The 60,948-nt window shown below is 40.4% G+C and overlaps 5 protein-coding genes across 6 annotated transcripts in view; 2 read left to right on the top strand and 3 right to left on the bottom strand.

Moving 5' to 3' along the window:
* Positions 1–1,700: 1,700 nt before the first annotated feature.
* Positions 1,701–3,335, bottom strand: LOC117563015. Its single transcript, XM_034241129.1, has 4 exons — positions 2,947–3,335; positions 2,465–2,620; positions 2,251–2,343; positions 1,701–2,044 (listed from the first exon to the last, which is right to left on the bottom strand). Exons 1-4 carry the CDS (start codon positions 3,118–3,120, stop codon positions 1,739–1,741), a joined length of 729 nt encoding a protein of 242 aa, XP_034097020.1. The 5' UTR covers positions 3,121–3,335; the 3' UTR covers positions 1,701–1,738.
* Positions 3,336–11,911: 8,576 nt separating this feature from the next.
* Positions 11,912–25,377, bottom strand: fkbp9 (FKBP prolyl isomerase 9). Its single transcript, XM_034240861.1, has 10 exons — positions 25,041–25,377; positions 23,750–23,895; positions 19,895–20,084; positions 19,662–19,807; positions 18,424–18,613; positions 17,311–17,456; positions 17,009–17,198; positions 14,183–14,328; positions 13,172–13,335; positions 11,912–13,057 (listed from the first exon to the last, which is right to left on the bottom strand). Exons 1-10 carry the CDS (start codon positions 25,241–25,243, stop codon positions 12,881–12,883), a joined length of 1,698 nt encoding a protein of 565 aa, XP_034096752.1. The 5' UTR covers positions 25,244–25,377; the 3' UTR covers positions 11,912–12,880.
* Positions 25,378–26,203: 826 nt separating this feature from the next.
* Positions 26,204–30,773, top strand: crtap (cartilage associated protein). Its single transcript, XM_034240862.1, has 7 exons — positions 26,204–26,777; positions 27,563–27,712; positions 28,106–28,277; positions 28,486–28,614; positions 28,707–28,852; positions 29,780–29,863; positions 30,387–30,773. Exons 1-7 carry the CDS (start codon positions 26,316–26,318, stop codon positions 30,462–30,464), a joined length of 1,221 nt encoding a protein of 406 aa, XP_034096753.1. The 5' UTR covers positions 26,204–26,315; the 3' UTR covers positions 30,465–30,773.
* A 1,090-nt stretch (positions 30,774–31,863) lies between these two features.
* On the bottom strand, positions 31,864–44,853 carry susd5 (sushi domain containing 5). The gene is made up of 5 exons (XM_034241194.1): positions 44,474–44,853; positions 43,137–43,314; positions 38,986–39,095; positions 37,775–37,963; positions 31,864–36,989 (listed from the first exon to the last, which is right to left on the bottom strand). Exons 1-5 carry the CDS (start codon positions 44,559–44,561, stop codon positions 35,101–35,103), a joined length of 2,454 nt encoding a protein of 817 aa, XP_034097085.1. The 5' UTR covers positions 44,562–44,853; the 3' UTR covers positions 31,864–35,100.
* Positions 44,854–53,788: 8,935 nt separating this feature from the next.
* The window catches only part of fbxl2 (F-box and leucine-rich repeat protein 2), a 23,869-nt gene continuing 16,709 nt past the window's right edge, over positions 53,789–60,948 (top strand). The window contains exons 1-2 of one of the 2 annotated variants that reach the window (XM_034240997.1): positions 53,789–54,323; positions 60,877–60,938. In XM_034240997.1, coding sequence (XP_034096888.1) covers positions 54,294–54,323; positions 60,877–60,938 — 92 coding nt within the window. In that variant the 5' untranslated portion in view covers positions 53,789–54,293. The remainder of the gene's footprint in view (positions 54,324–60,876; positions 60,939–60,948) is intronic. The other variant, XM_034240998.1, reaches the window with a different exon arrangement.

Genomic DNA, 60,948 nt, shown 5'->3' with positions numbered 1-60,948 from the left:
GAAAGCCCGCGTATACCTAATTAGCTATTAAATGCGAGACAATAATCTCCTTGTCTCAAAGAGATGCAGCTAGGTCTCACCTCCCCCACGGATATAGGAGAAGCGTTTGACCTGTGACCTCAACTTATAGAGGAGTCTTTGAGTGACTACAAGCAGATGTTTGCAGTATCACAGATTCTAAAAAACTATAAGAAGCTCTATAAACAGATCAGATTAAAATATTCTCTTACAATTACTGCATAACTAATATCTCACATCTGAAGGTTTAAAGAAAAGGCACCTTAAAATAAAGATTGGTCTTTCAATACATTAGCTGGTTGATTTTGTCTTTTCAATTGTTTATCTAAAATCAAGTAGCTATAACTGGTACTTATCGTTTGAAGATACAGTCTGGTTATAATGCTGTTTGAAGGAGGCACACAGGTAAGAGCACTAACTAGCTAATGTATCTTAGCTTGAATTAAATGTATTTAACGTATAATGAAGTGACTGCAAATAAATGTATCACAAACTTTATAAAAACTTTTATTTCAGTCCACAAATACACAGAATAAAGAATACATTCAGGTCAATGTAGAAAAATAAGAAATACTTTAGTCCCCTCTGTCTTCCTCTCATCAGTAGAGGAAAAGTGTGTGTGTGTACAAGATAGATATTAACTTTACTCCACAATTTCCTACCGTATTATTAAATAAGTCTGCACAGCTGAGGGGACACCTGTAACTCAATTCATGTGATTTTTGGGTGATTTATTCAATAAAAATCTCTGTATTTTCAGAGTTAATCAAATGACAGCCACATTGTTATCTAAAGTGTCTCAAACACGTTTAAGGAGTGCAATGCAACTGAAAGGTACACTAATAAAAGTAAAACGTTGTACCAACAAAAAAATATTAGAGTAATCAATCACACGAAATATTTTACATTGACTCAATTTCTTCAGATCAATCTGTATATTTTAACACCAGAGCACATTTATTTGAATGAAAAACAAGTTGTTCACACAACCAGCTTTGGCCTCTGAGGCAGCCATTACCTGATCTTAGACATGTTAATAAGTACCACAGTTAAAATGCAGTAATATGTGGGCCGCTTCCAAACATCAAACTCTTAGAAAAAAGACTTGTCCTTATTATCCACTGCACACTTTTTTAAAGCAACACTGACAACTTGCGCCTGTGAGACATGTAATCTCTGAAAATGATTAGACATGCATAACTTCTACAGTGAAAATCGGTCATACTGTAAGTGCAACTTCTGAACACAACACTTTTTCGCAAATGTTTTACAATGCATAATTATTATAAAACCTTGGTTTTAGAAACCTTACCATGTAACAATGGTAACTGTGAGTGAGTGCAACAAAGTGTCTACTCTGGGATGAACAGCTGGGTTCTCAGTCTATTCACTTTTGGGCTCATCTTTTTCCCCTCCATCAGGACTTTTTGCACAACTTCAAAAGTGGATTGCAGTTATTTCTGATATCTTAAGTTCAGTCAGACAACTCACGTGTTCCTTTAACATGTTTATTAGAAGCAGCATATAGTTGAGTTTGGCGACTAGGCTCGGGCATCATCACTCCACAGATATACATAGCACGATGAGTGATGATCAAATAACTAACCCCCGAGCCTACAGGTGGAAGCTGGGGTGGTGGTGGGGCAGGCAAGCAGCAGCAACGTAGAGGTAGCTGCGGCAATAGCAGCAGCAAGCAATGCATGGAGAGAGATCTGGCAGGTTAAATAGAGCGGCATATTAAGGAGACTCTGTTTGGTTGGTTGTAGAGTGGCAAGGGGGCGTTATGTATGAATGCAGCATAAGTGCTCGAGTTGACTGCCTGAACTAGCTCGCAGGTTTCGCCCCATTTCAGTGCGTATATGAGCCCGAAGAGCATGGCAAAAGCTGTCACAACCGAGGGCAAGCCGCTGAGGACCTCTGTTCCTTCGATGAGAACCTTGACGTCTTTGGGTCGATGAAACTGATCCTCTTTCCCAGTGACAAAGGTTTCCATTGTTGCCTGCTCCAGTTCTCCAGCCTCAGCGTCCTGCATATCATGCAAAAAAAAGGGGAATGGATGAGGACCACAGAGTGTAGTTCAACAGGCCTGAGGCGTCAGTTCAGTCGGCCCAAGAGGAAAGCTCAGGTGGTCATCACAAATGACTATCTTTCTAACCAAGCAGTTATTTGCATGCAGTACAAATATGTTTTCTTTTATGAACAAACTTCTTGTGAGTGAGTGGGAGGTCTTACCTGGAATTCTTTGATGAGATGGTCAACAGGTTCACCCAGGTAGATCATTAGAGATTTGAGGATGCATTCTCTTCTGATGGTGATGTCCACAGTCTGAGTAACAACAGAGATATATATATATATATATATATATATATATATAATGAATCAAATGCAAAAAAAAAGGACGATTCAGCCACTGATCCCACAGATAAAAAAACTCATTCATAGATACCTCATCCAAAACCTGCAAGATCCCGGTGGTCTTCTGTTTCACAACTCCTCCCCTGCTCCTGATGACCTGCAGTAGTTTGGTGGAGTGTTTGTCCAACTGCGCCAAGAACTTTGTCTCCAATGGAAATGTTGTTATGCGCATTAACTCAGCATTTACCTAGAAAATATAAGCAGCATAGAAAACAAAAAATACTGAGAATTGATAATACACATGTTTTTTATAAAGAGCCAACAGTTTGATTAAAAGTACTCCAAGTCAGCTTGTATGAATGTAACATTTAAATGAATTAATCCACATATTTATTGAAAACCACCACCAAATAAAGACACTAAGAGTAATAGATGTAAAGCTTATATTGTGATATATATTAAAAAATAAACATCAACATATTTGCCTTGGCTGTCTATAGTTGTTAGTTAGTTGGGCCCTCAATTCTTCTCCACTACAGGCTTACAATCAAGGGTTTCATCAAAAATAATTACCTCTTCCATGTGAAAAAGTGCAGGCCACCGCTCCAAGAGGCCTTCAATGCTTGGCCTCCGATGCACTATTTCTTGTCTTCGGTATCCTAACGCCTTCGCCATCTTTTCTTTTATTGATTGCCGGTTGTTTCTTTTCTGTTGTTCTGCCAAAAGGGAAATTGTCTCTTGCTCCATGCTTTCTGGAGTCTCACCAATCGGCAAGGATGGAAAATGGTTGGCCTCAGCTCGCCTGGCTCTCTTTAAAATTATTCGCAGGGTAGGACTCTTCTTGAGACTTGGTCTTCAACGAGTTCACAGCAAGCTCTGCAGATGATTTGAGCTTGGTGTCAGTCTAGATTGGTTATTTGTGTACTCTGCATTTCCTCTCTGTAATTGACATTCTGTGTCATAGGAGAAGACCGGGATTGGAAACACTTTAGGCCACTGCTGTGTTCTTAATGATTCTGAGGAAGAGCCGCTAAGTATACTGTGTCATCTGTATTCACAGATCCAGAGGAGTCTTCACTGTACAGTCCACTTGTAGGGGTACTATTTAATGGTATCTCAACTGGGTACAAGACCACAGTTGTAGAATCGGGGTCTAATTCGACAACTTTGATCACTGTTAAATCTTTAATCGCATGTGTAGATGTAAGATTAACAAATGTGTTCCAAAAATCTGTGTCTTTATACTGTAGCCTTATGTAACCTTCTAATCCATATGAATTCTTGACCTCCTCAATGAGCTCTTCCATTGAGTTGGGAATCCCATTTCGAAGCTCCAGTCTGACGCTGTTGTGGTCGTTCAAGATGATCAGCAATCGAACAGGTGGTTCAATATCAGCCATGGCGCTCTAAGAGAAAGAGATAAATAGAGATGTGAAGAGGGAATTAATGAAATGCAGGTGTACACTCAATACATTCTTTCTTTTCAAATTGCATTGTGTTGTACTTTACAAAGTATTACATACAAAGTTCATATATATATTAGGGCTGTCAAACGATTACATTTTTTTAATCAGATTAATCACAGCTTAAAAATTAATTAATCATGATTAATCACCATTCGAACTATGTCCAAAATATGCCATTTATTTATGTATATTGTTGTGGGAATGGAAAGATAAATAAAAGAAGGCGGATATATCCATTTAACATACAGTATGTATGTTTATTATGTGTGTGTCAAAATGAAAGACAGCCCACTAAAATTCGTTACTCAAAGCCTATACTTTATTTTAGGACAGTGGTCAACATTTTGGTGATGTAAAAATATATAACACGATGTTGTAAACTAAAGTTACATTTACAATATCTTTATCAATTGAACTTGAAAATTAAAATATAAGTCGCTCGTCAATATAAAAGAAACACACTTACTCTGTCCTTAAATTGACGTTTAACACCAGAATTTCTACTCTGGTAATAAATACAAATTCATAGTCTTATCTATTTATTTACAATAGAAAACACGCAGCCCGCCTGTTCATACTGTTTACAGGCCACCAAGCCTCAGTTAAGAAAAGGTAAAGTTAATATACTTAATGTTTGTCTGAGTATATTTACCTTTGAATCTGACCATGACTCATGCTGGTAGACAGCTAACGCTAGCATGTTTTATTCAGACATTGACTTTAGCCTGTAGTCGAATTGGAGTCATGGGTGGGTAGTGTTTTTACAGTCCACTAGCTCAGTTAAGAACATTTAACGTTACAGTTAATGTTGTGTTGAGAAATATATGCTCTGCTGAGTGTTCTTCACTGGATAATGCGTGGTCTGAATAAAGCATGCTAAACGTTAGCGCATGCTAAACATTAGCACACGCTAAACGTTAGCGCATGCTAAACATTAGCGCAAGCTTTTACGGCATACTCAGTCAGAGTCACGGCCAGACACTCAGTTCTTATTATACATCCATGCCAGACACACGTAGGCTAACGTTTCCCATAAATAACGTTACATTTTCTTAAATGAGCTACCGGACTGTAGTAACGTTAGCCACCCATAAATCCAAGCGGGCTAAAGGCTAATGTCTGAATAAAGCATGCTAGCGTTAGCTTATAAGGGCTATCAACAGCCGGTAAGACCCACAGCCAGAGTCAACGGAAGATATACTCAGACAAGCGTTAACGTTTCGGTATGTGAAATTATATTAATATATATATATATATATTAACATTAGTTTATCCTTACCAGTATCACTACAGTACACTATTTACCTGGGGTAAAAAGCGTTATGGCAGAATCTTTATTACAGCGTATTTCTGGTTTATTTATTAAGATCACATGATAATCTATACTAAGTCTGTTGTCGAGTTAAGTCACACCGATTTGGAGAGGCCTATGTCAGAGGAAGTTCATAGAAGGCCTCAGGTTATAAAAACAGTTAACCTTTGTTAGTTGACTACTCCTAAAGGATGTCATGAGATAAGTAAACTTTCGACATCTGGAACATACAAGTATAGCATTGAGAGCCAGAACATGTGATGTTGTGTGTTAGTTAATGTAAGGAAAATGAGCGTGCGTCATTTTAGAATCCTATATATGTCTCTGTAAAACTTCTACTGGGTTGGAGCATTTCTGTAGGACTGCTTGAGAGCAGAGGTAATGTTTTCCTCTTTATTATTGATTGTTGTACAATGAAATAATAATTGATCAACTATATCTGTGTTTTATTTGATTCCTCTCTGTTTCATTCGTTCCTGTTGTGAGTGCTAAATTGCCACAACATAAACAGTAGCAACACATTGAAATACTCAAGTAAAGTACAAATCTCTTTGCTTAGTACAGTGCTTGAGGAAATGTAGGTTGAGTTACATTACACCATTAAAATGTTCATATCATGTAAATGTGTCTTTGGCATGGCAAATAAGATCAAATAACACTCACCATACACAGTACGTACAATTCATTACACACACAAATAGGGAAATTGCATCCTAAAGTGGCTGAGTAGCAGTCTTAATCAGGGCCGTCCCTCTCTACAGGCCGATCATGCAGGCTGCATGGGGCCTCACATTGCGCAGGGGGCCTCGTGCAGGGGGCCTCGGCTTATGAGCTCGGCTTGTGCGCAGTTCTCAGCACAGTTCTCTTTTATCTGCTAATGTACAGGAGGAAGAGTGATAAACTGTCTGTCTCGTTGGCTTACATAACACTTAAAGTTTACAGCCTAAAAAACATGGAGCATTTTTTCCCCTTTTATTAATTTTTATGTAAATTTGCACATTTCATGGTGATGCTCAGCCTCTCCCCTTAACTCCTAACAGTCATCATGTCAACCACAACACAGAGAAATACTGATAGAAATGTGTGTGTAGTTGTTGATACATTGCTGACAGAGGGAACTATAATTTGAATACAGATTTAAGAAATATCAGTTTTTGAGCATGTAATAAGCATGTTTTGTCTTGACTATATAATAAAATAATATAGTATTTATATTATTGCATTGATTATTGTTATTAGTAGACGTAGTTTGTTTGCATTAATTATATTTTAATCTTTTTGAGGCTAGTATTTGGCAGGAAATGCAGACGTATTCACCCGTAAACGCATACTGAACGACATACATTTATGTTAGAAAAATATCACTCGACACCAGGTTGAGAATCAATGATCAGGTAACTAATTTATTCTTGCAAGAAGGAGCAGAGTTAAATCACATACAAAGGATATGGGTTAACTCACACACATGGGGTATGTTGCTCGAAGGAACAGCAAAAAACATCAGGCTTATATAGTCCAAAACACAGGAGATAACAACAAAGTCGTAAATCGAGGTGGCGCTAATATCAGCCGCGGGTGTCGGAAAGTCGGGTCATATGCGATGGGTCATCTGTGACGTCTTCTGGAAAGAGTCACGTACTTCCTTCACGCTTCATAGAAATTAGATATTTAGGAGACAGCAAGTCTGTCTTCTCATAAATATCAACAACCTGAAATGCCCTGCCTCCTCCTATCACAAGAAGAGGCAGCTGCAAGGTCATACACAGTTCAGAGCCACACATGATATCAGTGCATTAAAACAACCCAAAGAGTGGAGAAAACAGTATTTCTCCAACAATTTACCATTTACCTGTGTTAACTGTGTTGATAATAATTATAGGAATTATATTTGCAAAGTACTTTGCATCCAAAACAAATGTTTTCACTCCCGTCGGTTAGGGGGGGGGCTCGTCTCACAATGTTGGCCAGGGACGGCCCTGGTCTTAATAAAAGTGCAGACTGACACTTACTCCTCATCCCCTTCAACTGCCCTTTATAAAGAACGTCTTTTATTGCATTCAGAACATGACCTTTTAAAGACACACATGATGGAAAAACAATTAAGTCAAACCAAGCAATGCTTTTTTGAACAGGGGGACAATGCTGGGAGGCTTCTGGCTCAGCAGGCTCGTGCAGTTAGCACTTCCAGATTAATTCCCAAAGTTAAGTTGCTTGATGGCAGTTTAGTCACGACCTGTTTGAAATCAATAGATCCTTCTTTGAATACTACAATTGCCTCTACAGATCTGAATGCCCTACAATTGACATGAACCCAAACCCTCTTGACTCATTAACTTACCCAAACATTGATGAAATTAACGCTGGTACACTAGGTGGCTCTATATCCGCCTTAGAGATATAGGAACTGACCAGATCAATGCCAAACAGAAGTCCCTGGGTCCCGGCGGCTTCACAGTCAAATTTTACAAGGCATATTTGGCTCCTTTAGTCCCAATTCTAGCAAGGATGTTTAATGATTCCCTTCAGGTATATGGGCCGATTACCTGCAACCCTGGCATCCATCTCTCTGCCTCTGAAGAAAGGCAAAGACCCTTTGTGGGACCCATCTCCCTTGGAATGGAGCTACCTGTTCTACATCTTGGGAAAATGTGGCTTTGACTCCTGAGCAATGATTGAACGCTAATGGCGTTAAATCATCTCCTTTCCCTCTCCAACGGGGGGACACGTCAAGGATGCCCACTTTCCCCCCTGTTGTTCAATGTAGCCATCGAGCCTTTAGCTATCTGGCTCAGATGCCATGATGGGTTTGAGGGCATCTCTCGTCATGGCCTAGTCCATAAATGTTCCCTTTATGCTGACGACCTCCTCCTATACAACCCGGTGACCTCCCTTCCGCCTATATTGTCAATCCTTGACCAATTTGGACGTTTGTCAGGGTATAAATTAAATCTCCAAAAGAACGAATTATTTTGATTGTATTTATTATTTTATTTTATTTTATTATGGGGGGAAACTTCTGAAGCAATTGGAGACAGGACTCAGAGAGACACAAGGAGAGCTGGAGCTTTGATGGCAAACACTGACGGTTTATTTGGAGCTTCGGCCGGAGAATTCACAAGACATGTTACGGTCCACGGTCTGACCACAGGGTTGAGATGCCAAATCAATTCTGAAGAACGCTTCTGTAATCGAGGTTTTAACTAGTTCGGAGTGTAATAATCAACATTCTTTATCAGCGAGACTAAACAAATATGGACCCTGAATCTAACTAGAGCAGTCGTCCATCGAAAATAATGTGTGCAGGGAACCTACGTTCCAGATAAAAGAAGGGCCTCTAGATGTCCCTGAACAATAAACTATCTGTGAGGAAGCGCACACACTCCCTCACTAACATGTTGGTCTTAACTATTTGTTTGTTAAGAAAGGTAGTACATGTTTTTTTCTGAGTTGTCTTTATTTCAGTTAAAGTTATAAAAACAGTTTACATAGACAAACTAATAAAATGCGTCTAAATTCGTTTGTCAGTCTGTAAAACACACAAGCACCAAGTAATCACCATTTCCTTTGTTCAGACCTGGAGGCCATCTTGTCCCAATGCTCAAAGGGGGAGCACGCCTCCAAAGTACTCCTTATATGTGCCGTATGAGTAGGCGGAGTCTTGGACGCGATTGGTCAGGAAATGTGTGATTTTATGAGTGTCAATTAGGTTAAAAACTATCCGTTTTAAGCAGACCTTGTTGTTCTTGAAGGTATAATATTTATGGCGATGCAATAATGAATTGACTTAAGCCTTTAGGGTTTTATTAAAGGTAGACAACAGTGTTTCATTTTGTATTTAACCCTTCACTCCGCTTTCAGAACCATGACCTGATTGGCCAGGTTGGAGTGGGAAGGCGGGCAGTCTCCTATAAATGTGGTTGGGAAGAGAGGGAAAGGGCATTCGTTTTTGTGTTTGTTCCTTGCTGGTGAATGCAGCACCAGGCATGCAGTTTGTGTTTCTGTGGAATAATGTGGAAGGCTAAGAATAAAACGCCTGTTTATTTTTTGCAAGAAAACCCTCTCTCCACGTATCGTTCTTTCACCTGCACCTCACATCGTAACACTATCTCATGTCAGCTTGTGCTCGGTCATAAGCTGGCAACAACAATGCGCCAAAGCTGCCCCTCCTTAAGAGAGATAGCAGCAATACCCAAGGCCGTAGACCTATGCCATGGGAAAAGAGACAGTGAAAGATGAAAATGATGAACTGTGTCAAAGGTTGAATACCTAAGCAAATTATTCCCTAACAATTATTATTTTATTTTTTTCATTGTTTCCTATTTACTGTGAACATGACCTAATGCGGTAGGGATAGGGGATGGGTATTTTTCTTTTCTTTAACAAACAAATTGTTCTGTACTTTGTGCTAAAAGTGCCATGTCTGCAAAAAAAAACAAATAAAAAGAGTGCAGAGTGGTTTGTTCTTCCACTGGCTTGGGTCCCTTACTGTATCACTGCTTGAGAGCAAAGGTAATGTTTCCTCATTCTTATTGATTGTTGTACAACGAAATAATAATTGATCAACTATATCTGTGGCTATTTTTATTGATTCCTCTCTGTTTCATTCTTTCCTGTTGTGAGTGCTAAATTGCCACAACAGTGACTTTAAAACACATGATTATATAAAACAGATTCTACAATATCAGTTATATTAAAAATAAATAATTGACTATACATTGTGGTGGAAAAATGAAAAATTATCATGTGATGACTGTTGATCCTTCAAGGTTCAAGCTTGGCCTTCAAGGCTTTTATGCATACGTTCATAGTGAAAAGGAATCTAACTTCGATACAACCAACGTTAATATCTAGGCCGTCTCCGATACCGAACTCCGGTGCTGATAAGGCTGCGGTGAACGGAATCTTTTTAGGACTAAACCCCCCAGAATCTACACGCAAGATCAACGTAATCTGCTTAGGGGGGCGTTTACAGCGTGGCCTCTAACACCAAACTGCCCGTCGTATCCCTATTTTAGGCACTCCAGCCACGGATGTCCGACCGCTAGGATAGCAAAACGGAGTGTATAGTGTAGTAGGTGCTGGTAGAACCCCAGAGCAGTATCAAAACTGCCCCTGGAGGGGAAACCCTGTGTCGTTGGGAGACCCCTTGGTAATTAGGGAGGCTTGTTGTGGTCTGAAAATACATGATGAAAAAACATACATCCTTTCTATTTACAGCCAATTTAGCATCTTTTTATCAATGGTAAGCTTAATAGAGGTAGGTGAGGTAAAGGTCAGGTTATGACGATGAAAATATTAGGTCCCAGGCTCCACCAACAGTGCAACACAATAAAACAGAAAAAATTGTAAAAAGTGCAATAGTGCAATAAGAGTCTATATACAAGTGATTGGAATATGATACATTAGATCAATAATTTGTAAGTTCCCGCCAGATGAATGTTATGGATGTTGTTTCAAAAGTTCAGGTGTTTAATAATCTTATGGCCTGTGGGATGAAACTGTCCCTGAGTCTGGTGGTTTTAGTCCGGATGCTGCGGTACCGCCTGCCAGATGGCAGCAGATAGAACAGTTAGTGGCTGGGGTCTTTTATAATTGTTACTTATAGTCTTGTGTATGACATTGTGGATTAACTTGTCCTCTGGTTTAACTCATGACAACAAGGATATACTTGTCCTCTGTTTCAACTTGTGGCCCAGACGATACATAATTGTGCACGACTAATTGTCACAGGCGTACGATGTAGGCAGAAGTATAACCCAGGATGTCATTAATTTATTTTCCTGTGTACCATGACAAGAGTGTGCCTTTGTTTTTTGGAAAGCCCCTTAAAGCAAGTACTGTTGGCTCTCTGTTCTTTAACAACTGGTCCTTTCTTACGACTATACTTGTTAATTGTTCCCTTTTATAGGATTTCATCTTTGAAACTGTTGATCCATTGCACTAATACATATAAAAACCTTGATGAAAGTGTGCTCGGCATCGATTTCTTTGGCAGTGACTTGCTGTTGCTTGCTGAGTTTGATCCTTCTGCGCAGAAGCCTAATAAACTTACATAGACAAGTCTCATTTGTTTGTTCCCTTCATTGACAGATTTCCACCACATCATATAAAACAGATTCTACAATATCAATTGTATTAAAAATAAATAATTTACTATACATAAAATAAGGTGATGATGTTGGTGGTGTTGGTGGCAGAATGTCCTAAGAAGGATCCTTGAGGCTTGAAAAGGGGGGCTTTTCCCACTGGTACACATACCTGCTTATGTAAATGTTGAGGTTATGGTTCAGTGGGATAGAACAGAAGGGAACCTGACCCCATTGTCTGTGTGATGCCTTTTTTTTGTTTACGCGTAGAAATACTGTACATTTAGTGAAAGTGCAAACGATATTTGAATGGTAACTACTTTGCTTTCTCTTTGCTGGACTCTTTCTGTTAATAAACTATGGAAGGGCATTCATTTATTATATAACAGCTAACCGAGAGCACTTTAATATTATCATTATTTATTTTCCTATTCTATTCAGAAATTCCATTATTTCTCAACTTGTTTTTTTTCACTGTTAGGTAAGGTATATTATTCGTATTTGCTCTATAATTTTAAATGTACTGTAGTTATCCATAATTAAGAATATATCATTTGTGTTTTTTGTCAATGTGTTTGTTTTTGACTGGCTATGCTATAGGTGTGCAGTCAGTCGAGCAGTTAAACTTTCTAAAGCAAACATATCACTTGGAGCATATAAAGACAGACAAAATATTTAGGTCAGGTTATTTAATAAAATCAAACTTTGTGTCGACATTGTCATCATCAAGCAAAACAGCAACAGTCATACACAATTTTCTCTGTATTTCTTACTAAGAAAAACACAGACACACTCGCACACATACTCAAGCACACACACACACACACACACACACGCACACAAATACACACAAAGTCTTACATTGCAACCAGGTGTTGACATTATAATGAAGAACAAAACAGGTGAAAAACGAATTGACCAATCAAACCTGATTGAAAGACTGTAAATCCCCTGACAACATTTTAGGGTTTTTGACCTTTCAGCGTTATTTTGGAACATTTAACAGCAGAAAACATAGAAGGCATCCTGACATTTAAAGGTAAAACAGTGAAAGGTGTCAGCTGCAAACTATGTATAAAACAAATATTCTTACATAAAATTCTCACTTATCGCCGACGTATTGCTCCTGGAAGACTGTCAGATATTTCAAAGACAAGTTGATACCCAGTGAAAAGAAAATGCAAAATATTAACGACAATAAAAGTCGGGAAGGATTGTTGTATGTAGAGATATATGGAGTGAGGCATTGTTTTGTTCTTTCACACACGAGTGCTTTTGTACCCTTCAATATAAAAATAAAAATAGAGTCACATAAAACAAGACAAGAACTTGATGGGAGAGGAGGTAAAAAAAAAATGAATCGTCATCACAGACTTAAAATGAGGTGTTTTCTTTCGATTTTAAAGCTTAAAAATAATCCTTCCTCTTTCTTCTCATTTGGCACTTACGAAACAAGATACCCTTTGAACACTATCTAAAAATATAACAAAAAAACAGTCTTGCAGCACATTTCTCGACTCACACTCGCTTACTTTACACACACAACCCAATTTTTTTTCTACTCTACTACCCACATGTGTTTTACACTCCCGCTGTCTAGCCCTTCAGCCTACACCCTGATCTGAGTTTCACTCTCAATCCCGTTATAGCTCGTCATGAGGGGCTTCATCTGCTTTCAGTCTGAACTCTGCCTCTGTGATCTTTCCGTCTCCATCACGGTCCTGGTTGGAGAACATGTTGTCAATGATGCGGTTAGGATCGAAGCCAGGAGCCAGACGGCCTTTGCCCTCGCTCACCTGACGCATGATGTAGTCAGTGAACTGTGGAAACAAACGTGGAGTCGAAGATGTTAAGTTAAGGACACCCAGACTGTAATAGTGAGAACGTATCAGATGTTACAAATATTACAGCAACAGCAGGTTAGTGTCACATACCTCAGAGGGCTCTACTTCCGCGTTCTTGTCAGTGTCCATCTCAGTGAAGAGGTCGGGGGACACGTCGTCGTTCCAGATGAACATGTAGCCCTCAGGAAGTCCCTCCTCCAGCTCCACCAGCTCAATGTCAAACACCAGCACAGCGCTCCCGGGAACCTCATCAGCTACACACACATACAAACACACACAAACAGCATTAGTGGTAGAGTTCAGACTTAGTGCTGCTGAAGGAAAGAAAATGTATTTATATTCACCAGCTAAATCAACTCATCTCCTCCACAACTCTGCTGGTTGTCCTTTAAATATCTCCACGTTAATTATAAATATTCAAATGTTACCTCAACTAATGCTTTTAGTTACTGTGAGAGCCTTACATACCAGAAGAGAGTAGATTAATGGAGTTAAGATATCATCCCTTTTGTAGATGACCAGTCACAAATGACCACATGACCTCTCAGTTAGCACCCTTTGACAAAATCATGGGTCTTTTATCTCTTGACTGAGCATGTGTACTCAAACTGTAATCAACTGACTAAACAGGGTAAGAAGTTGCACTCTTCTATAGAGACCTAGAGAATGAGTGCTTTTCTTTTTGCAAAACATGATTAAAGATACAGAAGTTCTCATCTCTGACTAGTTCATTGAATAATGTTAACCACTGTTGCTAAAAGATTGCAATGAAATGGTGGGCCATGATTGAGTGGTGGTACTGTATATGTTTTTAGAATATCATAGATAAGATGTCTTAAAGTGCCTATGTGTAAAAAATATATAATTAGAACACAAACTATAAGCTGGATCTTCACTGTGACAGTTTGTTTGATAAATGAGTTGACTTTCATAAGAAGATAAATGCCACTCTTTTAGCTTAACTTAGCTCAGCTTAAAGACTGACACAGCTAGTCTGACTCAAAGGTACATGCATGAAAATCTGAATCTTACTCATCAGAAAGACCACCATCTTATATATTCCCTGTTCTTTCTGCTGATAGAGTTTTGTGAAGTACTTACCGACTCCTCTCTCCCCATAGCCCAAGTGAGGAGGAATGACAAGATGTCTTTTCTCTCCAATACACATCTCCATGAGTCCGTCCTCCATCCCTGGCACTACCTGGTTGGCTCCCAAAACAATGTTGTACGTCTTTCCATAGTTATGCCTGAAACAAATCGTAAAAAAACAGAGAACACAAAATAACTATCTTGGTCATCACTCTTAACATCACACATAGTATGTTACTTCTAATAGTATTCTTCAATTATGTATTATATATATATTATATGTGTGAAAATATTCAAAGTCAGGATGATAATGTGTGCCAGGAGGTCAACGTTCAGTTGTGTTTCAGTGGGGTAAAGGCCAAAGCTAGTCTTGAATCCACAAAATAGATACGTTTTGAAGGTTATCTCGTGACAGAGCAAGTCTTCAAGTAATCCGTGAAAGATTATCTTATCTTTTATATTTATGATATTTTTCTACTTTAATTTGTTTTTATCATTTCGATGAAGCATGCTCTCTATAAGCTCCTGCAATTTTCCAAAAACGTGAGTACACATGGTTATACATTTAACACTAATCAACTTGCAAATAATGTAGGGCTGTATGGTGCACTAAAAAGGGGAAGACTTTAAATTAAAAAGACAGATAGGACCTGAAGAGGAGGTGAATGTGCAGTTAGGACTTGAAGACGGAGAAACTAGCATAGCAATTCCTCCTAGCACTTTTTACATACATAAGAGTGGTTGTATACAACAGTATGAAACTGATTTCAAATTGTAATAAGTCAATAAAGGAGCATGGCTGCTCATTCCCTGGCTCTCAAAAAAGTTTGGCTGGCTGTTTAATCTATGTTCACACTGAGACAGTACAACACATAGAAAGAACAGTACACCTATTGTGTAAGTACATACAAGCAGGTCACACAGTATGATCACAAATACATCAAATCTGTTCAAAATCTGTTTTTATTAAAAAGTACAGGCTGCATTATGTGTTCTCAGCCTTGGAGAAACTTGACATGTTTTGGTATGTGTCTGAACCTCTCTATAGTGGTTCATTAATAAAACAGATATTTCAACGTGAGCCTACTTTGTTCATGTACTGTTGAGGTTAATTTCAGTAGTTGTGTGCTATCATCAGCTATCATGTATTTACAAAGTGGGAAGAAGAGGCAACTTTAGAATAGGGAACCTGTTCAGGTCAATTAGAGTCAAATTACTAGCTTATTGGTTATGAACAAGACTTCACTTTAAAATAGGGAACATATTCTTAGATAGAAATACCTAATTTTGAGTTATTTAGACACAATTAACACTTATAGTTTAATGTCTTGTTACATAAGAAAATATCATATTTGTTAAGTGTTATTATGGGAGAATTACTATTCTTGTGGTACTACTGCCTTATTAGGCCCATATTGAGCAGAGCATATTAAGACCCAAACTCATGTACAACAACTTCCTTACTTGCAATAAATAAGCACTAATTAGAGGGTTATTGAGGAAAAACTCTCAACTAATGGCTTATTACTTGTAGAATACGGCCATGTAGAATAAGGCATTAATAAGTGTTTTATAATGACTAATAAAGAGCCAATATACTGCTAATATGCATGTTAATTAACAACTAGTTGATGGTTAATTTGTGTACCTTAATATAAAGTGTTACAGAGGAGGTGAATGTGCAGTTAGGACTTGAAGACTAACAGATAAAAACAGCATGAGACGGAAAAACTACCATAGCAATTCCTCCTAGCACTTTTTACATACATAAGAGTGGTTGTATACAACGGTATGAAACTGATTTCAAATGTTGTTAAGATTTTTAGACATGCTAGTGTCATGAGTCTGTTGCATTGCCAAGAAATATTGAACATTGGAAATTTGTGCTCCCCATATGATAAATCCAAATACTTTTGTTACACCTGTCTATTTTGCACTGTCAACAGCCCATGGATAACCTTTCAGGCGTGTGTAGAAAACATTTTAAAATCTCTCCATGATATTCCTATCCTACTGTTTGACAGTTAACTCTGTTTTACAATGAAATACTTGCCTGGAGGTTTGGTTTTGTGATCCTGTTGAAACACATTTGACCATCCAAAGAGCGGCTTGCAGTAACACAGCTCTAACAAATGCCCTCCTTTGATCCTTTCCACTGAGATGCAATTTGTCACATCCTGTCCTTTTGTCAGTCTCCCCACCATTTGGTCTTCACAGACAACAGATGGTTTAAACGCCCTTGCCCTCAAGATCAGCTCAGAGGTCAGGTCATTTTCTCAATGCAATCCATTATCAACTCTGCTGAATAAGTGGAATGGATTTAAAGTGGAGATTCTCTCTTCAATATATTTTTTTAAGGATTTATTTCACAAATTGATAGTGAGATTCACTATTCTCACATGCACTACATCCAGGGAACATTTCTGTCTTGAAAAATGCCATATGAAAGTTTCTTTCTTTGTAATGGAATAACGCTTTAGCTATTAACGCTTTAGCTATTTAAAGTGGAGATTTTTTATTCAAATTGGACCTAAAGGATATTTTTTAAAGAATCTCCTTTAAAAAAAGGAGACTTTCTTTTGACGGAAGTAACCCTTTACGTGCTTGTCCCTGCAATGTTATTCTTTCATTCACAATACAGCTGTACATTCAATTTCTATAAAATGTTAAAAAGTCTTAAAGTGGGAAATCAGTGGTACAGATTTCCCCTCATACCAATCCCTGCATGAAATGTAGGAGAAACATGAACATTTTAGGGAAAGACTCGATGTGTTGAAGCGAGTTAAGATGTTCTGCTTTCCCAGGAGGCCTTAAAGTGTCTCACTAAGGTTTACTCACGTAGAGTCGATGGATGTGCCGTCCATCAGAGAGGCGTTGTAGTGATATTTGATAAAGTCTCCCTTCTTGGTTTGTTTATCACACTCCTTTGGCTTGTGGACGGTGGTCATCACAGCGTTGTCTGTCGGGTTGTGGAAGTCGATGATGTCGATGTCAAACACCAGCACAGCTGAACCAGGGATCTTAGAGCCTGAGAGGGACATGGTAAGGGAAAAATAAAACAATATTAAAAGCTGCAGACAAAGAAGAGTAAATGGAGACATTTTGTGTAACAGTTTAAGGTATTAGAGCATTGCACACACCTGTGCCCTCCTCCCCATAGCCGAGATGTGGGGGGATGATGACGGTGCGTTTCTCTCCGACACAGACTCCAATCAGACCCTCGTCCATGCCGGCGATCACGTAGCCTTTGCCCACATAGGTGTCATAGGTATGATTACGAGAGTAGCTGTGGAAGAGAAATATTAACAAAAGTATTGTTAAACTACCAGTTACAAAAATCAGTCACAATGAACTTTCTTATAGTAGGCCTATATAGTGAGTTAATCACATACAGAGGTTGTAGGAAGTGCACAACTGAATAACACCTATAGTAAAGTGACTATAGGACATACAATTATTCTGTCGCGGGGAACAGGGGCAGAGAAAATAAAAGGCTAAAGCCACTGTGTGCATGAGTTGCTTTCAGCACTTTGTTTTGGAGGTTACATTTGTGTTTTTTCTTGCCATGAAAAAAGCCACGGTAAAATGGCATTTTAGAAAATAACTTCAAATTCCTTGCATGGGTTTATGTATGCATTTTTTTTGTATATATGCAATATATAACACAATATATTGACAACATTATACATGAAAGAAGAAATATGGAATAATAGTCTTAAAGAACATTATTTTTATAGTTTTATTTTAGTTTTATTAGACTTTTAGTATGTAAAGACATTTTCTGTCAGTCGACCAGTCTTTGCCAAAGGTTACCAAACAGGAAGTAATCTTCTGTTTTGATAAGTAGCAGTATTTTGTAAATGAATCAAACGGAACATTTCCACTGATGCTTTTTAGTTTCGTTTCTTCTCTCAATGTGGCTTCAGTGCAGAGAAATGCTGCCACCCTCAGGCCACTTGAGGAACAACAGACATTAAATATTAATTTGAGAAACAGTGTGTAAAATATATTTGAATGGTTTATTAATTTAAAGGTATAATTACGACAGTCTTTGTTATTATTTATCTTGCTTTGTCCCTTATTTTATATTATTTATATTCCTATTAAGTTACAGTAATGCTCATCTGTTTCTGGTTTTATATAGCACATGGTAGTGTGAAAAAATAATACAACTATCATTTAAATTAAATGTTATATTTACTATGAGCCTTTCTGTGTGACTAATAGGATGAATATTAAACACTGACACATACCTGGAATCAAAAAATGTTCCATCGAGGAGGCTGCCATTGTAGTGGTAGCGCACAAAGTCTCCAGTGACGGTCTTCCTGGTGCAGGACTCGGGCACCACCTGATTGGTCACTGTGATCCCATCTTTGGGGTTGTGGAGGTCCAGAAGCACGACGTCAAACACCAGAGATGCCTGACCCGGGATGTCGCTACCTGGAGAGCCAAGAAGAAGAAGAGGAAAGGTTAAAGACGAGAAACAAGGCACTACAGGAACTCCAGAAACATTCTTACTCATTCTTCTTCCATTGATGAATATATTTGGATTTTGTTATTTTGTCAAACTATCTTTTCCAAGGTGAACTTTAAACTATGACAATTTGATGTTAACCTCACAGCATGGTAACCTTCTGAAAAGCTTGAAGCAATAAAGGAACATGTATTTATAATATATCTGGTATTGTTACAAAAAGTGAAAGCTTAATTTGAAAGTTGGATAAATAGATATTACCTCTCATACTGGAAGTGATTCTATTTTGCTCCTTTTCATTAGGTTTTAATTGTTTCCTTCACGTATGAAAAAGGCAGTTCATTTGTATTAAAGATTATATTCACAAGAACAAAGTAGAATGAATAAATAAAGATTAAAAATACAAAAACTGTTATACATTTTTTTCCAATATTGTTGGCTGTAAAATGAAGACTAATGTAGTCTTATAATATATTATTTAATATAATGCATCATAAATTATATGTATATGTTTGTACTATTATTCATCTCTGACTAGACTAAGAGGGTAAAACCAGATGAGTTGTGTAGTTGAACTGCATTTGTGTGTGATGTACTGCCATCTAGTGCTTAAACTGTGCAACTACAGCATCTTTTGATTTTTACTGTGATTATCAATCTCTTCTTTTTCTCAAAAATCAATCACAGAAATAAAATCAGACTCAGAAGAGTGAGAAAGAGTGAGAATAACAAATTTGAATGTGTAAATGGATGAGTTATTGTGGGTAATTGAAAGTAAATGGTTGGATGATGATGTTTGGATATTGTACTTAGTTTTATAATTCTTTATATAATACTCGTAACCGTCTTCATCTTTTTTTTAATCATTGCAGTTGTTATGTATCCTTTTCTTTTGTTGGTTTTGTTCCTATGTGCCCTGGTTGTATGTCAAAATGGTACCTCACATCTTAAATAAAGTTATTAAAAAACAGACTCAAAGAAATAAATCATATTAAAGAATCTGTAAACACTCACCATCTCCATTCTCTCCATATCCCAGTGACGGGGGCATAGTGATGATGCGTTTCTCTCCAACACACATTCCCAGAAGCCCCTGATCCATACCGGCAATCAGCCACCCGATCCCAACGTAAGTGTCATAGGTGCGCATACGGGTGTGGCTACAGGGAGGGGGGGAGGAGAGAGGTTACATATATGTGTTTGGGTGCATTTTTCTTTTAAATTGGGGATTATTTTACAAAACAAACCTGGAATCAAAGAGGGTCCCGTCCAGCAGGGTGCCATTGTAGTGGTAGCGAATGTAGTCGGACACCTCCACCTTCCTGGAGCAGGGGGAGGGGGTGTGGTAGGTTTTGATCTGGACGCCATCCTCTGAGTTCCACACGTCGAGCAGCAGGACGTCAAAATGGAGGATTGCGTCGGCAGGGATTATTTCACCTGAGGGGAGAAAAACAAGTCAATCACTTGTCAAGTCAAGTAATGTTCAGCAGGAAGTACCAATGTGCTTGGTAAAAGAGAATGAATGCTTTTGGCATGGTTGGGAAACTGTAATAGAAATACAAATGTACATCAGTGTTTCTTTTATCTTAACGCGTGTAGGTCAGTTAGTGAGTGATTAGACGTCCAAAGACCTAAGGCATTTTGAAATGTTTTATGTTTTGAATATAAATCCAAAATTCTGCACTTAAAACGTGTCCATTTATTTAAAAACATACTTTTAAAAATGCACAAACCTTTGGAGACATTTTAGTTATGAAAGTTGGGAAATATAACCTCAAAATTAGCAAGTCTGTGTGACCATTACCAAGCGTACCACAAAACAAGTTATTGTTTGTGTGAAAATGTCAGACTTTTAATTCACCCAAAAGGCCAAATAAATTATAAACTATAATATTGGCTATGACATGATGTTCTTGATTTTGCCTTAAAACAGTCCATTATTTAAGACTAAAATATATCTGAGCAAGACAACTTGCAGAGCAGCAAAGATTGCTATGCGAGGGAGAACATTTAGGTTATTGATACATTAACTCTATGGGATGTACTCTGGTAATCATTTAACCACATAACAAATCCCATTTTAACCCCTGAATACCATTGCCTTTCAGAGAACCTGCTGGTCAAAGATAGCCATCTTGTGGGAACAATTATAACCTTACTGCCACTTTAACAATTACTTATCAATGACGATGACATTTCCAATTAACCTATATATTCAAAACATAATCAAATGTATCCCGGGTGTAAATAGCACTGTCTACTACAGATACCTGGGTGCATGTTTTTCTGCCATGCTATATACATCCAGGGTGTAAATAGACAATGTACATAGCATTAGTATTTTGTATTACCTGTATTGGACCTGTTGAACCAGGAAACATTGATGTGATAAATTCCATCTAATGAAGTTACTTTCTTACTTGAGTAGTTGTAGATATATTTTTTCATTCTTATTCAAGTAGTTATATTTTCTTCCTATATTATTTAAATCATTACCAAGAAAAACAATACTTCCTTAAGTACCATTGTTGTTTACTCTACCCACCAATGATGTAAATAAGCAATTTAATCTTTACTGCTTATTAGCTGGCAGGCCTCTTTCTGGTTTTAATCCCTTTCTACCTCCCCCCAATGTTCTTCTCTCTTCCTGATGTTCCATCTGATACAGACTCCACTCTGCCTCAGCTTTTACCTGTCCACACATGTCCCCCACTCTCTCTCCCATTATCTAACTATTTCATACACACACACGAAAAACATACACCGACTCACCCCACTCTGTAAACAGAGCCTTCACATTCTTCTTCTCGTCACTAAAATCAAATGCATTCAATGCGACATATTCTGACACAAACACTCTCTATGGTGTACTGTGACCTCCTCGTTACTTATGATGATATATATATTAGGGCTGTCAAGTTAACTCGTTAATAACGCGTTAATAATGCGTTAACGCAAAAAAAATTAACGCCACTAATTATTTTAACGCGATTAACACATGTGTATTTGTTGTCCTCGGCTGCCCCGTAGTTTCAGAGCGCATCGAGTTTAAAATACCATCTACAAGCTGATGCTGACAGCCCGCTCCTGCCGCCCGCTTGTGGCAGACCACACTTCCACGCTCACCGGCAGGCACCGACTGGCTGTTGGGAGGACCGGGAGGGTGTGTGTATGTGTGGCCCGAGCGAGCGAGAGAGAGACCTTACGTGCATTGTTGTTGTTAGCATCTGGTGCTAGCTAGCTGCGCTAACGGATATTCTTTCACACACACATACGGGTTTTGGGCCGAGGGCGACACCGTACTTCCGGTATCCACCATTTCACGGGAGGTGCAAGTAGAATATCATAGTCTATTGCCTTAATCAATATCTAGTCAACTCTAAAATACCACATATATGCATTGGCATGATAATATTATTGTGACAAGTGGGGTATTCACCTGGTGTTTCTAGAAGATAGACGTAGATGCTGCCAAAATCGACCGAAGGCCACTTTCGAGAGTCGTTTTTCCATACATCTGCAGGCAGTCTGTAAGGGCAATCGGACAACCCACACAGCTCTAGTTTACGCTGGTAACGACCTAGAGCACACCCCTCAAGTCCAGAGATGTAATCCGAAAACATGCAGCGATTTCTTCGGTCGTTAATTCAGAAAAAAACCTAGTGCGCTCTGCCTGGCAACATTACCTAGCTGTTTATTTTAGCACCTCCAGAATATTAGCACCTCCAGGAAAATGGTGTATTTCTATATAGATATATGGCGCGCGTTGCATTGTGGGTAGCTCGTGACGTCACTGTGTGTGAAAGAATGGAGCTGTTTAAATGAAAACAGAGGAGCGACATTTCGCCACAACTGCGCAGAGCACTTGACTTTATGCAGGAAGCCAGACAGTGGGACATTGTGCGAAAAGTCAGCACACTTAGCACGGATAGTGCGCAACATGATTGCAGCGTCCAGGCAGCTCCCGTTCGAGCATATGCCTTGAGTTGCACATAGCTCCAACGATCCATCACACACACACACACACACACCACACACACACACACACACACACCACACACACACACACACACACACACACACACACACACACACACACACACACACACACACACACACACACACACACACACACACACACACACACACACACACACACACACACACACACACACACACACAACACACACACACACACACACACACACACACACACACACACACACACACACACCACACACACACATCACACACACACACACACACACACACACACCACACACACACACACACACACACACACACACACACACACAACACACACACACACACACACACACATATTGTATTGTATGAGAGAGGTTCCAGGTTGAATTGAGGCGAATATTTGTAATGTTCAGAGGTTGTTGTGTTTAATATTCATGAGCATATTTGTCATTGTTCAAATGATAATAAACATTAGCATAAAGCATATTTGTCCACTCATATGTTGATAAGAGTATTAAAAACTTGAAAAATATTCCTCTAAGGTACATTTAGAACAGATAAAAAATGTGCGATTAATTTGCGATTAATCGCGATTAACTATGGACAATCATGCGATTAATCGCGATTAAATATTTTAATCGACTGACAGCCCTAATATATATATATATATATATATATATATATATATAGGATTATATATTATCAATATTTAGACATGTTATCTGCCTGCTGCTGATGCTGTATCATCTGTATTACAGTTAATCTCAGCTAAAAATATTATGAACTGCTTCCTGGTTTGTGATGCCTCTCTGACATCATCCAACATGGACTCCTTGGGAGCAGCCCACTTTCTGATTCGGCTGAATACAACACACATTTTGGTGTGTATTGAGAAGCCTGTAAATGTTGTCCCTTATTCTCCTGCCATTGCCTGACCAAATTCTCGTATTGTTCTGATGAGCAGTGCCAGCTGGGTGCTCTCTCATGTATTAATAATAACTCCCAAGAGGATTAAACTAGCCCTCTCTCAAGTGGATCACTTTTTATTCTTGATCTCGCCTCATTCATAAAAATAAACAAGGATAGTGCTGTAAGACAGGAAGTTTAAAACATACCGTATCCCTGTTTGCCATAAGCGAGGTGAGGTGGGATCTTGACCAGGACTCTCTCGTTGACACACAACCCCACCAGAGCTTTGTCCATCCCTGCGATCAGCTGCTTCTTCCCAACAAACACGTTGTAGGTGGTGCCACGGTCATAACTGAAACACATAAACACATTACTTTAATATAACTGTGAGAACATGAATGGCTGCATTACATTCATTTGGTTCCTATTTTTATTTTTTTAACTTTTATTGTCATTACACAGTAGGCCTACTTACTATGTAACAAAATGGTTTCTCTGCATTTGACCCATCCTAGTGTTAGGAGCAGTTCCTTGCTTGAATTCCAAACATACTGTTGTTGTTTTTACCAGTGACCACATTAACTTTTGTAATGGAAAAACTAAATCCTAAATCCCTCATCTCATTCAGAAAAAAAAGTACTTTGGCAAAACTTTTCACAAGATGTCTGGCCAGGATCTTGTTTCAATGTCTGGTGCCAATTCTCTTTTTGTTGTCAATTTGTGCCTGGACTTGAGTTTCAGCATCTTTACATCCTGTGATTGAGATGTATCATTGATGTACAAAAAGGCAGATACAAATGTGAAATAATTAACTTTATATGAATATATGTGAGCACAGGACCTTCTCTAGAATAAGGATGTGTTTTTTTCTTTCACCGGCCCAGGGACTACAGATGGTAAATCTCTAAATCTGGTACAAATCATTTTTTTGGATTATTTTAATTGTGTCCAGGGTGCATGATATCAATACAGTTAATAACCTTAACTAAAAATGTGCAATTCATTAAATGACCAACATTTAAGTGAATCTGGAGCTTTTGGGGCCCATGGGGGACCAGGGGCCCTGGGCAGAAGACCACATGAGTGGTATGCTGTTATTACAGTTTAAAAGCTTGGTGGTTCGCAAATTGAAGTCCAACGACCTTTTGAGGTGAAGGAGGGTCAACATAAGAAATACGATTTGACTCACAGGTTTAAATTAATCGAGTGTACTCTCTAGGGCTAACAGTCATAATTAATTAGTTAAATAATGAAAATATCTATCAGTTACATTTGGGGCCTTCAGTGTAATCTCTGGGAATGAAACAATCTTTTTAGAGCCCTTGGTTTAAGCATCCATGGATTCAGAGCTCAGCCTGCCTGCGTGGCTCACAGGGGCGAAACACTCAACGCGCACTTTTACGCATCACGCGCACGCTGTTTGCACCCTGCAGCCCGGTCTTCTCTGCACCGTGAAACTAAAAGTGAGAAAAAAAACATTATAGTCGTGATACTCACCTCGAGTCGAACTTTTTTCCGTCCGGAAACATGCCGTTGTAGTGATACCTGACATAGTCGCCTACTTTGACTGCGCGCACACACTGCTCTGGCACGAATGTTTTCTCAATGAGGATGTCGTCTAACGGTACCGGAGGAGCGTCGCAGGCGGCGAAGGCCACCAGAACCGACAGAAACAGCATTGCATGCAAACACTGGATCATTTTCACAGCTGACTAATTCTCATACGATGGAGATAACTGCGGGTACGGCCTGTGTGAGTAATCTGCCTCCGTGTTCCCCGGTACTTTGGCTTCCTCTACTCCGACTTGGACAGAAGTCCTGCCCCCGGTCCCAGCTCAGGAATAATCACGTGTCAAGCTAGACAAACTGCACAACATCCGGTTATGCCTTAAAGGTAAAAACGTCTACTGGTCGCCTTAACACCATGTTTTGTAAATACATTTCAAGTTTAAAGGGCTGTTCAATATATGGCCATGTGTCTGCGTAAGACACAAACGTACAATAATTTCTTAGACAAATATTAAAAGCTTTTATTTTGAAATGGCACTGTGTCGTTCCTGTCACACCCTGCTTCTTTCGGGCTGACTTGATGCATTTAGGATTGAATGGGATAGTTTTTGGGCACCACGTATTGCTCTTGCGCAGTGCAGCCTCTGATATATGTCAACGTGGTAACGAAGGGGTCTCCATATACAGCTGCAGACACAACCCCCCTCTGGATCCACAATAACGAACACATCTGGACACGCCTCTTGAATGTAGTTAAACTGTAACAATGAGCAAAACACAAAGTTTGCCTTTAGTTGGTTTTGATATGTTTCATTTTGTTGTGTTGCTGGGGTTCAGGAATTTAAAGGGGGTGCAGAGCAGGCAGGAATGTCTCTACGTGGCAGTGGGAGGGGCTGCACCCACCGGGGGTTCAATTATACTTATACTTTAAAGAGCTGTATTTATGCTCTTTGTCAGTCATAAATTAAAAATAAATGCAGTATAACTTTGCTCTTTGTCTAAAAAGTGCAGGAACTTCTCCATTAGTTGTGATTTTATTGCATAAAGCTCTACACTCTGTCACGTTTTTATTTGTAATGTAACAGTAAAGAACAACAGCAGTGATTTACTTGTGATATAGTGGGAGGGGCAGCTCCAGCAGCCCTGTGCCCGGGGGTGGGGAGGCTGTGTCCGGATACGTGGTGGAACTTGAGGCGGTCCTAGAGACCCACGCACCCTCTCTTGGTTCATCCCAGCCCACCATTTACGCTTCCAAAGTTAAAAATGGCACCCTCCACTTCTTCCCAAGTCTTCTCGGCGCTTTTACTCGCATTTTTCCTCTCTGTGGTGAACTCTCAGTATGAAAAGTACAGCTTCAGGAGTTTCCCCAGGCACGAGCTGATGCCCCTCGAGTCCGCTTACAAATACGCACTGGACCAGTACACGGGAGAGAAGTGGAAGGAGACGGTGGAGTACATGGAGGTATCTCTGCGGCTCTATCGGCTGCTGCGGGACAGCGAGGCCTTCTGCAACCTCAACTGCAGCTCCGTCAGGCTGGACGACGAGCAGAAGTTTGCGGAGTTTGCAGAGCTGCGGGCGTTTGGAAACGTTATGAAGAGGGCGCAGTGCCTGAAGCGATGCAAAGAGGGGTTGCCCGCTTTCAGACAGACCATGCCCAGCCGGGACACCATAGAAGAGTTTGAGAGGAGGGAGCCGTACAAATACCTGCAGTTCGCCTACTTCAAAGTAAGGAAATGTCTTGAATGTGGGGTCAAGGGGCTTTAAACATGGCACTTGTGTGACTGTTTGTCAACCATGGTGATGATGGCTTTCAGTGCATCCACACTTTCTATTTTAACGTCACTTTGTTTTTTCCTGAAACGTGTTCTGACGTCACTTACGTGCCACGGATACACAGGGGGGTCTGCTCTGCAAGAGGGGGAGGTCCTGATCTTTCACATGTGAATGCTTGTGTTTTCTTGTAATTCCTATTAGGAAGTAAACAAACCCTAATAAAGACATTTCAATGATCATCATCAACCCAACAAGGGATCTAGCCATCAAACACAGTTATTTTGATATTGCACCCTTCATAGACATTAGTCACCAAGGCTTGTACAGTCAAAGAAATACATAAATACTTCAAGTAGTTCAGATTTAAGATTAGGTTATGAATCCGTTTATTTAGAGTCCAACGTTGGCTCACATTAAGACTTAGATTCAGTTGTCTTATTTGTATGTACAGATTATATACAAAGGTTTGATAAATTAACAGGAAAGGTTATACAGTATAGGCTGACAAATGTAAATAGTGTATATTACTGTGCTATTTCTTTGTTTTTGTCTCGTTTCTTTTTTGACTCTTGAGTAGATGTAATGTCCCTGTTTTTATCTATCTTAAAACCTGAATAGTTGACTTGATATGACCTGATAATTGCCATAAAGTCTTTAATTTCCAGAGAAGAAACACAGCGACCCTCATCAACCTAAAATAGCGGTTTTACAATGTGTGTTTGTTTTATTACTTCCAGTCTGACAACCTGGCCAAGGCGGTGTCTGCTGCTCACACCTTCCTGCTGAAACACCCCGATGATGAGATGATGCAGAGGAACATGGCCTACTACAAGAGTATGCCCGGATCTGAGGAACACCTCATAGACCTGGAGACCAAATCCTATGAGGTATAATAACAAAATCTTTAATTTGTATATAACTTTTCTAAATAGCTTACAACAAGGTTAACAAATGGCTTTACAATCGAACTGAAGAACAGCAACAATAACAACATCAAATGTATTTATGAGTTAAAAGATGCAACACACAACAAACGGAGATAAAGAACCTTTGCAAAACTTTTCTAAATGGATTGAGAGCGATTCACTTAAAAGCCAGTCAACATGGTGTGTTTTTTGGAAAGGATTTAAAAGATTAAACTTATTTTGCAAGCCTAATTTCTGCAGGCGGTTGGTTCCAAAGTACAGTAGCCCTAATCAGTCTCTCACAGTCACAGTTTCAAATGTATTTTTTTATGATACACAAAATAAACATTCATTCCATTCTGTGTGTTATTGCAGACACTATTTGTGCGTGCGGTGCGGGCGTATAATGGGGAAAACTACCGCACTTCGGTGTCAGACATGGAGCTGGCTCTGCGGGACTTCTTCAAGGTCTACGACGAGTGTCTGGCTGCGTCCGAGGGTCCCAGAGACGTCAAAGACTTTAAAGACTTCTACCCCTCTATAGCTGGTCAGTTAACCTGCAGGGCCTTCGATCCTCCTGCTCTGTCCATCTATTAGCGTGTTTCTCTTTTACTTCTAGATAAATGCCCCATTTTGCATCCGTCTTCTTTTTGTTATGGAATTAATCCTTTCTTCAACAGGTTTTCTGTTATGTCTAAGTTTAATCTTTATTTCTTAGCATCTTGTTTCTCATGTTGTTACTAATCTCTCTACAGATCACTACATTGAGGTCCTCGAGAGGAAGGTGAGGTGTGAAAGTGACCTGACGCCTGTCGTCGGGGGTTTCGTCGTTGATAATTTTGTGGCAACCATGTACCACTACCTTCAGTTCGCCTATTACAAATGTGAGTAGCGTGTTGTTTCCTAAGATAAACTTGTGTTTTATGACTTGTGATGAGAAGCCCTGGTTTAAGCTCTATAATTGTTGTGTTTTTAGTGAAGGACCTGAAGAACGCAGTACCATGTGCAGCCAGCTACATGCTCTTTGACCCCAAGGATGAAGTGATGAAGAATAACGTTGCCTATTACCAGTATCACAAGAAACCGTGGGAACTGACAGAGGAGGACTTCCTCCCCAGATCAGTAAGAAATATGAATGAATCTTTTTTCTCCAGTTCCATAGGTCCCAAGTTAGCTAGACACAGATTAATCAAACAAGATATACCTGCTAATTAGTGAGCTTTCAGCATGGATCAACTACTGAACAGACCAAGCCTAGGGGCCCTATGTAAGGGACCCCCCAGGCTTTCTCCCACAAATGTCAGTCAATGAGACACGTACTAACCAGGAAGAGACTTGCACGACCTCAAAGAAACAACAACTATAAAAATATACAAACAGCTTTAAAATTAATACAAATAGACACAAAGCAACTGCAAGGCAATGCATAGCGACTAAATTAAGGGGAAAATCATCCACAAACAAAACAAAAAAGACTACATCATGAGGTTTGTGTCTGTAGATCCTATAGGAGAGGTGTTGGGGTCTTTCCGTGTCCATGCAACAATCTTCCCGTTCACAGTAACTCGAGGCAAAGAAGCGTACTGATTTAATTAGGTCAAACGGTTTTTAAAAGGTTATCTTAGTATTTAAGGCAGTTAGATGAGAACATTGTACAGTAAATCTTGTTTGCTTAACAAATATAAACAGAGAAAAAAATGGTTGCATGGCTCCGTCTGGAGGGGGGGGGGGGAATTGTTTCTAAGCTCACTAATTAACATTATTTTGTTTATTTAATCTGTACTAAAACAGAAGTTTGAGAACTGCAACTGTTGTTGTTCCTGGGGTTATGTGCATACTTATCGGCCAGGCGCAGAGACGATGTGAGAGAAACAGTGTAGCACTTTACGGTCTTTTTAATCAGCTAAGCTATCTGGCTGCTTCACGTTATTAGTTTATATTAAGAGACACACATGCCTGGGGAACCTTCTTAAATGATTTCTCATTGTTATGCCTTTGGTTCACTATAACTCACATTTTGTCTGCTGTGCTCCTTTGTGTGTGCTACAGGAGGCGCTGCGGTACCACAATCAGACCTCTATGCAGTTAGGGATGTTGGAGTTCTCCAAACAGCGCCTGGTGAGCGACGATGAGGTGAGTGCCTTTGTTCAGCTGCATATTTGTATGTGTTAGTGCACCACATCAGGAGACCTTTAGCCAGTAATTAGGTGTTCTGTATTTCACTGAAAGGGACACAGCTTGAAAAAAAGACCTGCATGATTCACGTGACATCATTTATAGTTTGGATGAGGCTCTGTCCTCATGTAACTTATGTAAAAACCTGGGAACCTCCTGTCTGGTCACATGACACCCTGCAGTACAATGTGGACACTGTGTTTATCAGGCTACAGTGTTACAGACGGCCATGAGGTGGCAGCATGACACTGGCTCTTCTTTAAACTATTATGATGCAGCACAAGGACTATGGCAATTAGGGCAACCCCACATAAACCAGGATTACATGCTTTATGCGTTAAACACCATTCAGTTATTCACTGTAATCTCTTTAGTAATGCCAGGTATGAGAACTGTGCGAGGGAGGATTTATGCTAATGTACTTCAAACAGACCCTCCTGAGTGGATTTTCTTTATTTCTTTCTTATGTGTGTGTCTGCAGGGAGAGGTGTTTGAGTTTATAGATCAGTTCCTGGAAGTTGTGGAAGAACCCAAACTGGAAACTCCGCCTAAAATCTGAAACAAACAACAAAACAAAACCACACCCGCAAGTTTGTATTTATTTTGTTTTGCAAGAGTCTCTGACTGATCACTGTGTGTTAACCTGCAGATCCACATCCTGAGTTTTTTTTCCTATTTCCTTTTTTATGCACTAAACCTCCAGTTCAGAGGTTATGGACAATGGCTACATGATTTAAAGACAATGATAATAATAGAGATATTAATATTTTAACTCACTGTTTTATGGATACTTTCCTCCACTGTGAATCATGTATGTTGTCTGTCAAATGGTCATTTTTACAATAAAAGGATAATATAACTTGCCAAACATCAGTCTTTTTGTTGTTATACTACAGATGCTGGTTTTCACGGTGTGGTCAATTGTAAAAATTAAAGGGTCCCTATTATGCTTTTTGGGGTTTTCCCTCTTCTGTAGAGTGTTAGGTTTTTGTGCATGTAAATGGTCTGAAAGTTCCCTCCAGAGGGAGTTTCTATCCCCCATGCCTGAAACACCTCCATTGGACTCCTTTGTTTACTTCTGTAACAAAGTCACATCACTAACACTTGCGCTTCTATTGGCTAGCGCTCCAACATTTGTACGTGATATGCTAAGGAGTAGAACATCTCTAAGCGGCCAGATAACCAATCAGAGCAGACTGGGCTCTGGTTTCAGACACAGGGTGAAAAGAGGTGCTGCAGCACAGGAAGTACGAGACAAATAAAGACCTTTTTGAACATTAGCCAAATAAAATACAATTATGAAACCTGAACATTTGCATAATAGGGTCCATAACACATTTAAAAAAAATGTTTGCTTGAGAGTTGATTGCTCAATTCCTCAAGTGAATAATACCGTTACAGTCCAATAATTTTTGACTGGAGTCTTCATACAGCAGGATGTTTGCAAGCGTCCTCCTGCTGAGCAGAGCGGCATGCAGAGAAAACACTGAGTTGTTTAATAATGTTTGAACATTGAGTCTCTCTGCAGTTTGTCACACATTGATGTTAAAAACCCACAGGGGAACATTCTCGCTGTATTACTGTATCCCTCTGTGACTCTGCGTTCCTCTGCTGCCTGTATCCACCCGTCTCTTTTATTACCTGCTCTTCTCATTTACCAATGACTTCCTATTAGCTGCCTTCTTCTCTTGAAACATACTAAAACAAATTCTGAACATTTCTTGAACATATCACAAAGAAATCGGCGTATATGGCGGGAAGAGGGCACTTGTCTGAAACATAACATTAAAGGCTGATGGCAGGGGTAAAGGTCAAAGTTACACCTTTATACGAAAAAGTCAGTCACTTTCCCATAAAAACCTTATGTCAAACAATGAACCATGTGAATGAACATGTGAATAGCCATGCTATTTGAGATCTACAAGCTGATCTTGCAAAAATTCAATTAGACACCAAAGTTTAAACCACATGTTTAGGAGTTTATTGGGAGAACACATATACAGTACACATTTCATCCTGACATCACACACATCAGGCTGTTTGAGATGAAGAAGAAACAGACATGGAGAAATATTAGCATCATGTGAATGACAGAAACGCCCTTTACTTACTATCAAATTTGTGATTTTTGCATCACAACTCTCTCCATCTTCTTGATGACCACTATTAGTCTAATTGAACATCTGCAAAATGTGTGACCAGACAGTTCATTGCTAAATAATCTACAATCCATGATATTGCGAGGACAACACTTGTGTTTTAACAGCTTTATCTAGGTGAGATAAAGGGCAGTAAAGTATGGACATTTATATTGGAGTTTACTAGTAGTAGTAATCCGATGACAATTCAAAAATGTCTACCATCATCTACAACTATTTCACTATGTATTACATGATTTTTTAAAGTAATTTAAGATCATGATGCACTTAAAAAAATCTAATAAATGTTTGACTGTAGCAAAGAAAACGACATACATTGTAATGTCTAAAGTCAACTGTGCTTGACTGTCTTTTTGAAGAAATAACGAACTGAAGTAGTGTTTCGAAGGTTATTTTAGTAGGGATTCATGTTTACAGAAACATAAAGACAGTAGGTAATTTATTGCCCTTGCCATCGCGACATTACTAAATCGATTCAGATACCAAAATACAGACATTTAAAAAAGTAAGAAATATTTGTTATGAAATCAACAATAGTGGGTATTCACTTCCTCAAACAAACAAATCCTTATTTTATAACTAAACGTGTTACTAAATAATACCATTTTAAAACAACTTTTTAGAAATCAGGTGAGACAATGGTGGAACATTGATGATTATTCATGACTGATGACACCAAGAAGTGCTTGACATTTGACATTTATTACAAGTAAAGCACCTCCTATTTAAGGTATTGCCAAGTAATTATTTGTGTAGTCTATATACATCACCAGAAATACAAACTCTAATATCTAAGTTCAAGCCCTCCAAATGCTATTTAATGTATTTACATTTGACCTTTGCTCTTAAGTGTTTGGCACAGTACGAAGACAGCGAGAAAGAATATCACTGATGATGCAGCTAGTACACTATGAAAGTCTGAACTACGACTGGAGAGTTAACCACATGTATAAACATTGTGAAATTCTAACTAAATTTGCTAACAGCGCACATTTTCTGATGTCCCAAACATTTTAAATAAAACAGCGGTTATTAAAAGTCCAGTCGAGAAAACCCCTCTTAAAACTTTCATTCTGGTTTTTTATCTTAACAAACATAACAGAGCACGAGTATGAAGGTAAATTACATTGATGTAATTCAAAATATTGAATACCATATGAAAGATATTACAAGCGCCTGTTATTAACCCATATGAACCCAAAGTCATAGGCCTACCCTACATATACTCAACAAATGTACACATTTTCACAAAACCGTCAGAAAGTGTAGGCTACTAACCTTAAAAGGAACAGTGAGTTCATGTGCATAAAATGATATGCACATGAAGCCAAAAATGGAGCAAGGGTAAATTAAAAAAGTAGCCGCATCGTCCTGGCACTTAGGCCCATAGAGCATGCGCACTTGAGTTTCCCCCTAAGCCCCGCCTCTTTACTCTGTTATCCGCTCAGTCAAATGAATGAGAAAATAACACTGGATCGGATTTAGCGCATTTTACTACTTTTAAACCCTCATGATTTATATAAGGGCCCTGAAAGTATACTCTGTAGTACTGGGTAGTTTATTTAGCTAAAATAAAAGGTTCAGTAATTTACAGATGTCTCTTTTCCAATGTGAAAATCAATGAGAAAAAGTCTATTGCAGCCAAATTGACATCACAGAAAATACAGCAGTGTAGTACCACTGTTCAGCCGCTGCGAACATTTGCTTTAACGGCCGGCGCACTTCCTGGGGGCTTGTTCCCTCCGAGATAGTGAGCCGTACCTCGCAATCTGCCAAGTTGCACCATCATGTTTCTACAGTAGCCTAGAAGGGACAAACCAAATTCCAGCTCTAGAGAGTGCCTTTCACTTGAAGTTCTCCAACTTTCTTGGAAATGGGAAGGGTGAACAGAGGGATATTTAGTTGCAATTTTCAACCTCAGCATTAGATGGCACTAAATCCTATATACTTGTTCTTAAAGAAAATGAAATGTTACCATGGAGGCACCATGATGTTTTATCTCTGTTTTACCGTCAGCAAACACGACGTACCGCTGATTGGCAGATTGCATGCACCTGAGACACACACACACACACACACACACACACACACACACACACACACACACACACACACACACACACACACACACACACACACACACACACACACACACACACACACACACACACACACACAACACACACACACACACACACACCATGGGGATAACTCTGAAATCTGGATGGCCTGCTGCTGTTCATCCTTCAGCAGCCCCTTGTCAAAACCAACAGAGGCAGGAAGATCTTCAAATGTTTCACCTGCCATCCTTCTTTCTCACACCTTTCCCTCCATACCGCTCACTCGACCCTCTCATATTTTTAACTATCATCCTCCTTTTTGTTCTTACTGATAACAAAATAACCTTGTCTACATTTGGGACAACCTGCCCAAGTCTTCAGCGCTCTTGCCGTTGAATAACAAGTGGAATAAAGTTGTTATTTTTTCCAACACAGTTCTCAGGCAATCAGAGAGAGATTGGGATTTGGAAAAATCAGGAAACACACAACTGAATAAGCAATAAACATCAATGAAGTCAACACAAATTGAACACAGAGAATCTTTAACCACAATGTCCAAGAGGCTGAAGTCTCAGTTCATATATTCAGGCGGGCAGGCATGCCTTCTTGTGGTTTTCCTACATGGTTATTCCCTTATAATATCCTTTTTCAGTTCCTGGAGTTGAGTCCAGCCCCTCTCCACTTATCCAGCTAGATATCAGAGATTTGAAAATAGTGGGTAGGTACATCATAGATAGGTAAAAATCCTTAAAAACGATCTTGTTTCACTGTGTTAAACATCAGTTCTTACTGCTTTGCTCAATTTTTCTTTTAACCACATTTTGCTCTTCAAAACAGATCCCATCTCTTCATACCTATCCAAAATCTTCAGTTATTGATGAGTTTCTAGCAAGATGAAGGGCTGTGGTTTCCTCTTAAATTTCTCTGAATTTTTCCCTCCCTCCCAAATGTCTCTGCCCTCCATCATTGGTCGCCCTTACACTTTTTGCTGCATCTCTATCTGTTGGCCCTGTCTGCTCTGACTCTGGCCCTTCCCGTTCATCTCGTACATTGAGCTCTTCTTCTGTTTGTGGCAGTAGCACCACACCCCAACGATCATCGCCGTGGCGATAGCGCAAACCGCCACGATTATGGCGGCAACAGTGGGACCTTGGCTAGAGGAGCTCGGAGGGCAGTTCTCACCGGTACAGATTGCCTCCCCCAACTCTCCCTCCACCTCACCTCTCTCGCCGGTCTCCCCTGGAAGGATGTGTACAGTGTGCTCTTCTGTAACTCCGCTGTCGCTGTCCTGCATCGGGGGAACTGGGCCATGATCCAGGAAGGGGTGCTGAGAGAGGTCGTCCTGCCAGGAGTGGGTGGGAGCTGCCTGTTGGGTGTCGTAGTCCAAGGTGTCTGAGTGTGAGGGGGAGTCGGAGGGCTGTGAGGGAGCAGCGGTGGGGATGAAGCCTGTCAACATTTCGTCCTCTCCACCTTGAGCTAAAGCAGGCTCTGTTGTGGAAGACGCAGGTACTTCTGGTAGGCTGGTGTAAGGGACGGGTCTACCAACTTCCACCTCATTAGGTCTGTCAGTTGTCCTCACAACTGTCCCCCTCGCTGTATCCTCTGGTCTAACCCTTTCTGGTGTGGAGTCCCCTTTCTCTGTTTCCTCCAGGACGACAGGGTAGCCGTCCAGCCAGGTGTCGTCTGTGGGGGCTTCTTCTTCTGCTGTAACATTCTGTTTTATATCCGTCTCTTGGGAAAAGATCACACGCTGGTGACTGTCATTGTCATCTTCGTGGCTCTCATGGTCATCGTGGTTATGGTCATCGTGTTCATGGTCATTGTAGTCGTGGACATCGTGTTCATGGTCGTCGGGTTCATGGTCATCGTGGTCGTGGACATCGTGTTCATGGTCGTCGGGTTCATGGTCATCGTGGTCATCGTGGTCATCGTGGTCATCGTGGTCATTGTGGGCATCGTGGTCATCGTGGTCATCGTGGTCATCGTGGTCATCGTGGTCAGTGTTACGATCAATATCTTCCTCCTCAGGATCATAAGGCTCCTCACGGTCATCACTTTCATCGGGGTCAGGATGTTCTTTAGATTCGTCAGGACGTTCTCGATCATTGACTTCTCGATCGTCAGTCACATCTTCATGCTCTTCGTAGCTTTCATGTTCATCGTAAGTATCGTCGTACTCTTGACCTCCGTAACGAACACGATCCCGGTCGTCTTCGTGTTCACCCATGTCATAATGGTCGTCATGATCGTCTGTATCTTTGTGCCGGTCCCGTCTGTCCTGGTCATCAACCTTAGCTGGAATATAATGCTTCACATGATCATCTCCGTCGTCTTCCTCCCGGTGACTCTGTTCACCGTCATCATGGTTGTCCAGGTCGTCATGGTCGTCGTGACCATGGTCGTCAACATCAACTGGACGCTGGTGGTGGTGTGTTTCTTGGCTGTCCTGCTCTTTGCTCTCCTCTGATTGGGCTCCTGAAGCTCTCTGTGTGGTCTGTGTGACTGGATTGGTGGAGGCGGGACGTCCCTCATCCTGGAAGGCCTCAGAGGGGAACCAGAAGAGGTGTTTCTGGGAGAGAAGAGACACAGGTGCTTCTGTAGCTTTCTCCCCTCCTACTACCACAAATGTTGTATCGATGACCTCCTCTTCCACTTCAGGCACTCCATGTTGGTCTTGATGCTCCTCCTCTACTTCGACATTGAAGCTCGTCTCTTGTTGAACCTGACGCCTTTCCCCTTGTGGGTATTCAGCTCCGTGCACCTCCTCGTACACCTGACCCTGAGCCTCCTCTGAGCTATGGTGCTCTGCCTCTCCATAGGAATCTGGAAACTTGTCCTCATAGTCTACGTGACTTTCAGTCTCATCTGCAGAAACACAATGAAACACTTGATCAGGTGACGAGTCTACATCAAATATAATGTTTATTTGTTTAATCTCAAGGAGAATAAAAGACTCCTTGAAAAAAAAATCTCTTTTAATAGATTGCATTTGTCAAGACGGACAGCAGCCAAAATAAGACACATTATTTAGTTTTCTTTTAAAAGTGAGGCAGTCTCAGAGTATTGTTTTCACAAATGTAAGAGTTGTATTATTGTAAGTGTTTACTACAGTCACTCTCTTAGTATACTAGCCTTTTTATATTTTTCATAAAAATATCTTATCTTGTTAAACCTGCAATTTTATGTCAATCTGTCACGGTGGTATTGAAAACATTCGATCACTGTGACACTATTTTAGGATTGTTTAGGAACTCCTGCTGTAGCGCACAAACATGACAACGACGCTGTGAGCTAACTATGGACACAAGCCTGGCCTTTTGCTTTCATGGACAACTCTTGCCCTCTTCTTCTTCTTCCTATGAACCGGGACACACGATGGCATGTCACACTGAGGTGTCATCGCAGCCATTTCCAACTCACAACTGAGAGTCTATTTTCCAAAAAAAGCTCAGAGTCACCGCCCGATCACCTCACAACACTGGGAGCTAACAAGCAAGAAGTGAGAAGGTAGACCTCAGAGTGCTCTCCTGTACGTCTCGGTCAAAGCTCAAAGCTTTGAAGAAAACGAACAAAATGGGGGCTTTCTGTTTTCTGCCTCTTTCTATTTATTTCCCGCTCCTGCAACATAAACTGTTTAAACACCTTCTTACCTTTGACACAAATCTCCACTAATCCGTACCACTCTCCACAGCTGTCGCACAGCAGACTGAACGCTCTGCGTCCACTGGGCATGACATGACCGGGCAAACATGTGTACAGCAGCTCGTCTCCCATCTCATACCCAGAGTGCTCCTGGAGATGAGCGTTAGGAAAGGATGGAGGGTCACCACACGGCACATCTGTCAACAACAAAAACAAATCAACACACAAAAAGTCCATATTCAGGATTAAACAGCACGGTTAATGAAACATGACTCATGGTAATTATTATCCAGTTTTAGAGCATGACTATCCAACTTGTAAACAGAAAGAGATTAGAATGACGCAAGTGGCGGTAAGCAAGAGCTTTGTGGTAAATGTGGATGTAATTTTGACAAACAAAACCACAAACAATGCCACTGGGAAGAGACAAAGGCTGTGTATTGTCTTGACTCTGGTCTTATTATGTATGGTAATTATAAAAAGGCAACACAGTTAATCTGAAAAATATTAACATGTTCTTGACAAAACAAAACGTTTATTTTCTTTTTGTTATTTCTGTTATTCTATTTCGTGTTTTTCCAAATGTAAAATAATGCCCTGTTACATTTTTTATTTTATTTATTATTATCTTTAAAGCGCCCTGAAGTGGACATTTTAACATTTTCATTTTAGAATTGGGCTAATATATCACTTTATACTTCCTATCATAACTATAACGATATAAGCACAATGTTGCCTGTAAATCAGTTTTCATCTGTACTGTCCATTTTTCCTCACAGCAGAGTGTGTGTGTTGTGTATCAACAGCCACAAGCTCTACTGTTTATGAGGAAGGACTAGAGACCTCGAGGTAATGCCAACAAATAGTCTGATCCAAAACTAACGACTGACTGCCCCCCCCCCCCCTCTTAAATCCAGGCCAGTGTGTGAAATGCTATGTCTGGCCTTACGTACATTCATGGATCAAGTAATACCTTCACACACTCAGATATTCACGAGGAGGCAGAAAGTTTGGTATTTGACGACAGATTTGAGTAGAAACATAGAACTGGCAAACACACACACACACACACACACTGGCAGAATGGAGAGTGTTGAAAGTAGAAGATGGAAGGAACGGAGGAACACACACTCTTTCACACCTCAGTAAATATCTCAGGAAAGATCCACATACACACACACAAATACAAATGATGTGTGTGTATGGTGTGTTTACTGACCCCTGTCTTTGATACAGAAGGCGTCCAGGTTTTCAGAGTCCTCGGTGGCGTTTTCTGTTCTCACATCCACTGCTTTCAGTGCACTGCCCACAACGTTACACACCGTCATCCTAGATAGATAGAGATAAAAACACTCATTAATTCCAATGTGATATGGGTGCATATAACCGAACAGCCAAGCATTTAATTAAGGATGGAAGCATTTTTTAGATTAAGATTAACATCGCATTAAATAAGAGCAATACATTTTTAGACAGCGTTGCTCAATACTCTGATCTGATTGGTCAATTACAGAATACACCAGTCTGTTATTTCCCTATAGCAGAGAACTGCTAGATACAATTCTGATGGTAGACTCTGGAGGACCAGGTAAAGTAACAGAAAATCATTTAAAATCAATATTTTGTGTCAGATTATTGATTTCTTTAATACATTTTAAGTATTAGGCAGCATAATATATCATAACTGTTTTATTTTTCTTTCATTAATCACTGAATGGCACTGACCCACAGGTTGGGAACCACTAGATGAAATACCTTTAGCAAAAAGTAGTTCAAACTAGCCTCCCCCTAAGCAGCTACAACAGTTACATGCTGCTTACTGACAAATGTGCAGTATTATCAGTCGTATAATGTCATATATTATTATAACATTACACCACTGATAACATTTAAGTGAGATCTCTGCACACGGATCAGTATCACACGTAAAGCCGCAGCTTCGGTTTATATATGGGTAATCTGACGACATGCGCAAACAGATATACGTGCTGCTCTTTGTTGCTTATTCAAATATTATTACAGAATGACATCAGTGTCCAGAAACACACATCATGGCTCGGACATGCTGCAGTATCAGCCGCTGTAGCCTCTGGCACAATATTATCACACTATGGTCATTAATAGATGTTCCCATGTAGGAGCCTTCAGTTACACCCAAATTCAAATAGCACAATCACAACATTAGCGACTTAACACATTCACCAGACAAAATGAGTAATGCCTACAAAATGTAGTGGCAAAAAAATGTCGAGTAAATAGTCTATTTTTGTTGCCACGTTAACGTTTATAGCATCATTAGCCTATTTGTCATCCAAAAGCACCAGATAAGACTGACTCTTACTTTCCAGACGGATCAAATTTAGTTCCCATATCACCGTCATGTGGAAAGTAAATTCAAAGTTCCGAAACATCATTAAAAGTTAGACTTATTACACTTTTCATATAATATTGCATGGTGATATTACTAATCAAGCATCATTAAAGGGATACTTGTGTGGGTTTGGGTGGGTGTTTGCAGTAATTAAGTTAATCAAAGCGTCAGTAATTGGAAAGAATTTGACTGGCAGAGCAGTGAGTTTGTGAGAAGTGGTGTGAGTCATACTGCATGCTTGTGCCATGCTAACTTGAGCTTATAAGGACACAAATCTGAGAGAGAAACGGGCAGCAAGACAGAAATCGCCAAGAAAACATTTAGAGAGAGACAAAAAACAGACTGTTTTAACATTAACTTGCTCCAGGCTTCTTTTTGTATGTGTATTATCATAGATAAAGGGGCCGTATTATGCAAATTTTCCGGTTTCAGATATGATGTTCAATAACGTCTTTGAAGAGAACGTTAGGATTTGAGCCTTTCCAGATTTTAAAAACATTTGGTCTACCTAAGTTGTAAATGTATTATCTTTTCGATTTACACACGGCATCTATTGCACGTCTGTCCGTCCTGAGAGAGGGATCCCTCCTCTGTTGCTCTCCCTGAGGTTTCTCCCATTTTCCCCTTTAAACTGTGGGGTTTTTCCTTTTTTGGAAGTTTTTCCTTGTACGATGTGAGGGTCTAAGGACAGAGGGTGTCGTATTGTCATACTGATATTCTGTACAAACTGTGAAGTCCACTGAGACAAATGTAACATTTGTGATATTGGGCTATATAAATAAACATTGATTGATTGAACATTAACATGCTCAAAGACCTATAACACACTACAGGAAAGTAAAAAAACACAAAAAAGGGCCCCTTTAACAATAAAGGTCGCTTTGGATAAAAGTGTCAGCCAAATGCAATGTAGGGTAATTTAATGTATTTAAAGGGAAAACTCAGATATGTGTGTGTAGATGAGTCGGCTGGTATTTTGTGTTTGGTTGCCGGGAAGTAGATCTGTGATTGACAGGTAAGAGGAAGACGTTAAGTTAGGGGAGTCCATCTGAGAAGCATTTTGTATTATGCAATAGACTTAAAAAATTCAAGGACTACAGGTTTACTGGCACTAACACCACAGCGTTACTTGTGGAAGCCAAAAGAGGCAAGTGAGAAAAAAAAGATCTTTATTTTCTGATGACTTAAGAATAGAGAATAGGGGAAAAGGTTATGCAAGGATGATCTTTTAAGTGACATTTTTTTCTTCTGTGAAAACATTTCAACTCTGTATTCAGCTTCAAAATAAAAAGGGTACATCCAAGGAGCTGATGAAATGTTATGAGCTCAAATATGTGCACCACCATGGTCTTGAATTCATCCAAAAAATTAAATTGAGATTTGGGGTGGGTCACAAGATCAAGACAGAGAGAGAAGAAGGTCTGGGTTAAAAGGATACCCTCGGCTTAGACAGACACCAATAGATGGGTGATATACTGTGAAACATGGTAAGAGGGTGTGAAAGCTGATGTCCACTGGCCAACACCAAGAGAGCACGGAGTGTAACGGAAGAATAAATGTGTCAGCTTTTCCTCCGACAAGACATTTGTCATTCTTGGACCCAATTTGGACCCATCAATAGGTTGCAATCATAGGGTTGCAATACCTAATTCAGCCCATTTTCTGTTTCTTTAGGCACTTGAAAAGGCACTTTGAGTAGCCATGGGATGATACTATAAATATGAGTATCCTGTCCAAACTAATTTGAATACAAAATCTTAGAAATTATAATCCTGGACACATTACATTTTAACAATTGCAAATATTGATAAGTGAGACTAAGCTACATTTTTATGTGGGTCATTACAAAGCAATGACGTATTTGAGGAAGTGCACAAAACTGCAGGTCATCATTGAATGACCACATGAGGCTTGCTCTTAAAGGGAGTAAATCTCTATATACGGCCATGTTAAAAGCCGACTTTACACAGAATTGTCATCAAGTATTGGTGTCAAAGTATAAGAGCTTATTTCCCTATTCATGAATATTTGGGTGATTTGTACCGTTCTAATATACTAAGGGTTCAGTAAAAGCATTATTTGGGCGTTGTCGCTTTGAATGACAGGTGGGTGCCTTCTCAGGATGTTAGCCACTAGCTCTCTGTGTCCACTTGGCCCGCCTCAACTCCACCAATGATGTCCATTTTTGTTTTATCCAGGAGTTAGACAATGGGGTAGGTACCAAGATGGCCTTCGCCCTCAGTTTGAGCCTCACAATGGCCATTCGGAAACAGAGACTTTACTTTTTACTCATGTTGTTCTTTCTCCTTTCGATCATGTTGTTTTTTCTCCCTTATTTGGAAATGTGGTCCTAGAAATTGTGTTTAACAATCAATTGGGGGCTTGAAGTAGGTTAGCCCTCCGCCAATACATCGAAGAATCCAAGGCAGTTTTTCAATCAACCCACCACCATCTTGGTAACGTCAGCACCATGTACCTGAAATCACCTGAAATCAACCCCACAGACCAATCATGAATCCTCTCATCACCACAAGAGAACAGCATAAACATACTGTCAATCACCTCACTATAAACTAACAGTGTGTCTTCCTACTCCCGGTCTGTCTCACTGCCTGTCTGTCTGCTTCTGTCTTTGGGTGCTGTCATGTTACCGTGGAGATGAGAGGTGTAAATGGAGGCAGTTGTCGACGTGACACCCCGGCTCAGAATTCCCTCCCTCACCAGGAAGGAACAGAGGAGTCTTTCTCCCGCTCTTCCTCTCTCCCTTTTTCTCTTTCCCTCCTGAAATGTGTCACTCTCTTCTTCTATCTTCCCACTCTCTCTTTAACTGCCGCTGCTGCCTTTGCTTCCTCTCTCTTTCATCTGTTCCTTCAACCGCCGCACAAACACACACAAGAGCGCACACAGCAATATGACCTTTGACACCTTGAGAAATCTCAAGTCTCCCTACATGTCCCTTGAAACAATGAAGTCCCTCAGGCACAAACTTATTTTCTTACCCCACTGTGCCTGCGTAGAGCCACCCACGGGTGCACGGGGAGAAGAAGCACTCCTCCACGGCGTGATGCAGCTCCTCTGCTGAGGCCAGGCGGGCATGTCGGGCGGCACAAGCCCCCTCGGCATCTCTGAAGCCCTGCAGGCCAGAGGAGTTCCTCAGGTCCAACACGAACACTCGACCTGAGGAGAGAAAAGCAGGAGGAAAAACCTCTAAAACTTCTTATACAATATGATAAACCTTATATATTCAATATTTATCCCAATATAAAAGGTTTAAAACAGAGTAGAAGAGACTATAGAGCTTTTGTTGTTCTGTTCTTTTGTGTGTATGTGCATGCTGCTAATCTGGATAAAAAAAACAAATTGTTATTATTCAATCATTATTCATCATCATTTTCAGTTTTCTATTTCATCTTATTTGATCTTGCTTTATTTTTGTATCTTAAATGTAACTATTATTCCCAAGTGTGTTTTATTTTCCATCCTATTCCCCATTCATTTTTATTTTATACCCTTTTAATGTTCATTCTATGTCTCATTTGCTTTATTGTAAAGCAATAAAGAACTAATGATGAATTATCTATTAATATAATTGTTATTATTATATTGCACAATGTTGGGCTTACATTGTTGAGGTTGCTCAAAGTAAAGCAGGTTGTCTGTTTTATTTCATGTGAAACGATACTTTGAGGCAGCAACACACATGTATATGGATTTAGACAATTATATTGAAATATATAGCTTAATTATGTGTGCAATGACGCAGATTTGCATTGAATACCACTATAGTAAATAATCAATTCATCAAGACATTGCTTTGGTAATTGCTTTCAGCATATCATCCCATGACATGATTGCTCCAAATTCATTTCACAACATAATAGAAACTATATTTTGGAGACATAACATGAAAATGTGCTTCATAAAGTTTGATTTATGTATGTGTATTGGCTACAGATGTGGTTACTTTACTGCATCACAGGAGCATAATCATCACCTCATTGTCACATCATTAGCTGGTTTTCAGGATCACAAAGAAATGTGCTTTTATATTTAACATCTTACATCTAACTATTTGGACATTATTGCTAATGCTGAGAGGGAAAATACTGATAAAACTTGGGCATGTGCCAATTATAAGTAACGGTTAGTGCTGCTGCTGCTGCACCATAATCTAACTTTTATGTTGGAAACCACCTGGATATTGCCATAAAAACTCATTATTATGAGTGGGAATACAATTGTAATGTGTAATGAAGTCATGGTTTGTCGTCACACGTATAAAACAATATGTAATAATTTTCTTTTTCTATTAAAAAGGAATAAAATATTAACTTACCGTCTGCATTTACAACAGATGTCCCCACAAGACAAGACAGGCATCCAAAGAACAAAGGTAGAAGAGTTTTGTTACAACGATCCAACATCTTTTGGCACAATCTCACTTTTTTATGTTGGAAAACGTGTCCAAAAAACTTCCACACGACTTGTGTGTGCACAGTCCGGCAGGTCAGAGAGCCGATGGAGAGTCCTGCGGTGGACCGAGCGGCATGTATGCTTGTTGACAGGTCCGGGTGATAACGGAAAGAAAACGGTGAGAGCGTCTCAAGAGCGAGGCGCAGTATATCTCCCCCAAATACTCGCCCTCGCAAGCAGATGGAGCACCGGTGTGAAAACTCGCGTGTCCCTGTTAGTAAATACGTCACGGCTCAAAATCTTGAGGTTGGGCAAAGGGCGGTGAGAGAGAGAGAGAGACTGCCGGACTGCTCCTTTACAGAGGAAAGGTGGAGAGAGAGAGAGAGAGAGAGAGAGAGAGAGAGAGAGAGAGAGAGAGAGAGAGAGAGAGAGAGAGAGAGAGAGAGAGAGAGAGAGAGAGAGAGAGAGAGGAGAGAGAGAGAGAGAGAGAGAGAGAGGAGAGAGAGAGTACCACCTTGTACAACGTAGGCTACTATTATATGTCTTTATTGAATGAGGACCTTGCATAGAAATACATTCATCTCAAAAAGACAAGTGATGACTATGCTAGAATATAAAGCTAATTTCCATCTGCAGTTCCTGGGCAGGTACAAACACAACAATCAACAAACATGTCCTAGAGCTAGAGCGTATCACACTAATAATTACTGTAAAACAGATCAAAATACAGCTGTATGAAATATGAATTATAGTGCATTTGTCAATAATAAAGAAACTAACCTCTCCAATTATAGCAAAATTAATGTTTTTTGCACTAAGGGAGAGACAGAGAGAGATCGTTATTAATTGTTGTAAATTGAGTTGTTTTATTGTTATAAATGCAAAGAAGCGTGTGCAGTGTGTTTTGAATTGAACACCTGGTACGAGGTAATATAAAAAGGTTCAGGAAAGACAAATTCTGCTGTGCCATAGAGCAAAAAGCCTTAATAAAAGTGGATTGTCCCCTCTGTGTGTGTGTGTGTGTGTGTGTGTGTGTGTGTGTGTGTGTGTGTGTGTGTGTGTGTGTGTGTGTGTGAGTGTGTGTGTGTGTGTGTGTGTGTGTGTGTGTGTGTGTGTGTGTGTGTGAGTGTGTGTGTGTGTGTGTGTGTGTGTGTGTGTGTGTGTGTGTGTGTGTGTGTGTGTGTGTGTGTGTGTGTGTGTGTGTGTGTGTGTGTGTGTGTGTGTGTGTGTGTGTGTGTGTGTGTGTGTGTGTGTGAGTGTGAGTGTCCTATATGGTGAGAGAGATAAAGACACATGACCATGGCTGTTAGAGAGCTTAATTTGGAGCATGCAGCCATTGTTTAAGTGAATCTGCAGGTGGAGATAACCACCAGCCAAATAGTCGAGTACATACAGGATCCACATTGTAAAACCTAGCAATCTATAAATATAACATTATACATCGACAATTAAAGTTATCTCAGTGTGCACATACGCTTTTTATAAATGAATAAATGCACTTTTCTAGATGCATGTGCCCTACATTTTATTTATTTATTTAATTGTTTATTTGGCAGGGACAATGCACAGTAATGAACACTTCAAACATTAAAATGTGTCAAGCGTAACAGTGCCAGATTTAGCTTTGAGCTCATTTCCATCCGCAGTCCCTCACATAAAACATTTAAGAAAATTACATTTTGCAAACATAGCAAAAACAAAATACATGATATGCAAAAAGTGCAAAAGAGCAAGAGCAGCATACACAAGTATTTATGACATGGTAATACAATATAGCAGCAATAACATATAAAGTGCAAGAGAAGAGCTACATAAAGTGCAAGAGGATACCCCTGTATTAAAGTGCATTTAGCGGTGATTGCACGGATGTTTGTTTCTCAACCATTCTTTGAGTTGACCTTTGACAATCCCATATCTCAGTTGGGAGGCTATTCCACAATGAGCTGCCTTTAATGGAAAGGACATTTTGTCCAAAAGTGGTCCGTCTATGGTGGAATTCACAGCCTCCTCTGGTTTCTGACCTAGTGCAGCGTCCAGTGTGTTTTTTGTGGATGAGTTCCCTTAAGAGAGGGGGGGCCAGTCCATGTAAACATTTATAAGTAAAGCATTTAAAATTGTCAAAGCTCAAGAAATTGTGTTTTTCAAGGATGGTACAGTGGTGATATGCATGGCTTTCTGTCAAACACCTTGTATAACACATCATATACAAGAGGATAGTGATTTTTTTGGGAATAACTATGATTTTACAAGCCACAAAAATGGAATATCTTAAAGCTGAGAGTTAATTCTTGGAAACTTGGAAACAGTGATTGATTAATCATTTTAATTATTGATTAATCTTCTGAATTTCTTGATCAATTGTATTAACCTTCGGTCAATTTCTAATCTTATTTTATGTATTTTCATGTTGGGTACGTGTTGGTGTTTATGGGGGAATCACTTTTGTATTTTAAATAGTTCTTCTATTCTGTGTCCCTGTTAAATCCATAGAGGTGAAAAAGGAGAGAAGATGACAAAATGAAAACATTTGTACAAAAGGACTTCTCCTGCTCGCTGCAATGGTAGAGGAGATTGTTGTGCTTTCGAAAAAGAGAAAACTACCAGTGGACAGGAACAGTATGTGTGTGTGTGTGTGTGTGTGTGTGTGTGTGTGTGTGTGTGTGTGTGTGTGTGTGTGTGTGTGTGTGTGTGTGTGTGTGTGTGTGTGTGTGTGTGTGTACACGGTTAACTGCAATATATAAATTCCTTAAGGAGTGACACATTTGTTAAGGATTCACACTTACATATCTCTCCCCATTACATTATTTCACCCCCCCTTTTCCTTTTTTATAATTCTGCACTTTCACTCTGCCCAAATGGAATAACTCATGCTTCTGCATCGTACTGATGTTCTTTTCATTGCAGTCACTCTTCTTTATGTTCTCCGTTACCATTTTTCAACCTCCTTTAATGCACCTCTAAATAGTTTCACCTCCCGCTAAAAGGGTATGGATGAGGGAGTTTAGGGTGGGCTGGGATCCTGACTCATGCAGGGGGCTATTTCTGGAGAGGTGGGGTCGTAGAGGAGAAGAGAAGAGAGTGATGGCGAATAGGAGAGAGACAGTGATTCACACCTGCACCGTCTCAGAAGGGCTGGTGAGAATTATGTTTGCTGCAGGTGTCCTTCACACAGATGTGTAATCTCACAGGACTTCCATTACCCATCAGACAATCTGGAAGTAAACACACACACACACACACACACACACACACACACACACACACACACACACACACACACACACACACACACACAAACACACACGCACACACACACACGCCACAAGATTGCTCTGAGTATGTGTGAGACCGGCGACTTCCCATGTGAGGCATGTCCTGTCAGAATGAGGTGTAGTGCAGGTGTGTGTGACTGACTCAGAGGAAATCATTGGTCATACTGGTGCAGCCCGGGGACAGAGGGGAGGGTATGGTTTTGTCTCCATGGCAACATCCTCCATGAGAAGTGAGGGTCCGGATGAAACAGGATGAGCTTTGAAAGAATGAAGTTGAAGCTGAAAAATGTTTGATTTAAAGAGATGATTGATGAGGAATGTTTGCGTGTGAGTGTGTGTGTGTGTGTGTGTGTGTGTGTGTGTGTGTGTGTTTTAAGTAAAATTACCTCCATTCATTTAGCTTGAGTTTTATTTCAGAAAGGGAACATTTTTTAGCAGATTTTAAGTGTCCAGATTAGGAGAGATATCAGAATATTTTTGGTTAAACCCATGCAGTAAAACAGCTCATAATTGGACAGACATGTGTGGACTGAAATGTGTGACCACTGCAACTGTATTTTCATGCCTTTTACAACTATTAGAGTTTACATTGGGTTTTCACTGTGCTGTAACAATAATGTATGTGTGTTTGTGCTTCTGTTCTGGACCTGCAGATAAATGTGTGTTTAAGCTACAGTATACAAGTATTTTAATATCTATAGCACCTTTAATAACACACAGCGACCCAGAATAAAACAAATAATCATGGATGGATACAGTAAATGCAACACACTGTAATCAAACAGAAATAAAATAAACAAAAAAAGGTTCACATTACAAAAATGGATTAGGCATGATGATGACAAAAAGTCCTAATACGCTAATACAAATAAGTCTTTAAAGATAGTAAAGTACACCTGTTAACAGTCAACCCCTACATCATTAGAATACGTCTATAGAATCAGTATTAAACAGAGATGTCCCTGGCTGACATTACATTACATTGCATTTAGCTGACGCTTTTATCCAAAGCGACTTACAATAAGTGCGTTCGACCAACAAAATACAAACTTGAAGAAAACAGAATCATATAAGTACATCAGGTTTCATAGAGCAAAAACATTTCAAGTGCTACTCAACTGGCTTTAGGTAAGCCAGTCCTTTATTAGTATATAAGTGCTCTGTTAATAGTTCTATTGCTCGAAGTGGAGTCGAAAGAGATGAGTTTTCAGTCTGCGCCGGAAGGTGTGTAAGCTATCTGCTGTCCTGATATCAATGGGGAGCTCATTCCACCATTTTGGAGCCAGGATAGCAAACCCACGTGTTTTTGCTGATGGGAACTTGGGTCCCCTTCGCAGCGAGGGTGCAGCGAGCCGTTTGGTTGATGCAGAGCGGAGTGCACGTGCTGTGGTGTACGATTTAACCATGTCCTGGATGTAGGAAGGGCCAGATCCATTCGCAGCATGGTACGCAAGTACCATTATCTTGAAGTGGATTCTAGCAGTTACCGGAAGCCAGTGGAGGGAGCGGAGGAGCGGAGTGGTGTGGGAGAATTTAGGAAGGTTGAAGACCAGACGAGCCGCTGCATTCTGGATGAGCTGCAGAGGTCGGATGGCACATGCAGGTAGACCAGCCAGGAGGGAGTTGCAGTAGTCTAGGCGTGAGATGACGAGAGCCTGGACCAGAACCTGCGTCGCTTTCTGGGTCAGCTGGGGACGTATCCTCCTGATGTTGTAAAGCGTGTATCTGCAGCAGCGGGTTGTAGCAGCTATGTTTGCAGTGAAGGACAGGTTGTTAGCTAGGATCACACCCAGATTCCTTGCAGTCTGAGTCGGGGAAACAATAGAGGTGCCGATGTTGATTGTTAGGTCAAGAGTGGGACAATATTTTCCCGGAAGGAAAAGCAGTTCAGTCTTGTCAAGGTTGAGCTTGAGGTGGTGAGCAGACATCCACTGAGAGATGTCAGCTAGACAAGCAGAGATGCGTGCGACGACCTGGGTCTCTGAGCGGGGAAAGGACAGAATTAATTGGGTGTCATCAGCGTAGCAGTGGTATGAAAAACCATGCGGGCTAATGACAGATCCGAGCGAGTTTGTGTTACAAGGAGAAGAGGAGGGGACCAAGAACAGAGCCCTGAGGGACCCCTGTAGTTAATTGACAAGGGTCGGACTCCGACCCTCTCCAAGTAACCCTATAGGTGCGGTCTTTGAGGTATGAGTTGATGAGGGAAAGTGCAGAGCCTGAAACTCCAAGTTCTTGGAGAGTGCGAAGGAGGATCTGATGATTCACCGTGTCGAATGCAGCAGACAGGTCCAAAAGGATGATGACAGAGGAGAGGGAGGCTGCTTTAGCCGTGTGCAGTTCCTCAGTGACAGCCAGGAGGGCAGTTTCTGTGGAGTGACCTGCCTTGAAACCAGACTGGTGCGGATCCAGAAGGTTGTTCTGATGGAGATAACAGGAGAGTTGTTTAAAGACAGCGCGTTCAAGTGTATTAGACAGGAACGGGAGGAGAGAGACAGGCCTGTAGTTTATAACATCAGACGGGTTGAGAGTGGGTTTCTTTAGGAGAGGGTTTACTCTTGCCTCCTTGAGACTGTTTGGAAAGTGACCAGAAGTTAGAGAAGTGTTGATGAAATGGGTGAGAAACGGTAGAATATCAGGAGCGATAGTCTGAAGGAGGTTTGAAGGGATAGGGTCCAGAGGACAGGTGGTAGGGCGGGCAGAGGTAATGAGGGTAAGAACCTCACTTGGAGAGAGAGGGGAAAAGGAGGTCAGTGTGTGGGTGAAAGGAGGGTCTGGTGACCCAGTGGTGAGTAAAGGTGAGTCAGAAAAAGAAGAGCGAATATCATCAACCTTTTTTTCAAAGTGGTTAACAAAGTCGCTTGACAGAAGGGATGAGGGGGAAGGGGCTTTGGGGGGGTCCAGGAGGGAGGAGAAGATGGAAAATAGTTTTTTGGGATTGGAATAGGAAGATTGGATCTTATCTTGAAAGAAAGTGCTTTTTGCCTGAGAGATCGAAGCAGAGAAAGAGGAGAGGAGAGCCTGATAGGTTAGGAGGTCGTCTTGGTGTTTGGATTTCCACCGTTTCCGCTCTGCTGCCCGAAGGACGGTTCTATTAGCACGCAGTGCGTCATTTAGCCAGGGAGCAGGAGGGGACTGACGAGCCTGCCGAGATGTGAGAGGACAGAGAGAGTCCAGAGAGGATGAGAGAGTAGAGAGGAGAGTTTCTGCAGCGGAGGTAGGAGTTGGAACGAGTAAGAGGAAGGGAGGGCTGAGAGCACTGATGAGGCAAAGGTAGAGGGGGAGAGGGAACGAAGGTTACGGCGGACAGGTGCAGGATGAGAAGAGATTAGTTTGTTATGTTTAGAAAGGGGTAGAGAGAATGAAATGAAGAAGTGATCGGATGTGTGGAGCGGGTTTACAGAGAGGTTAGAAGTAGTGCAGTTCCTTGAGAATATGAGATCAAGGACATTGCCAGCTTTATGAGTTGGTGGGGACGGAGACAGTGAGAAAGCAAAGGCGGTTAACAGAGATGTTAGTTCGTCTATCTTCCCCGTCTGAAGGTTGAAGTCTCCGAGAAGTACAGCGGGAGGGCCAGTTTCAGGGATGTGTGAGAGGAGATTATCTAATTCCTCCAAGAAGTCCCCCAAGGCGCCTGGTGGACGGTAGAGAACAACAATGGTTAATTGTATAGGATGGGTTACTGTGACGGCATGGAATTCAAAGGTGGAAGGAGTGAAGTTAGGTAGCTTGAAGAGGGAAAAGCTGAGTTCCTGCGATCCTCGGGACACATTCAACACGGAGCTGCCAGCCACAGCAGAATCAGGGCGAGAAGAGCAGGAGCTATTCAAAGAGCTGAGTTAATGAATTTGACTTTCGATGAGAGATTGTTAATTACCATGCAATGCAGTGAGATTGAAATTGTGTGGCATGCAGATGATAGGGATTTAGCACAAGCATCAGAAAATGTTTGTGTTGCTGCCAAAACGCACACACACAACTTTGTCTGATCCGCCTCTGAGCTGTATTTATTTTACAGAATAATACAGTTTATAATAAATATAACTACTTTACTGTTTTTGCAGAAAACTGAAACAGACAAAAAAGTGTTTTCATGCACTGGTCAATATTTTGCTTCAATAACTAAGTTCTTATGATACATTAAGGTCTTTATTATACCAACTTTATCCATTTGCTTCTGTATATTTCTCCTAAATTAACCAATAGTTAGCAATAAATTATGTCATATCTGCATATCTGAACATGACATAAAAATGGTCTCTTATGTAAGTCACCTACTAGGGAAGATATGTGGTAATATTTATTACTTAAGTTGTTTACCCTGTTCACCTGTAGTGTCTCCCCATTAAGGCCCTTCACAAGCACACACACACACACACACACACACACACACACACACACACACACACACACACACACACACACACACACACACACACACACACACACACACACACACACACACACACACACACACACACACACACACACACACACACACACACACACACACACACACACACACAGGTGCTTTAACATACTTTGCCTAATTACACCTCTCCTCAGTTATGTGTGGGTGAACATAAATGGAGCTTGACAGACATCCGCCTCACTTTCCTATAACAACTTCTTAAAGTGGGACAAATACATTTTTCTTTATAGGCCTTTTTCACAGCAGGCATTTTGGCTTAGCAGGAAAATCACAGCTGTTACTAATCACATTAACAATGGCTCTGCTATATTAAATTGTCCCTTTAAGTCAGGATGACATTGAACCAGGATGCACCACCTCTGAAACTGAAGGCAGAGGTAATTGTACTTACATTCTACCACTGGACAGGAATGCTATGAAAAGTGTTATCTGAAATGAAACTAAACTACATTTAGCTAAGTTCAAAGCACAATATTTCCCTTTTATATGTTTTTCTTAAAAAATCCCAGAAAAGGCTATGTTAAGTGTTGCATGTCATACGGTCATACCCTATTCTTCTGAGGTATGTATTACAACAATACCAATTAAATGATCATCCCCTTATTGCAACGGTGCAGGATGAACATAGTTGCATTAGATCGCCCTCTAGCTGTCAATGCTGACAACGAAATGAAGATATTTTGTATATTTTTGTCTGTACCACAGGTCTACAATAACTATAAAGTAATGGTAGCATGTTCACGTGTTGTACAAAAACGTACTAGTATCAAAAGGAAGTACTTGTTGTGCTAATTGGAAAATGTAAGCGGTATATATGTGTATGTGTACACAATATTTATTATGCATCATTGCTGTCTAATTTAATATTTTACTTGAAAAAGAACCTGCAATGTAGCTCTCAAATAAATGTAGAGCACTAAACAGTAGGCTACTAGGCCTATATGTTTTTATCTCAATTGTACTGAAGTATAGCATTAAAAGGGAATCCTTAAGGAAATTGCAATTGTAGCCTACTTAAAAACTGAGTTAACGTTTGCTTATTCACTCATACACTATTGTTCTATATTTGTAAATGCAGGAATGCAAATTTGTTTTGCAATTAATGTGGTTTTAACATGCAGATCAAATGCAGGACTGTCATTTGCATACCATTATTAGTGACATTATTATGCTGCTGTTAAGAACTGTTAAGTATGCTCAGTTTACATAATGCAGGTGGGACAGAGAAGTCGATCTCTGTTGTTTGGGTATGTGTGTGTCTGCAGGTGAAAGCCTCCGTGTGACAGTGTTACACATCTCTAATGGAGACACACACTTGGCTCCTGGATCTGGCGTCCTCACAGACGAGAGTGTTTCCTTCCTTTAATCGGACCCACGGGTTCATGGCAGGTCACTCCTCTCTGTGTTGTATTTCCCGTGACCACCACGGTGAACGAGTCCAAAAAATATCGTAATTTCCCCTAAATCTCCGCAAGACCCCACAATCAAAACAAATCGACCACGCGTGCTTTTCCCGCAGCAATGACGTCACGTAAGCCCGCCCCCTTATCTCCTCAAGTAAACATAAAAAGAGGAATACGTTCATGTCAGCCGCTGCACGAGCGTCTGCTGCGGGGAACAAGCTGAGAAAGAGAAAGGCGGACATTAACGCAGCGTTTCCCGTGTGTTTTAAAGTTAAGGGATTTGGGGCCAGCTGACTCGATGAAGGGAGAGGCGGAAGTGAAGTCACTTGACAGACCGTCCATGTTATTATTGTTATTTTGGTTAGCCCTGTGATGAGACGGGCTTGGGAGCCGTTGGTCTCCGAGACAACGACCGTTAACGTTACCGCAGACCGGGCCGCCGAACCGACACCACCCTCACTACCTCCGCACTGACCCGGAGACAGGAGACGGCTGGGGGGAGGGAGGGTGTGAGGACCCAGCTCCAGCTCGGCTCCCTACACTCCCCGATCGACCAAAAATAAAACGGCGACAAAAACAATATTCGTCAAACGACTGGTTGTCTGCGGGTTGTAGCAGGGACGTGCCGCCGCAGACATGAACGGTATCACCAAGGGCCGGTTCGAGGTATGACAGAGGGAGTGGACCACTAACTGTTTGTTTCTACTAGACGTGGGAGTCTTGTATAAGCAAAGTGTGTGTATGGTCGACTGTGCTCCTAATTTTACATGCAGTCAGGAGCCGTTTTGCTGGTCAAGGGTAATCCGAAATCCTGTTGTTGTCCTGCCGCACCAGCAGACAGCGACAACATGGAGCTGAGGACTGCGGGACAGGAGGGCTGTGGCCGAGGATAGTCGATATATCAGGGCCGAGGCTGGCTGCTGCTGGCACTGAGTCACCTGAGGTTACATGCTTTCACCAGGGGGGCTGCAGATAGGAGAGGCATGTTGTGCATAAAAAGCAGTGTAACAGCTTTCAACTAGAGAATGCAATTCCTGAAGAAATTGCTAGTGGGAATGCTTTATGCTGAATTGCTGACGCTAAACTGCTATGCTGAAATGTAATGTGTAAGAAGAAAGTGAAGAATTTAGATTGAAATGATACATGAACACTGGGGGCTTGAATGTGTGATGAGAGAAGAAAAGAAAGTAAAAAGGCTTGGAAAAGCAGCAGAATATTGCAAACTTTTGAACTAACTTGATGGCGAATGATCTGTCGCCATGCCAACAGCATTTGATGACATCCCATAATATGCTTGGATGCGTTGATGGCTGCATCGTTACCAAACCTGTGAAGTTTTGGGCCGTTTGGAGCATTTTCACTGTAGTTATGCGAAAACCGTGTTTCATTGTGTTGGCATGGCAACGGAATTTGAAGAAATCTCAAAACTGTCCCGTAGATGTCTTCACGGCTGGACATGTGAAGTTTGAGCACTTTTTGAACATTTTCATAGGAGTTATAGCGACATAGTCTTTTATGGCGAGGGATGCGTTTCCATGGAAACGGCATATGATGAAACCCCATAATTGACATAGAGCTGTTGAGGGCTGGACCGTTAACCATTATCTGAAGTGTGGCGCTGTTTTGACCCTTTTCATAGGCGTTACGACAACATCGTGTTTTATGGCGAGGGATGCGTTTCCATGGAAACGGCATATGGTGAGATGTCAGAGTTGACATAGAGCCGTTGAGGCATGGAGAGATGATATACAAGTGAAGATTGTGGGACGACCGGACCGTGTCCATTGGAGCTACAGCGTGTTTTATGGCGAGGGATGCGTTTCCATGGCAACAGCCTATGGTGAGATCTCAGATTTGGCGTAAAGCTGTTGAGGCATGGGCCGGTGATATACAAGCAAAGTTTGGGGGACGATCGGACCGTGTCCATTGGAGTTACAGCGACATCGTGTTTTATGGCGAGGGATGCGTTTCCATGGAAACGGCATATGATAACACCCCATAATTGACGTAGAGCTGTTGAGGGCAGGACCATTATCTGAAGTCTGCTGCTCTGAGCATGTCAGTTGGAGTTATGACATCATCGTGTTCCATGACACAGGTGTTTATATTTGAGCTGACGTGTCCAGAGATCAAAGGTTTCCATGGTGATGTGCAGTAATCGGTGAGAGGAGAGCATTTTCATTGTTCTGAATGAGAGATAAACCTATTACATGTGAACATTTTGTTGAAGAACCGTAACAGATATCGGTGAAATTTCAAAGCGTGAAGCATGTCAGGAACTCTGAGCATCTGAAGTGTGCTTTTTGTGTACTTTCTGGTTCATAATGTGGCCTTTTTGGCAGATTAACTAAAGGTGTGCGGCTGCTACTGTGAGGAAAGAGCAGCCTGAATTTACAATGGGGTTTAATGGAGACATGTTGAAAGTTATTGTCACTTCATGCCCTCAAGAGGCATTTTGTATAATTATTTTTCATTTTTCAAGCTACGAGATGTTTTCCTACGTTTCTCATGAAAAATTATGTCTCAGGAGTGTAGGGTTTGGGAATTATGGCAGGTTTTTAAAAAATATGAAGGCGAATTTCAAGCTGTCCTCCACTCTAGCTTTGAGATCACACACTCTAGCGTTAACGTGCTGCGCAATACACATTAATGTTAAAATCTGAAGAAGGCCTCTTTACCAAGGTCTGAACAATGTTGTTTAATATGAATAATGTCAGAAAGATGTGTAACATTTTAAAGTTGGAATGAGGTTTCTGAGTGAAAGTATGAAGGAACAGTAAGCAGTTGAAGTTGCATGAAGATTTTTCAAGTCTGAAGAGTTTCTCCATTGACTTCAATGTCAACAATTTGATGAATTATTGGATATATCTCTGGAATTATGAAAGTTATGAATGAGAAAAGTAATAGCAATCGATTCCCGACCGAGCTGAACGTTTTGATGTTTGAACGGAGTTTCTACGATGTGGAATGTGGGAGAAGAAGACGGCCAACATAACCCGGCGGAATAATAAAGAATTTCGTGCGTAGCATAACAAGTAGTGGGAATGCTGTATCAGCATTCCCACTAAATTAGTTATCACTTGGGCTTGGCAGGTAATGCTGATGTGACACCTCCTGGTACCTTTGAATGACAGGTGTCTCAGGAGGTTTTGAGGGGCTTTCTGAGAGTCACTGGCACACTACAGATGGTGCTTTTGTTTTTCAATAATCAGTGATGTTATAGTGTATTACATGAGACCTATGACTGGCCATATGTCCTTACACAACCTTTCCATTTCCCAAGATGATTCTACCAGACAGTGGTGCACACTCTTTTGTACATTGTGTTTTGTGTTCAAACTCACTACTCAACTGCAAGGGTAAAACATTATTTAGATCGTTTAGTTAGGAAGCTGAAATCAATGTACTACAAGTAAGGACAATTCTTGCATTCCAAATATTACATAATTTTTACGTTACAAAATCATTGTCAAAATGTAGGCAGAATGATCCGCATTATTGTGTATGTAGCATCTTCTGTTGTTCCAGGTTGAGGTAAAATATAATAGTATTTTATATGTGGTTTGTTGTTTTATATTTAAAAAGATGGTTATCTGCTTTGTGTTTAAAATGTTGCCTTTCAAAGTGACCAGTGACGACAGCTGTCAAATGATAGTGGTGCAGTGAAAAGTACAATATTTGTCTCTGAAATGTATTGTATCAAGAACCTGAATCACTCATGTAAAGTACATGTACCACAGTGTTTGAGTAAGCTACTAGGTTACTTTCTACTACTGCATGCTGTTTTACAGATGGCTTTGAATGGCATTTGAGCTAATTTGCATTGATTTATGAAAACTACCTGTAGTAAAATAATAACCATTACCCTCGTAATTGGTGTACAAGCCTCAAATCATCTCCCGCCCAACTGGTTATGGGTCGTCTGAGCTGTGAGCATTGGTTATCTGACATTTTGTACACACATTGTTGAGGTGTTTTCGGCTTTGACTTGATGGTACTCGACTTTTCTCCATCAGGTGTTCAGCTCGCTGTAAGCTTGTCAGTAGCATGAGCGTACGTGTCTACGTGTGACTGAATGAGAACAGAAGGCGGTAGTGGCCCTGATGTGTGTTGCCAGTGGATTTCTCCACAGAGATGTAAGCTTCTTAGACGCAGTTAAAAATCAGTGTGGGGTGTTGTTTTGTGTGTTAGATGAGTAAAGGTTGGTGAGTTGACCATGCACACCTGAGATGATGTTAAAAAAAACACCAAGAACAAGCCCATTGGTGTTGTTGTTATGAAGGCCACAGATTGAAAACATGGCCCATATCTAATTTATTTATAGTTGCTTTCATGTGGCAACTTTAAACCTGAGACATGCAAGTTCAGAAACCAAATTTCCGCATGGTTGTACACCGTCTAGGAATAGGAGTATGACTTTAGAGAGGAACTCCCTGCTTGGGAATGCTGCTCCCCTGGCACAGGGAACGAGGGCACCAGCGTCCTGAGGTGATAACTTTTAATGAAGCACACGTACGAGAGATGAACCCTGGTGTCATAATGTCATAACTGTGGCTGAGATCACACACCAAATACTTTGTTCATGCCGTTCCACTACACTACTTCTCCATCGGGGATTAGGTTACACAACTATTTGACTCACTGCCCGTTGGCATAGAATTAAGATGTATATGAAATAGGGCTATCAGTAAAGATTATTTGTATTATCTACTTATAGATCTTTAAAATGTATTACTGGTTAAGTCTATAAATAATAATGAAAGTTAGCTATGACAGCAGTCAAAAACCATATCAGTGTACGTTATTAGCGCTGCAATGATTAGTTTATTAGACCACTGGTTATCATCTGTTTCATTCAAGTGTATTCTTATTGGACAGTTAACAGTGAAAAGGCAGATAGCTAATGGGGGGGAGAAAGGGAAGTATGATGTTAAAAAAGTCCTTGGTTTTGAATTAAACTAGCCATGTTCCATGAACTCTATTATAACTATTTGGTTGCCAAGGCTTTCCAAATTTGTGAGAATTTGCTGTTTTTTCTTTTCTCATTTCAAAGGGAACTGAATATCTTAGCTTTGGGACTTCATCAAACAGGATATTTGATGAGCTCTATGAATCACATCCTCAGATTCATTTGTATTGAAACAATTGTCACTGGCAGCCCTTAATAAGGTTAAACAGTAAATAGTAGCCGGGTTTGAACCAGCAAATATTTTGTATTTCTCCCTGAGAAATGACTTCAATGACCGTTTGAGCAGTAATCTGAAATGTCTGAATGTAAATCTGATTAGTAAATGACTAGAAGGCATTACAAAGTAACAATCATTGTTTCCTTTTTGCAAGATCAAACCATTTTATGTACCTTATATGAAGCCCAGCAGGTTTCAGTTTGTCTGTCTGTTTAAGGAAAGGTCAAAGGTGAGTGATGTGTTACAGAGATGGTTTGGAATTAAGTCTAAATGTAGTCCTAAATCCTGCGGCTTTAGAGAGACACTGAGTCAATACACTGCAGGCTTTGTCTCTTACGCAGAGTATTGTTCAATTAAGGTCAATTTACTCTCAGGTAAATCAATTGATATGGTTCTACATATAACTGAAACTGAAAGTCACATCATGAAGATAAAAGCTTTATTGTAAAGCGTTTATTCAGAGATTGTGGTGAGCCTGCATTAGGTTGTTGGCCCCAATGTGGTTTTTAATACAGGGGTATGTGGGAACCAATGGAAGGTTTTGACTTTAACCTAGACTCTAGAGCTATCTTTGGATGTAGTTAATGGATCTCTTTCAAAGCTCTTTGTCTGCTGTGTTGTTACCTGAGCATAGATTAAAATATAAACCAGTTTAGTTAATTTTTTGCCGGACCTTGACTGGACAACTCCCTCTTTTTGTCTTAAAGCCCCATTTCCTCTCAAATGGCCTTTACTTCCTTCCTTCCTCACACTCCTCACATTTCACTTCAATTCAATAATGACTTTTGTACATCTTTTTTTCCCCTCATTGTCGCAACATTTCTTTGTTTGCCTGCGTCTCCTACGTCCTCCTGCTCCCCCTTCCTTCCCTTTTCTCCCATCTTCTCTCTTCTTTATTACGTTCTCCTTCGAGAAACCTGCATCTGTCATGGAGGTAGCTGGATCTGAGACGTTTTCAGACTCAACCTTTATGCCTCCTGTGCCTTTCCCCTCGCTCCCCTTTTGTGTTTTTACATTTCAGCGTTTGTGTTTGGCTGTGAAACAGCAGGGAGTTCCCCCTCATTAGATACGGTTTCTGAGTCTTTGAGGATACAAGTGTATCACTGGCAGGATGCGTGTCTGCAGAGGCACAGCGAATGTGGGTGCTGGATGTAATTTAAATTCATGGCTGAATACAACCCACCTGATCGAGAATGATCTGCCTCTGTTCTTCACACAGAGAGGTCTGACTTTAATAAGGTGTGTGTGTGTGTGTGTGTGTGTGTGTGTGTGTGTGTGTGTGTGTGTGTGTGTGTGTGTGTGTGTGTGTGTGTGTGGTGTGTGTGTGTGTGTGTGTGTGTGTGTGTGTGTGTGTGTGTGTGTGTGTGTGTGTGTGTGTGTGTGTGTGTGTGTGGTGTGTGTGTGTGTGTGTGTGTGTGTGTGTGTGTGTGTGTGTGTGTGTGTGTGTGTGTGTGTGTGTGTGTGTGTGTGTGTGTGTGTGTGTGTGTGTGTGTGTGTGTGTGTGTGTGTGTGTGTGTGTGTGGGTGTGGTGTGTGTGTGTGTGTGTGTGTGTGTGTGTGTGTGTGTGTGTGTGTGTGTGTGGATGGCCAGACATTCAGTGGTAGACTAATTGAGATAAGCATGCCAACAAGCTGACCAGGCTAACTGAATTATAAGCTCGTAAGGAGGGGACGTGGAAAGCCAAATGAAGCTTTGTCTTTTTTTTTATTACTGATGCTTAAATAAATTGTATTATTTCCTCATCAGAAATAGTAAAGATATTGATAATGTATGTTTTTATTTAAGGAATGGTACATATTTTTAAATGTTGTCATACTCCTACACATTCAAAGTTTCGATGGTTTTGATGAATTATTCGTCTTTTCCATTACAGAAAAATTATTGTATATATATTTATAAAGATAAAGTTCCCTTATTTTTTTTTATGGTAATATGCTTTTTATTTTGGTCTCTTTTGTCCCTTTTACAGTTTGTCTTCTTTCTGTGTCCTTAAACACACACACACTCATTGTTTATCTTGTGTGTCTTTGCAGGTGTTCTCAAACAGCGATGAAGCCCCCATTAACAAGAAGCTCCCCAAAGAGCTTCTTCTTAGGTAAGATTAT

Source organism: Gymnodraco acuticeps, unplaced genomic scaffold (assembly GCF_902827175.1).
Source record: "Gymnodraco acuticeps unplaced genomic scaffold, fGymAcu1.1, whole genome shotgun sequence".
In the NCBI taxonomy this organism is placed as follows: Eukaryota; Metazoa; Chordata; class Actinopteri; order Perciformes; family Bathydraconidae; genus Gymnodraco; species Gymnodraco acuticeps.
The sequence above is the reverse complement of the archived record's forward strand: the minus strand, read 5'-3'. Positions and strand labels throughout refer to the sequence as shown.

Coding starts and splice junctions, on each gene's coding strand:
- crtap (XM_034240862.1), top strand. CDS start 26,316: ATGGCACCCTCCACTTCTTCCCAAGTCTTCTCGGCGCTTTTACTCGCA. Junction 26,778..27,562: donor TGCAGTTCGCCTACTTCAAA/GTAAGGAAATGT, acceptor TATTACTTCCAG/TCTGACAACCTGGCCAAGGC. Junction 28,278..28,485: donor CTTCTACCCCTCTATAGCTG/GTCAGTTAACCT, acceptor ATCTCTCTACAG/ATCACTACATTGAGGTCCTC.
- fkbp9 (XM_034240861.1), bottom strand. CDS start 25,243: ATGATCCAGTGTTTGCATGCAATGCTGTTTCTGTCGGTTCTGGTGGCC. Junction 13,336..14,182: donor CTATGGGGAGAGAGGAGTCG/GTAAGTACTTCA, acceptor ATGTGTGTGTAG/CTGATGAGGTTCCCGGGAGC. Junction 13,058..13,171: donor CGGAAGTAGAGCCCTCTGAG/GTATGTGACACT, acceptor TTGTTTCCACAG/TTCACTGACTACATCATGCG.
- susd5 (XM_034241194.1), bottom strand. CDS start 44,561: ATGTTGGATCGTTGTAACAAAACTCTTCTACCTTTGTTCTTTGGATGC. Junction 43,315..44,473: donor ATCTGTTGTAAATGCAGACG/GTAAGTTAATAT, acceptor TTCTCTCCTCAG/GTCGAGTGTTCGTGTTGGAC. Junction 36,990..37,774: donor AGTGGAGATTTGTGTCAAAG/GTAAGAAGGTGT, acceptor GTGTTTCTGCAG/ATGAGACTGAAAGTCACGTA.
- LOC117563015 (XM_034241129.1), bottom strand. CDS start 3,120: ATGGAGCAAGAGACAATTTCCCTTTTGGCAGAACAACAGAAAAGAAAC. Junction 2,621..2,946: donor CACTTTTTCACATGGAAGAG/GTAATTATTTTT, acceptor TATATTTTCTAG/GTAAATGCTGAGTTAATGCG. Junction 2,045..2,250: donor ATCTCATCAAAGAATTCCAG/GTAAGACCTCCC, acceptor CATGATATGCAG/GACGCTGAGGCTGGAGAACT.